Genomic DNA, 72,089 nt, shown 5'->3' with positions numbered 1-72,089 from the left:
CTTATGCGCCCTTCCCTTTCCCTACTAATATTTAATCCTGAATTCTAAAGCCACCCCTTTGAGTTACTCAATTTTCCTAGGTACCTCCTATGTATTCATAAGGTATACATGTTAACAAATTTGTACTTGTTTTTCTCTTGTTAATCTATTTTTTATTATAGAGTCTCAGTTAAGAACTGAGAAAGGCACACGGAAAATTAGTTTTTCCTCCTCTACATAGTCATACTGCTTAAAATAGGGAGCAAATACTAAAACTGATGAAGACTCAGAGAAAAGTGCATAGATGATTATGTAAGAGAATATAGTCATAATAATCTCAACATAAGAACTGACTTTCCAACTTTCACAGCTATCCAACCATTAAGAGGTGAATTCTTCACAATTGTAAGTTTTAAAAGCAATCAGTAAACATTGTGGTAAGAATATTAGAAAAAACAAGTATTAAATTTTTATGCTGACTAAATGATCTCCATGGTATATTTCATCCATTATATGGCATGTCTCTAAGAATTGAATTTTGATGAGTAAAATTAACCTATTTTCCTCTACTTCCAGTGAAAATCAAATTGAGGAAAATGGTTTAAATTAACATATGAGATTGAATGTAGTTAGAGAGAAACTTCTTAATTGCCTGAATGGCAATAACTTGAAATTATTGCTTATTTATGGGAGGAAGAGGCTAATACTTGACTTGGTTCATTGCAAAAAGTAAATAAATAAAATAAAGCCACCTGGAGATGATTTTGAGAAAGAAGTTGTGTTTCAATAACAAAAAATAAAGAAAATGCCATTTACTCCTTAAGAAATTTGTTTCAAGAAAAGGGAAGAGAGGAAAAATAAGTAAAATATTATCTGGCCATGCAAACTCTAAGGCCTTGAAATTACTGATATTTCCTTGTTTATCAAAAAGGAAAACTGAAATAACAGAATAAAACAGGAATGATAAATTAAAATAAAGATTTGTCACAATTTTAAAATTGCGCATTGTGTGTATGCTTCTAAATAATATGAATGATGTTTACAATTATATAAATAAATATTATACCGTCTGAAGAGTTATGTACTTTCAAAGGTTTAAAAAGGATCTCAGTATGTCCTGAAAAATGTATATGTTCATTTAATGATAGATAAAGCAAATAATGTCTTGATCCTCCATTTACCCATATTAAATGACTCAAGTAAAGATTGTTTAGAAGAAGTCATGAAATTAACAAAATGAGTCTGTTTCAATTATGACAACTGTTGTAGGGACCAAAGAGAATCAAGTGCATACTTATCTTAAGAATTACTGTAAATCAGGCCATTATAAAAGTAAATCTATACCCGTATGAAGCGAATAGCTTTTCCATTATGACAGTCCTCCTACCCTGAGAAATTACTTGAAACCAGACCATCAGGAAACAACTTTAGTTCACTGGATTTGAGAAAAGAAACAAATCAAATCTTTTTCCTACACATATAAACTATCTCAATATTATAAATTATGAACAATAAAAATAATGTCAAAAAATTTCTGTTCTAGTCTTGACAAGCTAAATTAGTTTACTTAATATTTAGGGTGGCATTTGTAAAATCCTTGACTAATTTTACCAACTTCATTATTTATTTATTTTTCAAAAAACCATTTGTAGAAAGGAAGTTTTTAAATATGAAAACAGAGACATAATAATTAATTATATAATATGAAGTTTTGGTTTTCTATTGTACTGCTACTTTTGCTTTGGAAACTTAACCTACTAATTATCTGTCATCAAAAAGTTAGCTGGCAACCCAATAGGTTTTTCTTCATTAATGAATATTAAAGTATTTGCTATGATGTTTATTATAATTTTAGAAAATGTAATGACAGGTCTGTTCCTATATTCCTGCAACCAAGGATCATTATTTCAATGCTGTAATATTGTAATATGTAATATGAAAACAATGCTGTAATGTATGTGTTTTAACAAGTTTTAGCTCTTCTGTGCATAGTTTCATGTGCACAGTGACTTAGAAAATGGCTAACAAAACAGAATCGAGAACCCCATGAAACTGAAAAAACGAAACTTCTGAAAGTGTATCCTATTCACATTCCTGTTATGTGGTTCTTTCCCCCATATTTAATAAGGCATAGTTTGCCTCTATTGAAAAGAGAGTTAAATAATTTAGACAGAGAAAGGCAATTACCATGTGATTTCACTCATATGTGAAATCTAACAAAAATAATTAACAAACACAACAAAAACAGGCTCATAGATACAGAAAGCATTTTGATGTTTACCAGATGGGAGGAGATGTTGGGGGTATGGGTGAATGGAGGGAGGGAATCAAGAAGCACAAACTGGTAGTTACAAAATAGTCATGGGGATGTAAAATATAGATAGGAAATATAGTCAATAATATTGTAATAATTATGTATGGGTCAGAGGGGTACTAGATTTATCAGGGTGATTGCCTCATCTATTATATAAATGATCACTCTGTAGTACATCTGAAATTAATATAATGTTATATGTCAAGTGTATTGAAAAATTTTTTAAAAATACTTAAAAAATGGGAGTTTCCAATTGCATAGTCCTGGAGCTTTATTATCAATCAAATGATTACTAGTTTCAGAAACAGAATATAATGTTGCAAAAATATCTGTGAACTACCAAATGATCTCTATTTTGAATCTCAAATTAAATTTAGACTAAATAGGCTAAGAAGAAATTAAATTATTGACTACATTTATTAAACAAAAGTTTTGAAGAATAAATAAATATATAACTCCTAAGTTTTGGCCCAATTTCTTGCTGTTAGTATAAGTTAAGGAAAACCAGCTTATTCCTTCCTTAACTCTTAAATATTTTCATTTTAATTGTACAAGGAAGTCATACAAAATATTTTCTTCATGAAACATGATTTTCCTTCATATTACACTTGAAGAAGCATATATTATAATCTATACTCTAATTAAGAAATGTAAATCACACATCGCTGTCACCTGCTCAGCAAATCAATTTTGGGAGGAATATTTCCTCAAAGTATTTGAATTCATAAATGTATTAATAAAATTCTGTAATGATTTTAAAATTACATATTCAACAAAGCTATTTTTCACAATTGAATTGTTTTCTTGGACAGAGGAATGTGTTTTATTAAAAACATAATTTTTTCAACTGTGTATATAAGATGCCTAGAATGTTTGAAACAATAATATCACAAAGGACATTATGCTACTAGTTTTCATAAAGTAATCTCTAAGTTTTAAAGTAATAAAGTTTGAATAGAGTTTCTAAAACTATGGCCATATGTTTATACCAAAAATATAAGGCCTTGAACATACCAAGGATATTAGGACTGAACAAATAATGCAACATTCTGCAATATTGTTTTTCAAGTTATACGAGGAATGCATTTGTGAGACAGGTAATCATGAGTAAAGAGGCACTAGCATTATTTGTCACAGATCTTCTGTTTGGAACTAGAAAAGTCAAGACAATGAAGTGTATTACATGTTGTACCTTAAAACAAAACAGTCAAATGAAATCAATAACATTTGAGTTGTTATATCATCAGTTTATGTTTTATTTTAATTGTCCTGCCTTGTATTCCTCATTGAAAGGCTAGCTATTAAAGCAAACTACAATGACATGTTTATTTATAGAAAGGTATGGATTTTTTCTTCCAATTTAACAATAATTATTATTTTACTGTAAAAGAAAACTTGCACTTCAATTGTAGCACTCCATAAATCAAACTGAGCTATAAAGATGCATATTATTGCTTTTGTTCTACATAAAAATATAGGAATGTGGGTGATTTTTTTGGCAGTAATATTGATATAAGTTTCTGTGAAAGTTCTTCTGGACACAGTTTTCTTCAAGACTTTTCAGGATCAATAACATTCTGTCCTGAATGAACCCAGGAGACATTGAGGTGGTCTGGGGAGGCAGAGATCATAGACAGGAACAAAAGAGGATTAATAATTTTGAAACAACATATTAAAAACATTAATGCATTCACATTTATCTTTCATTCATAAAATGAAGACAATTATTTGATCACTAATAATGAGGGCTAAAAAATCATGAGGGCCAAAGAAGAAATTATGGATATATGACAGAATGGTACCAGCAGAAGTGAAATAAAAATTGAAAGTCTGGAAGACCAGAGAGTTTGTGGTGAAGGACTGAGAACTCAACCTTTACTTTCCAGCTATATATGGAGGGAAAGAAATCCTCCAAAGTTCTTAAGAGTCCCTGGGAGGAAGCTCCTAAACACATTCCCATAATTAAGACATTTTACTGGCTCCCTCTGTTGTAATGACTACCTAAATTAAGGCAATGAATAAGTGACAAGACTGCTACCGCATAGGAGGTATAGGTGGTCTATATACTGCATATTTGCATACTGTTAGCCAGATATTCAAATCCAGTCATAATTTGGCCTTAACTTTCCAGACTCACTAATTCACTGGACAATCCTTTACTGAGTATATTCATGTGCTGCACATTTTAAGCTATTGGCATATATCAATACACATAAAAAAAAAACCTCTGCTCTCATGGAGTTTAAATTAATTGCAAATCTATCGACTACATTCTGCTCTCCAGTCACACTGAAATATCAGTATGCTTAATATGAACCCATGAAGTATAATCATAAAAGTCTATTTTTTTCTTTTCTACAATCTCCTGAATTCTGTTGATTTGAGATAGTCTTTTGTTCTGCTGTCAAGTGAAATATGGTTCTAGTTAATAGAAAGTACTATGATCATGATAAGTTTTGAAAAAAAAGATTCTCTATCTCAATACATCAGTCAATATTTCATATTTCATTTAATGGTAAATTTTCTCTCTCTTCCTAGCTGTGTTCTTGGAATGTCTACATCTTTATAGAAGAGGTTGTAAAAGACTTTCTTTTTCTCTATTCATCATCTCTCCCGGTTTACTAGAAGCTGCTTTTTTAACATTCAGATAGCCATCATCTGCAATTGGAGACTGAGGAGAAAAGATTGGTGAGGTAGGGAGGAAAGTTCCTAATTAAATATTACTATTGTGAATTGGTTGAACATGCTTTGTGTAAGTCGTGTGTAAAAGAGACATTGCCCATTGGACATTTTCAACACTGGATTGCTCTCATGCAGCAACTTGATTTGGGCAGCACATTTCATTTAATTCCATTTTATCACTTCAGGAGAAATTCAGCAATTCATCTCCAGCTTTTGCTGTTTGCATTCTCATCACTCCTCCAGGTGACCCTGTTAAATAGGATCTACAAAAACTAGCATTCGCATGTGCCCCAAATCTAGACCTTGGGTAACATTCATAGGCTCTTTGCCTGCATAATTCTATGACCACAGGCTTCTTTTAAAGTAGCTGTGATGCTCCTCTGCTCCAGCAATCATAAGAGGTTTTCAAGTCTATAGTTTACACTCTAGATTACCTAACAGATCTCAGACATGAATTCGCTGTGCCCTATGAAACATAGGGACACAGTGGTCATACTCCAGTTGCCAACACTAAAATTGAGAAGAAGATATGTGTCTTCACAACTCCCCTTTTCTGGGAGTGATGCACAACAGGGGATATGAGAAAGACAATGAAACTACTTTTTAATTTTTTTTCTCCAAAAGACTATTTAACACAAAATCTTTGCTTAACCTTTTTTTTAAATCTATTTTTAATTAATTAATTAATTAATTTGATGATATTGGTTAATGAAATCCAGTAAGTTTCAGGTGTACAATTTAACAATAAAGCATATATATATTGCATTGTGTGTTCCCCTCCCATAGCTAGATTTCTTTCTGTCATCACATTTTTGACGCATTTCACCTCGTGTACTCCCTCTCCACCCTCTCCTCCTTCCCTTTGGTAACCACTAGTCTATAGCCCATGTCCATGAGTCTCTGTTTGTCCTGTTCATTTGTTGCTTTTAGGTTTATATCCCACATATAAGTGATCTCACGTGGTTTTCAACTTTTCTGTCTGGCTTATTTCGCTTAGCATGATTATCTCGAGGTCCATCCACATTGTCGCAAATGGCAGTATTTCATCTCTTCTTGTGGCTGAGTAATATTCCATTGTATATACATACCATAGCTTCTTTATCCAATAATCTATCCTAGGATACTTTGGTTGTTTCCATGTCCTGGCCCTGGGAAGATGAATAATGCTGCTATGAACATTGGTTTGCATACCTTTTCGGATATGTGTTTTCCAGTCTTTGGGATCAAGCTGCCATGTGTTGGAAGGGAGTGTAAATGCTGAAGAGAACTCCAATGGTTGTGATAAACAAGATGGGATGGTGTTTCAATACCATAGTTCGTTTCTTCCCATGGAGGACACAGAAACACTATAAAAGTTAGAGAAAGATTGAGCACATGTCAAGGAAACAGGTTTTTGAATACTTGTGTTTTGTAAGCCAGAAGTGCAGTTAACGATTCAATGCTATGATTGGTGTGTGCTGTGAAGTCTAAGGTGGCACTCACACAATGTAGAGGAAAGGTTACCGTTTTTAACTCTACTTTGTGGAATACATTTCTGATTTGAGCAAGATTTTTGCCCCGTGTTCTTGACCGCAGGGAACTACAAACCCAGTCTGACATGACTGTAGCTTTTAACTTGCATGCTGACCAGTTTTCAGTACCACAGACTGGAGAGAAATACTCTTTAGAGATCCATGCTCTCGAACAAACCATCTGCTTAGACTACATGAACGGAAACTAATGCAATGGCAGCTTTCCTGTAGCTTATAGTCATGGATCTTTACCAGCTACATTATACACTGTTTCTTGGCTGAATATATAGAGAAACCACTGGATCTTCTTTGTAGTGTCCCTGGTAAATGTGATGAGAAATCCTTCTGGTAGGAAGTGATTGTAATATGTTTCCTCATAAACGCTGTTTCATAAATGAACGGTAAATATGTTTTGGAACTCATATGGAAATTGAAACCAACTCTCAAAGATGTTTCTGAAGAGGTTCTAGTACACTGTTAAAGCCTTAATGCTGGGATCCCAGGAGGTTTAATCAGGAAATTAGATGACTCTGAGAAAAAATGCTTGAAGAAATTGCTTTGAATTGAGCCTTTTCCATGCCGCAGGCTTCTTTTCCTTAGTGGTGCACCAAAAGCATCGTATATGCCAAGTAATAAATAGATCATCAGATATGCCTGCCATATTGCTGTAAGAGGAGATTTGAGATCCGCAGAGTGTAAACATCCTTGGACTCTACTAACATCTACAAAGTATGAAAGTGATTCATGAAAACTGACAGTTTTCCTGGTGGAAATTTGTATGAAGCAGGATCAGGCTGCCATGTGTTAGAAGGGTGCATAAATGCTGAAGAGAACTCAATCGGTTGTGATAAGATAATATGGTGTTTGAATACTGTGTTTCGTTTGTTCCCATGACGAGGATATAGACATACTGTAAAATTTCGAGAAATCTTGCCTCACATGTAAAAAAAAAAACCAGGTTTTTGAATACCTGCGTTTTGTAAACCAGAACTGTAGTCATCGATTCAGTGCTACTATTGGTGTATGCTGTGAAGTCCAAAGCAACACGCACACAATGTCGACGAAAATGTTAAAGTTCTTACCTGTAATTTGTGGAACACATTTCTGATTTTAGCAAAACGTTTGCCCCCGTGTTCTACACCAGAGGAAACTTCAAATCCAGTCTGACACAACTGTAGCTTTTTTACTTGCGACCAGTTTTCAGTACCAGAGACTGGGGAGAAATACTCTTTAAAGATCCATGCTCTTGAACAAACCATCTGCTTAGACTACATAAACAGATACTAACGCAATGGCAGATGTTCTGTTGTTTATAGTAGTGAATCTTTACCAGCTACATTTTACACTGTTTCTTGGCCGAGAATAAAGGGAAGCCACTGTATTTCTTTCTAGTGTCACAGGCAAAAGTGATGAGAAATCTTTCTGGTGAGGCAGTGATTGTAATGTGTTTTCTCATAAACGTCATTCCATAAATGAACAGTAAATGTGTGCTGGAATGTATATGGAAATTGAAACTGTCTCCCAAAGCCTTTTCTGAAGAGGCACTGACACACTGTTAGAGCATTAATGTTGGGATCTCAATATGTTTAATCAGGAAGTAGATCACTCTGAGGAAAAAATCTTGAGGCAAAGGCTTTGAATTGACCCGTTTCCATGCCTCAAGCTTCTGTTTCTTAGTGGTGCTCCAAAGTCATCGTTTATGCCATGTTATAATTAGATCATCTGATTCACTTACAGTATTGCTTTAAGAAGAAATTTGACATCCTCAGTGTGTGAAGCAACCTTGGACTCTTTCAACATTTACAAAGTATGAAAGCGATTAGGGAAAACTGACAATTTTCATGGTGGAAATTTGTTCGAAGTGGGATTAGGCTGCCATGAGTTGGAAGGCCTCATAAATGCTGAAGAAAACTCAATCGGTTGTGATAAGGTGGTATGGTGTTTGAATACTGTGTTTTGTTTCTTCCCATGACAAGGATATAGAAATACTGAAAAGTTCGAGAAATACTGTAACACATGTCAAGGAAACAAGTTTTTGATACCTGCATTTTGTAAGCCAGAGTGCAGTCAACGATTCAGTGCTACTATTGGCGTGTGCTGTGAAGTGTAAGGCGGCATTCACACAATGTAGAAGAAGTTGTTTACGGTTCTTACCTGTAATTCATAGAATACATTTTTTATTTTAGCAGGAATTTACATCAGTGTTCTTGACCAGAAGAAACTTCAAGCCTAGTCTGACACTACTGTAGCTCTATTTACTTGCGACTGGTTTTCATTACCAAAGAATGGGGAGAAATACTCTTTACACATCTGTCTGCTTGGTCATACTACTGATTAGACTGCATGAACAGGTACTAATGCAATGGCTGCTTTCCTGTAGTTTATAGTACTGGATCTATACCAACTATATTAACACTGTTTATTTTTGAGGATGAAGGAAAGCCACTCTGTCTTCCATGTAGTGTTACAGGCGAATGTAATGAGAAACCTTTCTGTTGAGGATGTGCTTGTAATCTCTGTCTTCAGCAACACCGTTCCATAAATGAAGAGTAAATATATTTTGGAATGCATATGGAAATTGAAACAGTCTCGCAAAGATGTTTCTCAAAAAGTACTGACAAACTATTGGAGCCTTAATATTGGTGTCCCAATATGTTTAGTCAGGAAGTTAGATGATTCTGACAAAATATGCCTCAGGCGATGGCTTTGAATTGAGCCACTTTCATGCTGCAAGCTTCTGTTTCCAAACGCTTCGTGTACGCCAAATGATAAATAAATCATCTGGTTTGCCTGCAGTATTGCTGTAAGTGATGTCTGAACAAATGCAATGTGTGAAGCACTCTTGGACTTTTTTAACATCTACAGAGTATGAATACAATTAGCGCAAACTGAATTTTCATGGTGGGAAATTCATATGAAGCAAGATCAGGCTGCCATGTGTTAAAAGGGCGCATATATTCTGAAGAGATCTCAAACAGTTGTGATAAACAAGAAAAGCTGTTGTTACAATGCCATGGTGCGTTTGTTCCCATGAAGAGGATATAGAAATACTGTAAAAGTTCCAGAAATATTGCAGCACATGTCAAGGAAACAGGTTTTTGAATACTTGCGTTTTGTAAGCCAGAAATATAGTCAATGATTCAGTGCTACTACTGGTGTATGCTGTGAAATCTAGGTGGCACTCACACAATGTAGATGAAAGTTTTAATGTTCTTACCTGTAATTCATGGAATATATTTCTGATTTGAGCAAGACCTTTGCCCCCATGTTCTACACTGGAGGAAACTTCCAGTCCAACACGACTGTAGCTTTTTTACTTGTGACCGGTTTTCAGTACCACAGACTGTGGAGAAATACTCTTTAGAGATCCATGCTCTCAAACAAACTATCTGTTTAGACTACATGAACAGATACTAACGCAATGGCTGCTTTCCTGTGTTTATAGTAGTGGATCTTTACCAGTTACATTATACACTGATTCCTGGCCAAAAATAAAGGGAAGCCACTGTATTTCTTTCTAGTGTCACAGGCGAAAGTGATGAGAAATATTTCTGGTGAGGAAGTGATTGTAATATGTTTTCTCATAAACACCATTCCATAAATGAACAGTAAATGTGTCGTGGAATTTATATAAAAATTGAAACGGTTTCCCAAAGCCATTTCTGAAGAGACACTGATACACTGTTAGAGCATTAATGCTGGGATCTCTATATGTTTAATCAGGAAGTTCTGACTTGACATCATATATGTCAAGTGATAACTAGATCATCAGATTTGCCTGCTGTATTGCTTAAGAGGAGATTTGACATCTACAGTGTGTTAGCATCCTTGGACTCTTCTAACATCTACAAAGTATGAATGCAGCTAGGGAAAAGTGACAGTTTTCATGGTAGCAATTTGTACAAAGTGGATTCAGGCTGCCCTGTGTTGGAAGGGAGCGTAAATGCTGAAGAGAACTCGAACAGTTGTGATAAACAAGGTGGGAAGGTGTTTCAATACTGTAGTTCGTTTCTTCTTATGAAGAGGAAATAGAAACACTATAAAAGTTTAAGACAGAGTGCAGCACATATCAAGGAAACAGGGTTTTGAATAACTGCATTTTGTAAGCCAGAAGTGAAGTTAACTATTCAATGCTACTATTGTTGTATGCTGTGAATACTAAGGCGACACTCACACAATGTAGAGGTGAGTGTTACAGTTTTTACCTGTACTTTGTGGAATACATTTCTGATTTGAGCAAGATCTTTGCCCTCAGTTCCTGATGGTAAGGAACTACAAACTCAGTCTGACATGACTGTAGCTTTTAGACTTGCGCCCAGATTTCAGTACCACAAACTGCGGAGAAATACTCTTTAGAGATCCATGCTCTTGAATAAACTATTTGCTTAGACTACATGAACAGACACTAATGCAATGGCATTAGTGGATCTTTACCAGCTACATTATACATTTCTGAGAAAAAATGTTTCAGGCAATGGCTTTGAATTGAGCAGCTGGAATGCTGCAAGCTTCTGTTTCCTAGTGGTGCTCCAAACGTATTATATATCCCAAGTGATAAATAGATAATCTGAATTGCATGAAGTATTGTTCTAACAGTTGACATCTGCAGTGTGTGAAGCTATCTTGGACTCGTCCAATATCTACAAAGTGTGAAAGTGATTAGGGAATACTGGCACTTTTCATGGTGGAAATTCATACGAAGCAGGTTCATGTTCCTGAAAGAGATTTTCAACAGGACTAGAATTTTGAATGTACAGTTATTTTTTCTCTCTACCATGAAGATATTATTTCCTTAGCATCTATTATTTAATGTTGCTGTTACAAGTCAACTATCAGTCTACTACTTCTAATACTCTACTTTTGTGGTGGGACAGGGATTTTTCTATAGCTTCTACATGATGTGTGTGTGTTCTAGGTATGGATTACTTGTTATTTACCCTATTTATAGTTTCTTAGGCTTGAATCTGTGGATAGTTGTCTTTTATCAGTTTTGGAAAATTTTGTTCCATTCTCTCTTCTCTTTGAAACTCTGATTCGATGTTTGCTAAACTTTTTCACTTTAAATTCTGTCTAACTTTGCTTTTGGATTTTTTTCTTTGTAACTGTGAAGCATTCATCATCATTTCTTTGCCCTGTTTTTTTAAGACCTTTGTTATTTATTAAAATATATTGAACATATTTGCTTTAACTCCTTTTCTGATAATTCAAATATCTAAAACCTTTGTGGGAATGACTGTATTTTTTTTGTTGTTTGTTTATTTGTTTTTGTCATGACAGACAGTTTTTCATGATAATTTGTTTCTTGTTCATTATGAGAATTATTTTATTCTTACTTTTCATCTTTCTTGGAACTTATAAGTCAGAATTATTTAAGTCATAGCTTGGAAGAAGCTTCTTTGAAAAATGCTTGCTTTTGTGAGGTTGTTACACCATTATCAGTGAAAGATCACTTTCTCAGATTCTCATTTGTATTGTTTCTTTTCCTTTAGGTAGATTTCAAGACCATTAGATATACAAATTCAGAATATTATGTTTCTCCCACATTTGAGCAAATCGTTGGTATATGAATAAAGGATACGAACTCTAAAGATGAGAGCTTGTGTTTGGTTATGAATTTTCAAGGAAGTTTTTTCTCTACTATACTCAAAATCAAAGGTTAAGCTAGGCGATTTTCTTCTCAGTTTAGTAATGATTGTGGCTGTCATGGATGGAAAGGAGAGATGAATTTAGTATTCTGAGAAGGGAAATATTTTTAGGCTCACTTCCATGACTAAGCCCTGGGTCTTGCCTCCCATTCTCTGACCACTCAAGACCTAATAGATCAAATTTTAAGTTCACAGAGACCAGCAAAAACTCTCAAAGTAAAAACTATAGTCTCTAAGATTTTGTGTATTTCTTCCTTCACTTAATTTTTGACCTGGCTAATTATTATTGTCTTTCTACCTACTTGATATTCCTAGGAAGAGTTTTTTTTTCTAACCCTAACTCTAACCCTAACTCTAACCCTAAACCTAAGGCTAAGCCTAAGCCTAAGCATATGACAAAGCCTAACCTTAACTCTAACCATAACAATAACTCTAAACCTAACCCTAGGCCTGAGCCTAAGCCTAAGCCTAACCCTAACTCTAAAACCCTAACCCAACAACCCTAACCCTAATTCTAAACACTACCTTCACCCTAACCCTAAACACTAAACCTAACCCTAATCCTAACCCTAACATAACCTGAGTTTTTAAAAGACATTTTATCTAGTTAAATGTTTTCATTAGGATTTTAGTCCTGCTACTTAGTCTGACATATTCAATGTACTGGTTTTAGAGCGAGACCTAGCCAGTTGTGGTATTAACTATCTGTGTGATCATGAGCAAATTACTAATCTCTCTCTGCCTCCACTTCTTTGCCTATAAAATAATAATAAAATTTAATGAATGAAAAGTTGTCATACAATAATGCATGCATTTATGTAACACCTAGACTATTGTAAGTGTTTGATATATATTAGCTTGCAGCATCAGCAATAACATCATGCAAATAATGCAAATGGACTTTTTGATTTAAAGAGCACTCGACTGAGTCGGCCTCAGTCATTGATTTTAACAGATTCAATGGCATGATAGCGGCAGAATTCCAGCTGTAGTTAAGGGATGGTTATGAAGTGAAAACTTGAGGCAATGATTGTAGGAATATTTTCTGAGGAACATAACTGTGCAAAATAGATATGAAAATTGTGGAGATAGTGTCAGAAGTTGGTATAGAGTACAAGAAAATTTGTTTCATTTTAATGAGAGAAAGGTAGATGCCTTATAGTTCTATAAAGGAAGAGGTTGGAAGTACAGAGACAAATAGAGCTGATGAAGCATTAAACATCAAAGATATGGTAGAGATTCAGATGAAGACATAAGAACTTCAGAACAGAAGAGTCAGTTTGTTCCTCTGAGATTTGAAGAAAGACAATAAGTACAGATATAAGTACTTTTCTAGTTATAGGCTGAGAAGTTGAGATATTTCACATTGATATCCACAATTTTATATGAATTACAACTTCACAGAAGGAGACTAAAAAAATATGGGATTTGAAGAAAAGGGTGAACTTTTGGAGCAAGATAAAGAACACAGAACTCGATTTTTCCAAATAAATAAAACCACAGGTGCACTTAGAGATCATAAAATTATAGTAGGATTAGTCTGCCTGATGATTTAATTCCTTTTGTTACTCTTCCATCACCCAAGATTAGATTGCTAGTTAAATTAATTCTAGAGGAAGAAGTTCCAAGTGTGGAAGGAGAAAAGAAATGAAAACAAGGTGACTGTGAAATCTATGATGGAAAGGGAAGGGACATAAGCCCTGAAGTAGTGAAAGCAGAGAAGATATTTTGGAACTAAAAATTCACTGTTATTATAGAAGTGGTCTTAACTGAATAAGAAAGTGATGGGAAGTTGTGTTCAGAAATTTATACATTAAAGTTAATGTTTTCTTAGAAACAATATCTCCAAAAAACAAAAGACTAGAATGTAGTTATAGAATTGAATTAATGCATTCAGTCAGTTAAAAGATTGGAGGGTTTTTATGCCTAGGAATTTGAAATGGGTTATTGGGTGTGTCAACTACATAAACATTGAAATTCATACAAAATGAAGATGAAGTTAAAGAGATAGACTAAGAGCTAGATACCTACAGCCCCAATATATTCAACAACAAGGAAAGGTAAAATGTATACTACATATAAATGTGTGGAATTCGATTGAGAGAGTAGTTGTGCATAGTTAATTCAAAAGTGACCAGGAAGCTATAAGGAGAGCAGGAAAAGAAAAGAAAAAAATATATATGTATATATATTAGGAGAGCAAAGTACATGCATCTTGAGCTGAATAAGAAAAAAAAGATTGATGCATTATATTAAGGGACTTACATTTTATGATAATATGTCTGAAGTAAGAAGAGTTTACTTGGTTTAGTGCTTAAATTTGCATATTCATTGGTAAATTTCTAGGTGGAAAAATGTTATTTTTGTTATAATAAAAATTTAGATAATTATGATATTGTACTGTATTTGGCTATATAATATATTAAAATAATATTTGTTGATCAATATTCTTCTCATTTTATAAGGAAACGTGAAACTCTAAGTAATTTTAAAAATTATACCTGACTTTTGAGTCCACCTCTTTCCAAAACACAATACAAAAAACAAACAAGTAAATTAAAATTATTAAAAGTACAAAACAGATACAATGCACTCTGTGCTGAAACTGTCTTTTTTCATATCTTGAACCAGATTTAAAATCGTGTTCTTAATTTTGTTGTCAGTATTTTGTGACTTGGTATGTATTTAAACGAATCATATTTTGTAACTGATTTATAAAAAGAACATTGTTAACTGTATATGATTGTACTATACACATCCAACAGTTTCCAGTCACATCTTATTAATAAGTTTCAGTCTTAAATCCATTGTTCGTTAAAAATTGAATAGACTCAACGTTGAACTTGAAAATCCTAAAACTATAGTACTGGAAAATAAATCCTAAAAGTAAAGTATTGGAATTTTTCTCATTCACTGTTTAACTAACTGTATTCCACTATATATATTTGGGAGAGAGCAGGGAGATTTGAAAAAATGCTAATGATTCTGTCAACCATCCTCAACAAGTGTTTTCTGAAATGAGAACTTTGCGATTTCAAAGAGGAGCAAGCCCCTTCAAAGAAATAGATATTTAAAGTGGAGTCATTACTAACAACAGGTAAAGTTTTATACTTTTGAAAAAGGTCCAGTAAACATGATTTTTAAAAAATCCTATATCTCATTTTTGACTATTTGTTCCAAATGTGCTGTGAAAAATTATAAAAGAAAATAGATATCTCTGAGTTTTAATTATTCATTCCATACCCTAACTTATGGAATTATTCATTCCATACCCTAACTTTAAAAATTATAAAAGAAAATAGATATCTCTGAGTTTTAATTATTCATTCCATACCCTTAACTTTTGCATTAAACGATTTCTGTTTCTTGAAAGGTATATTTAAAAGAGCACCTTAATCCATTAAAATAACATATGGCTATTTTGTAGTTATCATAATTTAATAAATTAGCAATACTATAAAATAAAATTACTTATTTATTGAAATTGTAAGTTAATAATTAAGAACTGTGTAAAGAAGCTTAATGTACTAAGCAATCATAATGATTCCATTGTAGCCACCTTGTCTTTTCTAAATGTGATTGCGTTGTGTTACCAGGTCTATTTTAAAATATAAAATTTAGAATCTCACAACACAAAATTGAATAAAAGAAGCTAGACAGAAAACAAAACAGATATTATGACCCCATTAATATAAGTAATCTATGGCATTAGAAATTAGGATAATGGTTTCCTCGGGGAGATAAGTATGACTGGAAGGGAATAAAAGACATTCTAGGATGCTGGTAATGTATTTCTTGATGCAGATGCTGGTCTCATGGATGTGTATATTTTGCAAAATTTTATTGAGCTGTAAACTTAAGATTTTTGCATTTTTAGATGTGTGTTTGTTGTACCTCAATAAATTTTGCATTAACAACAAAAAGATTATATTAGGGGAAATGCCCGTTAATCATAAGTTAAAGAGTAATTTTGAACCAAATCTTAGAGTGTGTTAGCATTAGTCCCAAATTTGCTCATAGTATATAAAAGAAATGTCTTTGATGACTTGATTCAAATTCTGATTTTAACTTTAGTTGGAAATGTGCTTTTTTTTTTAAATTTCTTATGCTGTTCTTTGTTAAATGAATAAAAATTCTGAAGTTCAAAACTTGAAAAGAAACTTTTGATAACTATTTTTTCTTTGTTCTTTTTTTTCTCTTGAAGTAATAATGTGACCTAATGTTGAAATCTAATTACCATTCCTCTAATGCCAAAACTAAACTCTGTCATTATGTAAACCATCCAGATCATCTAAAGAGATCTGGTGGTAGTCAAAGTTTGTCCTATTCTAAAGCTGAGAATTTTAACTTCTTAGAAAAATCAGGAAATACTTTATCCCAAAGTGAAATATCTGGATTTTTTTAAGTGACCTTGTCTAACAGGTTAAGCACATATATCAAATTTGAAGATAGAGAGTCAGGCTCATGTTGCATCGTAATATACATTTATATTATTTACTATTATTGTCATTATTATATCACAACTTTACCACTTATATGAAGACTTTGGTTATTTAAATTTAACTAGAATTAAACTAAACTATAATTTCAATTCCTTAGTCACATTAACCTCGATTCAAATTTTCAATAGCCATATGTGCCTAATGGCTACTGTATTGGACAGAACATACTTAGAGCATTTCCATCATTGCAGAAAGTTCTATTGAACAGCACTAATATATGTAATTAAAATAATACATTCCTCTGAGACTTTGTATTTTATTAAAAATGTTTATTTTGTACAACTTTTAGTATTGTAATAGCAAAACAGAAATGCTTGATACATGATATTTAACAATAATGTCATTGATTAAAATAAGAATAACCAGATAATGAAAATAGTAATAAAAACATAACATTTAAACATAGTTTCATGAATAGGGTGTACATAGCTTTGTATCAATTCACTAATCTTAATTCTGCTTCTAAGTATTTCACTATGAAATAATTCTTAAATTGGCATTCTGAAAAATTTCCCTGAAGTAGAAGCCATAAAGTCAGCCTCACAAATTATGCTCACAGCTTTATTAAACACACACACACACTCACTCACAGGTAACATATAGTAAGCAACTATTTACTTTTTAAAAATTCTAAATATTAAGAAACCTTAACATGTAGGTTGTAAGCATGTGCCACCAGGAACAAATATGGTTAATCAGAATACAAGATAAAGAAAAAGGAAGTTGGATTAGTATTCTAACAATCTCAAATTATGACATGGCATTAACTAATTAGAATGTCTTTATGTATCTCAGGGATTACTGGTTAAAAGCTCTGAACTTCAATTTGTCTTATTGTCGTTTGAGGTATAAATGTGTTTATTTTATTGTTTTTCATTTAAGAAGTAGGTTTGCCAAAAAACACACACGCAATCACATACTATGCTTATACACAAAGCAATGGTTAGGTAAACGATCAACCGCACCCTTAAACCAACTTGGACCACAGCCCAGAGATGAATCCATTTGACATGCCATCAAAACACTTGATTCATAGACTGGACTCTGTTAGTGACAATGCCCTTTAATTCAAGAGTTCAGTGGTTATCATTATTCTAATGACAACCATTCAACTTAAAGTGGACATAAAGTCTATAAATCTATATAATATCTAGAAAAAATAGACCTTTTCTGTATTATTTCTACACAAGGAACATCACTCTTACAAACAGAAATAAGTCCTCTGCTAAAAGTTTTTCTTTTTCCTGATTATTTATAACCTGCAATTCCCCTTCTCCTAGGCTACTGTTAAGGATACTGGCAGTTATAGTGTCATGGCATACAGACTCATAATATCTTCAATTAAAGAGGGAAAAGGAAGATTTGAGGTGGAAACGTATACGGGGCATATCAAAACCGCTATGCTCTTCCATAATATGAGAAGGTCCTATTTCAAGTTTTAAGTCATGGCAAACAAGGACTATGGGAAGGGACTAAGTGTCAAAGCTGATGTTCTTGTAAGTAGATAAAACTTCAGATAAGGGGGTACATAAAATACTAGTCAGGGGTCAGTGTTTTTGATTCATAGAACATTTAAATTATTTTGATATCAATTTTCTATAACGTGATTAATTTGAATTCAGGTTGTTGATAGCTATAGTTTAGCATAAAAAGTATCGCTTCATGGGTTTTTTCTTGTCATTTGGAAAATACAACATATGTTTTTATATATGATTGTGACAGCAATGTCGTAAGCATTAAATTTCTATTTGGTCTGAGGATCTCATGTTTAATATAGAGTCTGCTGGAACTACTTAAAATTATAAAATGCTTTACAGAGATGTGCTGTAGAAGTTAAAAGATTTTTTATTATTGTTTAAATTACTTTTAGGCCTTGTGAATTAAGAAAACAAAAGGAAATATTTTGAAGCAAGTTTATGTCCTAATGGATGATTTTTTTCATGTTTCGCCAAAATCCCCATTAATGATTTTGATGACTCTTGACTGTTATATTTGGCTTCAGTCAGTAATATCACCTTTCTAGTCTGCTTTTTCTCATTCTACACAGCTCAGTAGTGGATTATTCCCAAGGTGATTTGATATTAACACTTATTTAAAATAATAAATACCAGTGCATCATTATTTGCATTTTTCTTTAATTAGGTTCATCAGAAATTATATTTATTATTGGAACTATCTGTCACAGACAGAATCAAGTGTTCCTTACATCTTATTAAATCTTTATCTTTCACAGTTTTCTTCATTTAGGTTTCTGGACAAGTTTAACCTTTGTATATATGCAGACATCAGAGACCAAATATTATTCTTTTTAGACAATGGTAAAGACCAATTACCATGATTGTGATTGGTATAAAGGCCAGAACTTTCTCATGTATAACAGTAAAGCTGCATAGAATAAACAAAGGCTGGTCTAAGCCAATAAGCTTTTGGCACAAGAGATATTATGGTTGACAGAAATTTTTGATCAAATCAATATCTATAAACATTATGTGAAATAATGTTATTTCTCTTCCTGTTATTTAAGATAGGCATACTGCGATGCTTTAAGTCTGATAAGCTCACTAAGTATACTTAAAATATTATAAAAAACAAATGACATATACCTATATATGTATATAATATGTGCATAAGCAATGTGAACTTTATGGGATTTTTATTTGAACTCTATGAACTATTGTGTGTAAATTATAAAATATGCCTTTAAAATTATACAAAATACATGTAGAAAAATTAATTCAAAGAAATCATAATATTATTCATTTATAAATTATATATAATTTATATACATATAAATTATACATAAATGATATATATGTACAAAGAAGCTGTCTCAGCAAAATACTCTTTATAAGATCTGAAATCCTTTAAATCAAGAAAAGGGAGATATGGAGAGAAATAAGACTTTGATGTAGAGGGAACAAAATATGCCAAAACTGAGAAGGAAGAGAAAAGATGGCAGGTCTAAATAACTAATAGATATTTATTCAGTGAGAGAGGGAAAGTAAATAAGAGACAGGCCTGAAGATGGAAGTAGCTGGTTCATATAAAAGCTTTAGGTCATATTAAAAGTATTGAAACTTTTTCCTAAAAACAACAGGAAACTACTGAAAATTTTTCAGTAAAAGTGAGTGAAGGTAAGATTTAATTTAGATAAAACTTTGCATAATGCAAATCTGGACTTCCCTTGAGGTTACTACTTCTGCTGCGTTTCCAAGGAATGGCTTTTGTGTTCTTTTCAATATTTGTTTTCCACAGTCTTTATACTACCTACTTGCAAAGTAGAATTTTCTGCGCACCATGTTGCTATTTCTATACCCTTCCTCCTACCTAGGATTCCAGCCTCTATTCTCACCATCTGACTGTCACTCACTCACTGCCTCACACTATTGCTGTGATCTCATTACTCCCATTACAAAATTCATCTACCTACCAGAATGTACAACCAACATTCTTTGCCTTATTTCTTCTTCTTTTAGATGGATTCTCTATATGTTTTTCTAGAGCTATTACCTCCACCTGTGCAACAGATCTAGTCCTCTGTTCACCAGCTCTAAGATATTTTTTGAGTAGCTCTCCCATTTCTTATAATATTATCAATATCAGTTCCCTTCCTTTATTTGATTATTCCCATAACCATGCTTTTTTTCTATCTTAAAAAGTAATTTTACAAACCCTCTTGACCTTCTTCTACTTCCAGCTACCATGCCGTTTCAGGTCCTCTTTCCAGAAAATATCATTGTTAGAATTCACTTTCATTTTCCAGCATCTAATCACTCTTAAAACCTCTTTAATTATAATTTCACTCTCAACACTCATCTAAAACAGCTTACGTCAACATCATCAAATATTTCTTGTTACTAAATGCACTAGTAATTTCAGTCTTCATCTTATTTGAATCATCAGCAACACTTGACTGATTATTACCTTTACTAGGCTTTTGGGCCACCATGCTCTCGTTTACTTGTTACATCACTGTTTGTTTCTTCTCTGTCTTCTCATCTTGGAGTTCCTTCTTCTCTCAAACCACACGTTCAATCCCTTAGTAAATACTGTTATTATTTAGTTATAGTTATAGACATAGATATCAATATAGATATAGAGCTACATGTTATCTGCACATTTTTTAACACTCCTACTATTACAATTTGATTGAAACCACCATTGTATCTCACCTATATCATTGTACAACTTCATTAACTTGTCCTAATGTTTCCATTCTTATTCAACTAAAGTCTGGTTTTAATATAACACCCAAAGTGATTCACATTTAATTCAAGTCCTATTATTTCTTAGCTGAAAACCTTCTAATGTCACCTTTGTGTTTTCACTTTGAAAAGTTTTCAAGTCATTACAGAAGACTGTGAAGCTCTTCATAATGTATCCTCCAATGACCTAATTTTCTACTTTTCTTCTAAGTCATTCAAACTAGATAATGTTGGTCAAATTGCTTTTCAAACAGCCTGACATGCTCTCACTTCAGAGATTTTGAAGTGGCTCTACCTAGAATGCTCCTTCTCCAAATGTAGTATCATAGTATAGTATCAAAAAAAGAATATACACATTTATCTCAAAAGACCATTAAAATACCTCTTCTTTTTTAAGGAAAGTGGGGTTGTACCATAAACCAGTTAAAAGAGACAATGACCCATTCAAGCAGAAGATGATGAGGGTCTCTAGTTCTCTAGAAGATGACCAGAGGGTCCAAAATGTTAGATATTTGCCACCAAGCACCTGAAATGTGACAAAGTTGTATTGCGATGTACTAGAAGTATAAAACGCACAATGAATTTCAAAGATTTTGCATGAAAAAATGTAAATATTTTCCTAAATGAGTTGTTTTATATTGAATACACAATGGAATGATAATATATTGAATATATTGAGTTAAATGTATTGTTGAATTAATTTCATTATTTTTTTATCTTTTTATTTTGGGTACCATAAATTTTAAATAATATATCTTGTATGTATTTGTGACACAGATTGTATTTCTATCGGATGGCACTGTCTAAACTATATGGGAACAAATGGGGAAAAAAAGGAAACATCAGAGATTTCTGATAAAGAATCTAAAGCACTTAGAAATAAAAAGTGTAAATTGACAATCTCTGTTTTTAGAATTTTGTGCTTCATAAATGTTCCTTCTTTTTTTAATGACTATATCTAGCAACAGAGATAGATTCCAATGATAGGAATATTTTTTAAACATTTTTATTAGTAATCAACACGTAAAGAATGAAATTAAGCAATTTTATAAGAATGTTTTAATTAGCATTGACATTCAGTATTATTTTACGTTAGTTTCAGTTACACAGCATATTGATTAGACATTTTCAAATAGTTCAAAAAATAAAAGTGTTAGTTTATCATATCAAACATTAAAAAATTCTGCTATATAAGCAGAATTCTATTAACATTTGGTACAATATACGGTCATGCATATTTCAGGAACAATGTGCAAAAACAGTTATACTAGAAAAATAACATAAAAGATATCTAGTTAACTTAAATATTTAAATATCTTTGCCATAGATGATAGAAGAAACCAAAGATTCAGGAATGTTGTATATATTTGAAAAATCAAAATTTGAACTGTAAATGCTTATTCTCTATTTGTATAGTCAAAAATATATATATTCTATGTAAACCATATAATACATTTTAAAAGATTTAAAATTTTAAAGAAAACAATTAACGGGTAAGTACGAGACAACTATTTTTAGGGTTAAGTACAGTATGACTTTTGTTTTTCTCATCAAAATTAGAAATACATAATTTTTATATCTTAAAAATACAAAAGTATGTTTTCAAAAGTTATTAAAATTGGGAGATCTTTTTGATAAATTGTAAGCCTAATATCTATATCTATATCTATCTATCTATCTATCTATCTATCTATCTATCTATCTATCTATCTTCCACAGGATCTTAAGTCTTAATTATTTTGTTAATTTAGTCAGAATTTAGCCCCTAGGCCATTAACAAATTAAAAATTCCCTTTGAATAAGTAATTTATCTTCCTGGGATATTACTGACAGTTCTTAAAAGGCAAAGAATAGGGTTACTTATATCTGCTAGGCCAAATTTTGCTTCCAAATAGAGGCCTTAGCACATGAATTGACTACTTTTCAAAAGTTTATTTGTTCCTGAGCTTCTAAAACTCAGAACATATTTTTATATGAGGCAAAATTCTATTAAATTCCTAAACCCACATATAACTAGCATTCTAGTTTTTCATTGTCCTGCAATTAGAAAGAATCTAATAGCTATGTGTAATAGATCCCATGTGTAATGAATCCATGACAAACAGCATGACAAATGAGTGTTTATCATAGTAGACTGATGATGTAACAAAAAACTCCAAAATTTCAGTGGTTTAAACAAACACATTTGATGTTTCTCTCACAAGACATAGCAATGAGTGTGTACATGTTTGGGTGATGTTCTTGACAGTTTTTCTATATGTAGAGATTCAGAGACTCTAGATTACTTTAACTTGTGTTTTTGCTCTTTTCATTGACTTCTTTCTTCAGATAGAGGCTGGGAGAGAAAAGATAGGTTCACACAGATTCAAGAATACTCATTTCTTCCATTGCATTTACTTTACATTGATCAGAACTCCATCATATGGTTCCACCAAACTACAGAGTAGGTTGAAGAATATGTTCTTGTTGAGATAATATCCTATGGTTACTATTTGTTTCAGGCCATTTTCTTTTGATCAGAAATTTAATTTAACTTAATTTAATTTAACTTTATTTCATTTCATTCCATTTCATTTCATTGTATTACATTCTTTGATTCAATGTTGAAAGAAAGAGAAAAAAAAGATAAGAAAAGAAGAAGAGAAAGAGAGGGAGAGTAAGAGAAAAAGGAGAAAGCAAAAGAGGATAGGAAGGAGAAAACAGTTTCATAAGTATCATATACATATTTCTAGAGATTTTGGCCACGTGTTTATCCCATTAAAAACAAAAATAAACAAACTGAAACAAAACAAAAATACTTCTATATAACTTCTGTCTCTTTTTTTTTTACTGGGATGGATAAGAAAAGAAACTTACATAAAAACTATGATAATCTCATCTCTAATGAAGTCATATTTTTTTGTGAAGACACAAACAAGATTCATCACGTTTAAGGAAAATTTAAATGTTTACTAACAGACACCTACAATGAGTTATTGATGCAGCGTTATAACAGGCATCGTTAACTATTTGCTCATAGTTGGTAATAGAACAGATGTGTGGCTTAGTATAGACTGCAAAACACAACTATTGAGCTCACACAATGGTCTGAAAAATTTCTAATTAGTTGTAAATATTTCAAATCTGGACTTGTTTTACCACATGATAATATTTACTAGAGATGAGTTAGTAGCTGACCTCTTCAGACAAGTTGTAAGCTCACTTCTGTTTATCCCTATCGTTTCATACTTTTGGCTACTTCACTTATTTTGGTTACCTCTTGGTCCCTGAAGACATTGAGTTTGTGACTCCTGATAGAGAATCTGTGAGTAGCTATATCAAAAATACTTAAAAACAAAAATTGTCTACTAGGATAAATTATGCTTAGCTATATGGTGATAAATATACTGAATCTAGAATATTCAATTTATGGTCCTAAAGTATATGCATTTATACAATTTTAATAGTGTGTAATGTACTTGCAGGACAATATATGATTTGAATTTACATTTTTTACATCCACATCAGGATATACTATTGCACATGTTCTGGACTCACACGGCCTGTGCTAACCAAGTTATTAAATGTCGCTTTGTTTTATCAGTTTTCTTATTTAAAATTGAAATAATAATTATAACTACCCTATGTGGTAGTTATTAAGTAAATGAGTTAAAGCCTGTAGAATACTGAAAAAAGAAAGTGTATGTTATAAGCAGGGAATAAATCCTTTTAGTTTTATTTATCTTTCTAAATAAGAATAGAAAGAATTCTGTAAATGTTAAACAAATAGGACTAATTCATAAACAGTTGTTGAAATTTATTTTAGCCCATATGTAAATTGTATGCATATATCTCTTGATTCACACATACATGAAGTTGGGTAAAGCAGACGTAAAGACTATCTATGATATTACATGGATTGAATTATTCTAAGTAGTCATATCCCTGATTCCTAGACATAATGGACAAATGATCTCATGATATTTATAAAATCTAAAGGCTGTGTTTTTCATACTTCTGTGACCTTAAAGAACATGTTAAAAAAAAAAAACCCTCTCTCATGTCCTAGTAAATTACTAAGAAAAAAAAACAAACAACATCTACAACAGTCAAAGTTGTTTAGGGTTCTGTAACTGCTAAGTAAACCAAAGTCTATCATTCACAACTCATCCTCACATCTAGCGGAAATTACGTAACCAAAAATATAATTTACTCTTAAATTTAAAAATGTCAATAAATAGAAGGGAAGAAATAAATGTTATTTTTAATTATAGAATTAAAATGCTGATTTTTCTGCTTTCAGGTCTCTGTGGTCAATCAGCTGGATAGGCAAGTTATTGTTTCTAATCTGCCCCCAACACTAGTGGAAGAAAAGACAGAAGATCTTACTGAGTAATGGATTTTTGTTGGCATATGTTTATTTTCATATGGCTATAATTTTTATTGGATTAGATCATTTAAATCAGTATAATGTTTCAATTAAACATGCATTTTAAAACATTGTCTTAATAAGAATTTAGCTAGCTTGCGCTTTTCCTGAAATAGGTAGCTTTATTTGAAATATGTGAAGATTCTGAGTACTTTCAAATAGGAATGAAAATTAGATGTGAGAAGACATGCTTTGATTGATGCATCAACATAACCTCAGATACACCATGTAAGAAATAAATCATAACATTAATTATTTGAGGATAAATCATGATTTTTGTGGCCCCATATTATTCAAATAGCTCATTATCTAAGCAACCCAGCTGGTCTAGAGAATGCTATTTCTCAAAGTGGTGTATCTAGATGCCTAAAGGTTATTTTTTCAAAGAAAAGATAATAAATTTTAAACGATATTCTAAAATATATGCCATGCCCCTCTGCCTTTGAAATATTTACACTGAACATGATTTAACATATTATTGTCTACTCCAAGTTGTGATTGTTTAAGCTACATGTTCTCAAATATTCTGAATGCTATCAATGATTGTTAAAATGTCTTTACTATTTCACTCTTAACTACCCTAACCTACCCTGCCATCATTTTGCAATTTCTAAATTGATATTTATTTATTATTCTGTCTTCTATTGAGTTCATGTTGACAGATGTCAATGGTCACTGTTTATCTGCCTCTCTCTAGCAAAATATTTCTCACTTCCGAGTTGCGGGGAGAAGCTTCAGATAGATAACTAAACTTCTAGTAATTATGTGTCAAATAAAATACAATAGACATTGATTAAGGCAAGAGTGATTCTATTATATATTCTATATAGTCATTCTATTATAATAAAGGCATGTGTGTTTTGCAGACATTTTATGAAATTTACCTTTTGGCTGTCACATAAAATGTCCTACGAATGAGGCGATTATCAATATTTGTGCATGGAATGTCAATCATGCAGTGTCTTGTTCATGTGTTCAAAAGTGGTTTATATATGTTTAACCCATATCAAAATAATAGCTGATTATTAAAATTTTAATATCTAAAAATTTTAGAATTATGCCTTTCTCTTAGCTGCTTTAATGTCATCTGTTGGTATAGGCTTTCTTTGATCACACTATTCAAAAGAGATGATACTCCCTTCAACCTCTAATGTTTATTCTTCTTTATTTTTCTTCAAAGCATTAGCTCATATTTTTATTATATGTCAATTTTCCACTGAATATAAGCTCCATGAGGCTAGGAAATCTATTTTTCACTTATATAATTCCAGTTAGAAAGAAGTCACTGAATGCATTTTACTTAATGAAAATTTAATACAAGCAAAATCATGATGTCCCTTTCCTAATGATGAAGTGAAATTAATGAAAACTAAAAAAAGGCAACTTAAAAGTATAACTTCATATCAATTTATATTTCTACCTCTTAAGTGCATATGAAAATATGAATGAGAAAACAGAGGCAACTTTCGAGTCTTGCAAGAAATGTGTCACTTTGAAAGGAGCTTTGACTTCATATAACAGTGGTTTTGAAACACAAGCTTGGACAAATATTTTAATATTTCTTAGTCTCAGTTTCACCATTTAATGATAAGAGCTAAGAAAAATTATGTTCTAGTATTGCAGTGAGAACTAAATGATATAAGCCATCTCGAACAGTGAAAATTGTGAACATTTAATGAATAACAAATATTCTACATAAATAAGGTCTAAGTTAGTAGGGCAAGTCAAAGAAACATGAAGGAAAAGGGAGATGGCCTGCTGGAAAATTCAAATAAGATGGAATAGAATGGGGTGTGAAGGTGGAAGCTGAGATAAAAGACAAGGGAATTGAGAAAGTCAGAGGAAAAAAAGACTTTAAGGTGATGGTTAGACAAAGCAAAAGGCTGGGAGAGGGGAGACTCCACGGCCTGGCCGGCATCAAGCGCATGCACAACTACTGTAATTTATTGAGAGCTGATCCTTCCTCCTAGGAACGTTAATTGGGCAACTCACCTGAGCCAATCCAGGGGCCCAGAGAGGCTGAATTGATGTCAATTGGCCCCTGCCTGGCCAGAGCTCCCCTCTGGTCTTTTGCCTGCCCTGAGCCTGGATGCTTTGAGATAGCAGAAGAGGCAAGTGAAGACAGGGACAGGGAGAAAGAAAAACCTCCAGAGGGAAACGTGTCCGGATGAAACAGTGGCTCCTAGTCCCTTGTTTGTCAGCTCAGAGACTTGGAACAAAAGCATGGATATTGGTGCACTGGACAGTCAGGGCAGGAAGGGAACTGGAACCCAAATGGCTGGCTTACCCACAGTTCCCCGTCCCCCCCCCCCCCCCCCGCCCCGTGCCTAGCCAGGTGCTGATTTCCCAGGTGGGGTCAGGGCTGTGACTCCCAGACTCTCCAATGCCAGGACATTTGTCGGCCTGGCCCCCAGTGTGAAAGAGGACACCTGGTCAGTTCTTGGACAGGGCCTTCCCTGAGATGTAATTTCTTCATCTCTGCTGGCATCGAAGGCTGGAAGCCCGTGGTACCCACTGAGATGGTGCCGTGAGCAAAGGGCTAAATTCAACAGCCAAAGTGTCAATTATGTGTCCAAACATCAAATGAGTGCTCAGTCTTCCTGCCTACAGCAAAGACTCCATTAATACTACATACTGCTGTGGCCCCCCCACTAATGAGTAGCACCACTTCTTCCCTAGCCTCAGCCCAGGCCAGTCCGGAGGAACAGGGTGTGCACTCTCCACTGGCCCTAGTGTTACTGGAGACCACATGAGAGTCAGGGCGCAGGACCTCTGCCTGGCCTCCTGCCAGAGAGCCAGCCATTAGCCAACAGCCGACTAGGAGGCCGGCCCAGCTGCCTTGCATCGAACTCTTTCTTCAAGTTGTGTCTGCATCCGCAAGCTGTCTGCCCAAATGCCACAGGCTGACTCCTTCGGCCCAGTGGCTTGTGCAGCCACCAGTCCTTAGTGCGAAAATGAGTAGATGCCAAACAGCCCTGAGAATTTCGGGGCTGCATTTTCCTGGGACTCCAGCCTCTGCCAGTCATTGGCTAACAACTCACATTATCATGCTGTGACCCTGACCCCTTCGACCAATTCCCCAGCCAGTCAAGGAAGGGAAAAAAGTCACTGAACAAAGTAGGGTCTTTCTGGTTTCACTCCCATGTGGCCCTGGGACAGAGGGCAAGATGTTAAAAAGCAGAACAAGCAAAAGCAAATTTTTAGGCTCAGACACAGACCGGGGATGACCAGAGACTCCGGGCGGCGGGAGGACAATGGCAAGTGTAAAGAGGGTCAGTGCAAGGGTGACGGTTAAACAACAGTTAGCTGGTGCTGAGCACGCCACGGACTAAATGGCTGATGGCTAATGAGTTAGCACACCTGACATTTTCTTTAGGTTCTGAAGCTACGTAATTCAGCTAGGTTTCATTTGCTACAAATGACAGACCACAGCAGAGTTTGATGTGTCAACACTGAGTCGTGCTTTCTGGTGAAACAAAACCAGGAATAAACTGGATCGCTGTGTGGACTTGAGGGGATGGTTTTCCATTGAGTCACAGAGATGGTAGCAAAAGACATTGGCGGAAGGTGAGAGGAAGTTAAAAATGACTGGCAGACCAGGTGTATGACTGTTTCATGGGAGCATGTGGAATACACGAATCCCCTGATTTGGAAAGGAGATGAACTCAAAAGGGTGGGGTTCGACTCACAGTGAGAAGGCAGCTTCTCAAAGGCCAGCCTAATACTTTCTGAATCAGGCAGCCTGGAATGGAGACATGAAGACAAACCTGTGATGCTGACTAGATGCTTCTTTTCTCAATAGACCCAAAAAGGCAGCATTGTGGAAAAATGAACATTCTCTTTGCAGACAAAGGGTACTGGGAGGTACATGTCTCTTAGGATTTGGGTGAAAATATGGCTCCTGGGACCCAGGAAGTTCCCAACAGTTGGATATTCCTGCCTTGTCAGGGTGAAAGGAAAACTGACTCTATACTCTTTTCCTCAATATTTTATAAAAAGTGTAGCTTTTTAGGAAAATGATCAGTCTCCTCCAAGACAAAGGGTATTTGAGAAGCACACATTATTTTATCCATTTTTGAAATAATTGTTCTCTTTGAAAATTGTAATCCAAGGTAAATCTTGTCTCTCATAATGAACCTCAGTTACCGTTCCATGTACTGGGTTGTATTAGATTAGACTAGTAATGTCCAGCTTCTGAAATTATATTATACAGATCACATAATTGTGAAAATAACATTTTTTAAAATAAACATCAAAATTTTTTTGACATGATATAGATTATCAAGAAAATAATAAATCATAAAATCTATTTTAGAAATAAATAATATACAGCCATCACATCTTAAGACTAAAGGTTTTCTTGAGTTTTCGTTGTTTGAACAATTTCTTCTATACAGTATGAACTGGGGATTATATGTTGCCTTTGTTTGTAAAAGCATGTATATTAAAGTCTGTTGAAGTATAGACTTCTAATTTTGTCCTCCAGACCTACTGTTTCTGCCCTATAATCCTGCATATAATTAATTCATTGGAAAAATTAATTTGTATTTATTGCAAGTCAATTAAATTTTGCTATCGATGTGACTGAATTTAACACTTTCAAATAAGTGTCAGCACTTATAAAGGCGCATATTTTCACTGTAGGCACCAATTGAATTGTGCAAAAGTGTTTATCATGGGAGAGATGCTGCATCGTATTCCTGCTTTACTGGTAGTTTGTTTTATCATAGAGTTAGAAACTCAATTTCCTTGAGTTTTTTTCATCTGATAAATAAAAACAATAACATCTACCTGGTGGGATTATTAATGAAATTAATATCATTAATTAAATGAAAATATATGTACCATACACTAGTACAACATCTGCCACCTGGTTTGTAGCACTCCGCCTTCTGGATTCAGGCAGCCTGGTGATTAAAAAATACATAGTAAAATGATGATTTATTTTCTTCTTGTTAATAAGGTTTTTAACTTCAATTTTTATTAGTCTTTAAGTTTGTGGTTGTTGCTTTTGATGATGGTGAGCTGTGATGTTCAGCAGTGCCTCAGTGAAAATTCTTGTTTACATCCTGGAGAAATCCTGTGCTTCACACAAGAGGAATATAGGTCTTGATTCCTGTCAGGTTTTATAATACATGAAGGTTTTTGTTCTATTTTGGTCTCTAAATACTAATGTGATATGAATTTATCAATGAGGTAACTTCTAATTCTAGTTTAAGCTTTTCTAAGTTAACATTGTATTTATTTTAAAAGTTAACATAGTAAAAATGGCAATTTTGTGTAAATAATATCAGTTTTAGTAATGCTTTGATGATAAATGGATCTGATATAAAAGATAAAAACAAGTTTTGAATAGAACAACGTTATGTTTTTGGGTTTAAAATGTAACTGACTAATGATCTTGATGATGAGAAGTAGACATTTAATTTCTTACCATATAGTCTATATTTTCTAATTTTGACATACATCTAAGGTGATATTTTTAACAAAATTCAGTGGTATACATGTCCATCAAGTTGACTGGATAAAGAAGACATGGTATGTATATATGGTTGAATATTGCTCAGCCATACAAAATGAAATTTTACCATTTGCAACAACATGGATGGAACTAGAAGGTATTATGCTAAGTGAAATAAGTCAGACTGACAAAGACAATTAGCACATGATTTCACTTCTATGTGGAATTTAAAGAACAAAATAAACAAACACAGAAAACAGAAATAGACTTATAGTTACAGAGGACAAACTTATAGTGCCAGAAGGGAAGAGGGGTTGGGGTATAGGTGAAAAAGTTGAAGGGATTACTAAGTCCAAGTTAGTAGTTATAAAATAGTCACTAGTCACAAGGAGGTAAGTACGGCATAGAGTCTATAGTCAATAATATTATTATGATACTGTATGGTGCCAGGTATTAGACTTAGCAGGAGTATCACTTTGTAAGTTATATAAATGTCTAGGCAATACACTGTATATTTGCAACTAATATAATATTGAATATCAGCTATAGTTGAAAAGAAAATAACATTAAAATAAAAAGATTTTAAAAAATCTTTTAAAGATTAAAGAGTATGTATGTGTTTATGTGCATATATTATATAGTATAGCTATAGAGTTCATGTGTACACTTACTTGGTCAGGTCGAATTCCCATAACAGATATCACAGAGTGGTTTGCTTATACAGCAGACATTTATTTTCTTACAGTTCTGGAGACTGGAAGTCTGAAATCAGGGCTCTTGCATGCTCAGGATCCAGTGAGGACTTTCTTCCGGGTTTGCAGAATGCTGCCGTCTCACTTGTCCTCACTTAGAGGAAAATGATAGAGAGCAAGTAAGCTCTCTGATGTCTCTTCTGGTAAGGGTAGTCATCCCAAGACAAGATGGGATGTCCTGGCCCATCTAAACCTAATTCCTTGCTAAAGGTCCATCTCCAAATATTGTTCCATTGAGGGTTAGTGCCTCAACGTATGAATTTAATGAGGAAACAATTCAGTCCATGGTGTGTGTGTGTGTGTGTGTGTGTGTGTGTGTGTGTGTGCACGTGCCTTTAAGAAGTGAAGAATTTATTGAAAAATAATGAAATTAAAATCACCTTATTTTAGGATTGCTTCATAATTAGATATGTGAAAGAAAGATTTAGAATACTCTCCTGAAAACATAGTAGAATTTTCTTTTATGTTGTTTTATTTTTGTCTCCAAGTTAAAACATTAGTGTACTTTTATTAGTATGTTAAGACTCACAGGAGATAGTTTTGTCACAATGATTTACTTGTTCTAGACATATCATTAAAAGGCAGCCAGTCGTTGTATTCCAGAGATTTTCAACCATGGGTGGAAATGAAGAAATCTATGAAAAATAGAATACACTGTGAAACACAATAATAGAAGCTCACAGTACTGAGGAAGCCTGTTGGAGAAACATTTAACTGTGTCTGAACACAATCAGCATAGATTTTCACTGTATTTCAAAGTGAAGTAGAGTTTAGCCACTCCACAAAAATGTGGAAGGATGTTCCAAACTAAAGACTCAGCATATACAGAAGTATAAATAAGGAATATGGGAGAATGTACTGATTCTAGAATATTTTAGTAATTTAGTCTATCTAGAGCTAAATTGGAAGTTACACTACAATACAAATTGAGATTCAAGAAAAATGAAGATTTTATATAATAGACCACTTTATTATATTATGGAATTTAGATTTCATTTCTCTGATAATTTCTAAAAGAAATTATCTAAGAATTTTCAGTTAGAGCCAGTGCTAAGATAGTGTAGGAGGAGTTAGGAGATGCATCTGGGAACATTTACTACACTCAACCAACTAGTTTTCTCCTTTCATAAAATGTTGTCTTTATAATATCTAAGCACTAAATTAAATTATACAATTTAAATATAACAGAAAATCTTACATAACACATATGTAAGACATTGAGATGTAAACTATATTTAAAACAATAAGAATTTTTGGTAATCTATTTTAAAGGCTATTTCTTCATTATGTATACTATTACCAAATCCCTTCCTTTTTGTTTGACATGGTAACTTGTGGACTCCAATTCTTAGAAAATATAGTTTTCTACTTTTTGAGAACTTCCTTGAATGTCTTCATTTTGCTCTTCTAAAGAGCAAAGATGGATGAAAACTCACTTGTGTTTCTCACCAAATTATCTGGGAGATACTCATAAAAAAGTACTTACTATTTGAGATGGGTCTAAAACTTCCTCACAGTTTTAGCCCAATAAAATTCCCATCTTTGTTCTCCAAAACTTCCCACCCCCATATCTAGTCATTCTTTGCAAACCTCAAGAGAAGAAAAAGGTGGTGCAGAACACTTTCCCTTTAAATAAACTAACCAATTGTGTGCCTTTTCTCTGGGCTTTCATTTGGAGCTCATTTCCTTATTAATAGAAGTATGCCTCTAGTCTTCCCTATCGTGTTGCTCATTACCTTTTCTAGCTAAAAAATTGTGGCACTAAGGCCAAGGTCATAGACCTCATCATGGCATTGTTACTTTAGGTTTTTTTAATTGTCTTTATTTACTGCCACCTTTTAAAAATATTTTTTTCAACAAATAACTTTCCATTTCTTATCTTCTCTGCATAGAACTACTAACTGCAAGTAGATTCTATTAATAAAGTTGTTAAGTTAGAGAAGAAACAACACACCAATTATTCAGTTCTAAAATTAATAGCAGTCATTTGAGAACATAGGGAAGAATTTTTGACCTTCCAGAAGAACATATCTAACAATTGGAAAATAGTACCCTGACTATCTAAGTTCATTTCTTATTCTAACACGTAAAAGCAATTTGGTAATCTCATTACATCCTGCAGTTTATGAAGAAAATCCTACATTAAAAATTAATAGAGTTGCCATAATGGATTCAGTACTACTTGGATAATGAACAGGATTTTTTTTGTTTTCTATAAGGCACCCAGAAATTTGGATGATAAAAAAGTCATATTAAGTATTGGCAGAAGTTACTACTTTTTGAATAAATGCAAAAAACTTAATCTAAATGTGTATGTAGACTTAAATTTGACCTGAAACATGGAATGAACTATTCAAAAAAATTAAGGCTGATGATTATCTTCTTCATCAATCATATCTTTATCATTTATCAGTTATCATGCTTTTGAAAATTTTTAGGGAAGTACATAGTAGAGAGTTCCTGGGCCTCCTAACTCATTTCCTCTTACTCCTGGGCATACAGTTAGACTACATTTCCCAACCTCATTTGCTAAATGGAGCCGTGTGACTAAATTCTGGCCAATAAAATGTGGAACAATATGGTCTGCATCATTTCCTGTTCTGATTTAAACTTTTCCTCTGTTGGATGTGTGAAATGGCAAAAACCCAGGAAACCTTGGGAGCCATACATTGACAATTGTAGAAATACAATATAAAAAGAGTTTAGTCTTCTGAATCACAGCTTGGAAAATAGCTACCTAACTAGCAATACCCTCAATAAACTGCTATGTGAGCAAGAAATCTAGGGGCTTATCTACCATGTTAGTTAGTACCATTTCAACTAACATAGTTTGTCAATATTTTATTAGTATAAAATAACAAATGACATAATAATCATTTTAGAACCTTTTCTCATTATGTTGCAATATTTCCCAGTTTGTCATTTTTTAAACAGAATTCAAGGTAGAATAATTTTATGATTAAACTACTATCTTTGACAAAATATTTACACCATTTTAGATTGCTGTGATGGCCAACAGAGTCTCTTTCCTTATTGGAATAAAAAAAGAAAAAAATAGAGTGATTGTTTCCTGCAAACTTTATGTCTACTTCCCTCTTTTATTTTTTTCAAATCCATTTCCTATCTCAGCTAGATGCACATAACTTCCAGAAATGCCAAAGTCTGACATTAATCCTCAATTATCAGGATGATTCTTTGTATTGGAGTTGAAAGATGGCAGAACATGCCACACATAATTATGCTACTTTGTTGCAAGGATTATTTGAGCAAAAAGCACTTAAAAAAAAAACAACAGTGCAAAAAAGGACATCCTAGTTTCCTCTTTTCTTCCTGGAAGCAGGAAATAAAAACTCTCGTGTGAAAGATGCTCTTATTGCACAAGGAGAAAAAAAAATCTTTAATAGGGAGTCAAAACCAAAACAATTTTATACAAACAGGCCTTGTTAAAATTAATTCTTATCTCTCTTTAGCCCTGCCACAAAGTTTAGTTATTTTCTACAGCACGCTCTCGCTCTCTCTCCCTCTCCCTCTCCCTCTCTCTCTCTCTCTCTCTCTCTCTCTCTCTCTCTCTCTCTCTCTCTCTCTCTCTCTGCAACTTAACGTGGAAGCATTTAGGTTCTGTCATTCCTTTGGGTCTTCATTTCTTTATGAGGGCTCCCGTGACATGTAAACTTTATATAACTATGTATGCTATCTCCTGTTAATCTGTCTGATGTCATTTAATACTTAAGTCTAGCCAAAAACCCCTAAAAGGAGAGAGGGAAATGTTTACCTCCCCTACAAAATTGAATCAGGTAGAAAAACTTTTGCTTCATCTGATCAAATATTGGGGAACACAACTTTATAATGTAAGATTTCTGTTTTTTGTAGGATGTGAGAGGAGGATACTCATGAGATACACATGGAGGGCAGTCATCTAAGATAAGTAGCATAATGAGCTGAGGTTTGGTATTTACAACTCAAGAATGTCAGAATTTCAATACTGATGTTTTTGATTCCTTAGGAAAAACTAGTTTTCAACATATGACTAAGTATTAAAGAGAAGTTCTAAAGTATTCATTTGTTTTAGAATCTTGAACTGGATTATTAACCTAAACTCCTCCCTTGACAGAATTATCTTATTTTTGAAATGGCCAGTCATTAAATCTTTAAATCTCAGAATAAAATGATTAGTTAGGTTAGGTTAGGCTGCTGTAAAAAGACACCCTTAAATTTTAATGGTTTAAAAAACAAGGAAACAAGTATGTTGGGCTCATGTGACAGTCTCAAATGTGGGGTTCAGCTTGATGGTGGCTCTTCTGCATGCTGTTCTTCCAAGCTGTCTTTCGGGGACTTAGGCTAATTTAGCGCCTTTTATCTTTAGCAGTTTGTTTCAGAAGAAGTTCAATCATTGCCATTTCAGTCCATGGAAAAGGAAAAGGGGCAGAAGTCCACATGCAGAGATTTTTTGAATCAAGTGAGGTGAAAGTTTCAAATTTTATATCAGCTCGCATTTTATCTTGAAAATGTAGGCAAATGTCCACACTTGACTTTGAAAAGGCAGAGGAATGCTATTGCTTGTTAGGCAGCCATGTTTAAGTTCCACTTCTTTTACTGAGGAAAAGGGAAAATGGTGTTTGTAGAGAAGGAGCACATTAAATGTGCAATTTTAGACACATTATAGGTTTGATTGCTAGAGATATTCTAAAATAAGTGAGCTTCTATTTTGATATAATATTGAGTAAATGAATTATGAAATAGTACAGAAACATTTTTAAATATATATTAAGGAAATAGAATCCATTCTTCTTAAAATAATAAGAGAATTAATACTTTTTTTCCTTTGAATTCAAAACAAATATCAGATGAACATTTCTGGATGTTTTAAATCATTTCAAATTATTTCAGCTTATCAAGTCTTGATATCACACATTCCAAATTAAAGCTTTCTGGACTTCAAGCTAAAGTTTGGCTATTTGATTACAATTAATTGCTTTCTCCATTTTCCAGAGAAGTCTAATCGTCTTCATCACAAAAGTAAAAGAAAAATAAAGTGAAAAATAAAACATGGCAGAGTGTAAGTAAGAGTTATGAGATGTAAACTAGTTTTGTGGAAGCTATCAAAAAGACTTGAGAGGTGGCATTTACTATTATGCAAACCATTTTCCAATGTATCTGTCCTACCTAGACAGAGAAACAAAATCCATTGTTATTTTTATAAAATTAAAAACATTTAAACATTGAAATGCTGATGCTTTCTAAAATAATAATACACATCATAGTAAATACTTTAATATTCACTAAAGAAGAAAAACCTGTTGGGTTGCCAACTAACTTTTTGGTGACAGATAATTAGTAGGTCAGCTTACCAAAGCAAAAGTAGCAATACAACAGGAAACCAAACCTTCCTTTTACGTACTTAATTATTATGTCTGTTTTCATATTTCAAAACTTCCTTTCTGCTAATGGGTCTTTGAAAAATAAATACATAAGTAAACAAACAACCAAACAAACAATGAAGTTGGTAGAATTAGTCAAGGATTTACAAAGACCACCTTAAATATTAAATGAACTAATTTAGCTTGTCAAGAGTAGACAGAAATTTCTGACATTATTTTTCTTGTTTATAATTTATAATATTGGAACATTTAAATGTTTAGGGAAAAGATTTGATTTTTGTCTTTTCTCAAATCCTGTGAACTAAAGTTGCTTCCTGATAGTCTGGCTTCAAGTAATTAATTTTCAGTGTAGGAGGAATCTCTTAATGGGAAAGCTATTTGCCCATACAGATATGTTTACTTTTATAATGGCCAGATTTATAGTAATTCTTAAGATAAGTATGTACTTGATTCTCTTTGGTTCCTACGGCAGGCAGTTGTCATAGTTCAAACAGACTCATCTTGTTTAATTTCATGACCTCTTCTAACCAATATTTACTTGAGCCATTTAATTAGATTAAATCAAGAATCAAGACATTATTTGCTTTATCTGTCATTAAATGAACATCTACATTTTACAGGACACACTGAGTTCTGCTTAAAACTTTTGAAATATACTAACTCTTCAGACTGTATAATATTTATTTATATAATTGTAAATAACATTCACATTATTTAGAAGCATACACAAATCCACAATTTCAAAATTGTAACAAATATTTATTTTAATGCATCATTTCCATTTTATTTTGTTCTTTCAGTTTTCCTTTTTGACAAATGAGGAAATATCAGTAATTTCAGTGACTTAGAGTTTGCCTGCCCAGATAATTATTTCTTTATTTTTCACTCTTCCCTTTTCTTGAAACAAATTTCTTAAGAAGTTAACGGCATTTTCTTTATCTTTTGTTATTGAAACACCACTTCTTTCTCAAAATCATCTCCAGGTGGCTTCAATTTTTTTTCTACAATGAATTAAGTATTTGCCCCTCCCTCCCATAAATAAGCAATAATTTCAAGTTACCACCATTCAGGCAAATAAGTTTCTTTATGTCTACATAATCTCATATCTTAATTTGAACCATTTTCCTCAATTTGATTTTCACTGGAAGTAGGGGGAAATAGGTTAATCTTACTCATCAACATTCTGTTCTTAGAGGCGTATCATATAATGGATGAAATATACCATGAGGATCATTTAGTCAGCATAATAATTTAATACATGATTTTTCTAATATTCTTACTACCATGTCAAGTGCTCGTTTTTAAAAACTTACAGTTGTGAGGAATTCACCCCTTAATGTTTGGATAGCTGAGAAAGTTGGAAAGTCAGTTCTTCGGCTGAGATTATTATGACTGTATTTATTCTCTTACATTATTTTCTGTACACTTTTCTCTGAGTCTTCATCAATTTTAGCATTCTCTCCCTCTTTTAAGTAGTATGACTGTGTAGTGGAGGAAAGGTAACTTTCCCTGTACCCTTCTGAGTTCTTAGCTGAGACTCTGTAATAAAAAACAGATTAACAAGAGAAAAAAAAACACAAGTTTGTTAACATGTATACTTTATGTATACATGGGAGATACCTAGGAAAAATCAGGAACTCAAAGAGTTGGCTTAAATTTTGGTAAATTGTATAAGATACTGTATTCAGGATTAAATATTATCTTAATAGAGAAAGGGAAGGGGATATAAGCCTCTTATTAGAGTAAATAGCTCTTTGTAAAGATAAATGGTTTCTTAAAAGAGTAGATGGGAGATATGATAGATTGCGACAAAGTTTATCTGACTGTCCTGTACACTTCTAGTGCAGTCTCCTGTGATAAGAATCAATCTTTGCTAGTTGATGAAGCTCCTAGGGAGAGAGAGTCTGTGACAATTGAGTTCTTTTTGGAGGATCTGTCTTTAGGTAGATGAGAGTTCAGAGAAAACTTCGCCCTGATTTTGCTGTTTTCTAAGTGCCTACAGTTCAAAATAAGCAATATACCAAAGTGGCATATTTTGGGGTGGCACGTCCTAAACTTCTACTGTTGTATTTTAGGGTAGTATATTCTGCTACTCTTCAGTTGAAATTGAGCTAAACTCTTTGATTAAGACAGATGTGACAAATAATGCTTTCTTATTTATTATTAGACGGTATCTCAGCAAGGATTGTGCTTAGGGGGAAAGAGAACCCTTGTGTACCTTGTAGTGTCTGCCACTGATGTGGAAGAAAAAAGTCATATCAACTATGTAGTTGCTGACCTGAGAGAAATATTAATTGGAGTTTCTCATACTAGTTAAAATATCCTATTTTGTATGGGACTCTTCTACATTATAATCATATTTAAATAATGGTATATTATAACCCTCAAGATTTTCTTATTCATTTTTTATCTCCACATAAATGCATATGTATTAAATCTATTTATTTATCTTTGATATAATATTGCAATATACATTAATATCTACATTAATATATATGAAAGTTCTATATTGATATCTTTTAAATTTCATCTTTATTTCCCCAGACTGCTTTTTGTAAATGTTTATAAATACTTTGAATTTAAGTTATATATTTCAAAATACTAATATTAGTTTTTAACTTTAATCTCCTAATGTCCTGTGTTAGTTCAGATCTGTCCTCTAACTATTAGACATCAAAATGAGATTTAACAAGCAAATATTTTGTTAGGTGATATTCCTGTGTAAGAGAAATGATTAAAGAAGCAGGGTAAACCTTCAAACCACATGCATTCTGACCCCAAGCGGAAAAAGAGAGAGAGAACAATCCCACCCTGCTGTGTCTTTGAAGTGATTACTCTGTCATTTAAGTGAGGTTCTGCATGATGATCAGGGAGTCCTAAATTCATAGTGAGATGTCAGATAAGTCGCGTGTCTACTAGGAAGGTACCTGCCTTAACATCTCTGTTTTTCTCCTTCATTATATGTAAGGAGCCCTTAGGAAGCATGATCTTGACATAAACACAGTGGTCAATTTCGGAGGACAGCAACAGGGACCTTGATCAAAGTGCTTCCTATAGTTGGAGATCTGTGAGGCACAGTCTCATTGCTGCCATAAGTCCATACCTGATGAGAGGTTTTCAGCCAATTATCCATTTAGATCTTTTGGAAATAGTTGTGCCGTCATAATCAGAAAATGTATTTTATATATCTTTCATTTAATCCAAACAGAAATATCAAAATTCTAATAGTAATTCAAACACATATTACTTTAAAATAAAGGGACTCTTTGTAGGTCAAGTTAGCATTTGGAAAAATGACAATTGCTCTCCATCTCAGGATGATAGACTAAGACTTGTACACACTGGGATTCACTTGTCATCTGTGTTAGAGGTAAATATCATGGAAAGGTCAATACATCTGGAATAGATCATACAGTCTAAATGCAAATATTAATTTTGAATGGGGAATACAGTATCTTACACAATTTACCAAAATTTTTATTAAAGACAGTTATTTACAACTTTTCCAAATAAATGTGCTAGCAATATACACATACCTTTAATATTTATTTAAAATGGAAATGTATCAACATTGATTATTAAATTTTGCATATATAGTGCCACTTTTATGTCCATTTTTAAGGATTCATATATTTTAAAAATACATTTTCTATAAAAACAAATTTAAAACTTGTATTTTTATATGTAGAAAAGAGGCAAATGTACCTAACGTATTTTTATTAACCTCTTGAACTAGTTGACATTTTGCGAACTTTTAGTAAAAATATTGAGTCATTTTCAATTTCTAGTATTATTCAAACATAATACATCAGATCCAAAATAAGAATACTATACAGAGAAGTATCTTAACATTTTTTTAAAATTCAAATCCCCTGAAGAAAATAATCTTATCAGTTCCCTCTTACAGTAAAAATTCACCCTTTGCTCATTAATGTGAATCCGTCATGTAACAAATGAAAATGCAAAAATTTTATACAGTTTATATTTAAAAATATGTTTTTAGAGTCACTTTATAGTGAACAATAAAAATAGAATTGATTTTAAAAAGAATTTTAAAGGACGTAACCATCCACTTGCTGAAATGCAAAAACAGAAGAAAAGCATAATTACAATCCAGAAATTCAAATTCATATACTATGAAAAAGGAAAACAATTTTATAGCAATGGCCAAGGAAATGCTGAATGAGCGGTTCTAGTTAACATCTCATTATTCAAGAGATTTAAAATGGCCCTATACACTGAGGAACATTGCCATCATTCTTATATAAACCACACACATTTGGACTTAGGGATTTGTAATCAGTAAGTACAATAGGTCAGGGAGAACTATTGGTCTTGATTTTAAAGAATGAAAAAAAGCTATTGGTAAGCTATTACTATAATATAAAATAAATGCACAAGCAGAGAGCATCACTTGTTTGCTAAGATTATTTTCTATTTTAATTTAAATTTAGTGTCCAATCTGAGAGATGACTTTACCTGAAGATAAACTTTACTGTCTTTTTATGGCACTACTAAAATCTTACTACAAAGATAGTAAATTTTGCCTCTTTAACTATTGAAAAAGTGACCTTTTATGAATGATATTCCTAGGTCTGGCCTCATGAACCTACTAAATCAGAATCTTTAAGTATGATGCAAAAAATCTGAAAATTTTAATAAATTCTTCAGCTAATTCTTATAGTTTTAAAGTTTGAGAGCCAATGACGAAGAGAGAGTAGATAAACTCTATTGAGAACAATAAATGAAACAAACACATACACATCCTTAATGACAGATGTAGCTTTCATATCATTTTCTGAACTTGAGGAATTGTGTATGACTCCAGGGCTTCTGTTTTCTTGTCTTCAAGATGAAAAAACTTCATGGATCTGAAAAGAAGCAAAACTTTTCACAATAGTAAGCACAATTTTGAAATGATGTAAAAAGCAGTGTCTACGCATTTGATCCTTTATTAATTTTTTTCCTACAATCCATCTTAAGAATTGCAGGAGAGCTTGTATCTCTTTTCTTCTTCCTCTCTAATTGAAACTGTTTTACTCAGTTAAAGATGAAAAAGTAAATCACCCTGTTGAAATTACTCCAAGCTTACAAATAATAGGAGTTCTAGTTGGTGTTTTTTCCTATCCATTTTCATTAAATTCCCTCATAGTAGATATTAAAATAGTTTCTTACTTGGTGCTGATTTGCAAATTCATATTGAATGCAAACATGTCAAAATAAATTAGAGTTTCCTCTCAGTAGAAGGAAAGTGATAGACCCTGATTGAACCTCAATGTAGTTTTATAACATCTATTTACAAACCCTTTTATACACTAAACTACATAACATTTAAAATCAATAGGAGCTTTATGTGACACATAACATTTACTTTTATTGTTACTTCATGAACCCAACAGTAAAGTATATTTTTAATTGTAGAATAATTGTTTCATCTATCTATGTAAAATGTAAAAACTGAGTCTAACATTGGAAGATTGCAAATTCTGTTATTTTAATACAGACATTATTCAGATGACAAAGACGTTTAAAAATATTTAATTGAGAGAGATTTATTATAGTCTATATTTTCAAAAAATAATCAATTTGAAATGATAAACAGATACCTATGAATTAGTTTATACATCCATGATAAACTAATGTGGTAGTGTTTTGCATATAAATTCTATAGCAGTTAACTTACCTGGGTTGTACTTTACCTGCAAAGATTTCTTTCTAAACACCATAAACAAAGATTTCTTTCTAAACACCATAAACAGGTCAACTTGGATTTGAAATTAATTTCAGGTTGAGTTATTGTTTACTCTATATTTCTAATAAACGTGTGCCAACTTAAATGTAATTGATAACTACGTGCTGAATCTGACTAAAAATTCAGTTATTGTAACAAAAGTGATTCCTTCCCACCCCCACCCTCAGGAAATACTAAATATTCAATTCTGGAAGGCTTCTCCTCCTCATATAAGGATGTTTTAATAACATTTCTTCAAAATTAATGCATCTTACTTTTAACTTTTAGTCATAATTTTTGCCTTATAGGAATCTCTTCCCACTATTCTATACCAACCAAGACCTGTATTCTGTGTCCTACCTTAGATAAACCTGAAGAAACTTTAAAATCATAAATACTTATGAATGCCCAAAGAGCCACATCCATGATAAAAGACATTTATAGTATACAATGTTTCTTCAAACAGTTAAATTAGACATACAATTAGCAATTGTAAGTAAGTAAATCATTAAAGTTTTATCTACCCATCATGGTTCACTGAGAATAGAATGGTTTGTGAGCCTCTAGGAATAAATCCAGAGCTAACTCCTTCTCACCCATTCTTTGTTTCACCTATTGTCTACAACTTAGTTGTCCTCTGTTTTTCCCTTTTGATAAGATGGATGGCCTGGCATACTATGGGTAGTCGAAAAATAGTTAATATACATTTAATGAGAACATAAATATTAAATATGTAATAAATGAATGAATGTTAATTCTGTTAAAGCAGTTTGCAAGGAAATTATTAAGGCCTTTTTCAAGTATTTCAACAACCAACCATTACAAGAAATTGCTGCCCCTGAAGCAAGTGCTCAACATCATACTTATTGCTTTCTTCTTTGTTTCTACTGTGCTGCTGTGCCTCCTCTCTAAATATTACTAAAGTTCCTTTTTCCTTAGACTTCTAACATCTGACTGAAGTTGTGATTTCTCAATCCATTCTGATTTTTTCTCTTTTTTTTTCTATTAGTGGTAAGAGAAAATGAGCAGTCAAGATTTTTATTTCAAATAAACAGATACTACAGTTATAGCTATCACAGAAAACTGAAAGCAGCTAGGATGGGATGTGATCAACTTCCCTTTATCTATGTTGAATTTAAGATGTGTGCCACATCCAAGCAAAAATATCCAGAAAGCAACTGAATAATTTCAATGTGCTCAAACTATACAAAGCAGCTTTACAACAGTCCCACTAATAAGAGGCAATATAACACTACGGTTTGAGACCTGATTATGGAGCCAAATTGCCTGGACTTGAATCTTTGCACACCTGTAACCTTGGGCAAGTTAACTTTGACTCAGCTTCCTTTATCTAATATGGATAAAACACTGCTTACTCAAAGATTTTTGAGTAAATTCTGTAACATGCTTAGAATGCCATACATCATGTTAACTGCTATACATAAATGTGTACCCCTGGTTGAAATAAAAAGGTATTCTAGTTCCAAATTATCACAAATACTATTATTTTCTGAGTCGTGTTCCATGAAAGGTGGAAGCAAATGTAACTCGCTTCACGAGGAGCAGGGGACTGTAAGTAGCGGATTTCAAAGAAGCAGATTTCAAAGGCAATTTCCTAATCCTTAAAATACAGCTATTTATGACACAGTTTTTAGTGATTCACACAGTCCGAGCTTAACTGTAATTCAACAGATGCAGTTTCCTAACCAATAGACTATAATTTATTCTACAGTAAACCACCTCACACTTTTCAACAAGAAAAACACCAAATCTGAATAATAAAGACATCACCCAGTGAATTAGGAAAGTTGATTTTCTTTAAATATTTCTTGGGAGAAAGGGACACCTACTCAATTAGAGTTCTTTTATTTTATTTTTTCAAAACTATCATGTAATGAATCCATAGGGAATGGGCTCCAGCAGCTCAGGTTCCTTTCCATTCATTCTCACAAAATGTGCTTCTCTAGGTGGAGCAGATTGGCACTTCAGTCAAAGCCAGGTATGTTTCTCTTTGGCTTCCTTCCTTTTTTGATCATTTTCCTTCACATATTTCAGGAAGTGATCACAGCTATTAGAGCAATTAATATGCTCAATACGTACATTAATTCTCTTGGCAAGAATCTTGCCCTTAATTTGTTCAATTACAACAATGCCAACTGCATGCCGGGTAACATTGTAAACTCTTCCAGTTTTGCCATGGTAACTTTTGTGGGGCATTCCTTTTTGAACAGTGCCCATTCTCTTGAAGTCTACAATACCATCTTTCTTGTAGATTCACATGTATGTGGCCAGAGAAAAAGCTCATTGTTTTCTAAAAGGCCTAGAGAACACATAGCGAGCGGGCGCCTTTCCTCCTTCCCTTTGTGTTGGTCATTTTGGCAAATTACTGTAAGATGGCAGTTTTGGCCAAAAGGCTGCTCTGATCTCTGAGCAAGATATTTAACACTTAGAACCTCACTTCCTCATCTTGAATATTAGAATAAGGATATCAATCTTGTGTTGCTTTTGATAGAATTAAATGTGCATTTGCTAGGATAGTAAGCATAGTGGGCATATGTCTGATTTCTTTTTGTAGATTTTTAAAACTCTGTGTTAAGTTAGAGGTTCTTAAGCAAAAACACTTCAAATCCCTTTTGGAAGTGTTTTATATTCATAGCAAAATTGAGCAGAAGATACAGAGAATTCCTATATACTCCCTGCCCTATAGGAACCCATAGCTTTCCTCACTATCAACATCTTGCACCAGAGTGGTACATTTGTTACAATCAGTGAACCTACAATGAGACGTCATAACCCAAAGTTCATGCTTTACATTAGTGTTCACTCCTGATGTACATTCTGTGGGTCTGATTAATGTGTAATGACATAATTCCAATATTATAGTATCATATAGATTAGTTTCTCTGCTCTAAAAATCCTCTGTGCTCCGGCTATTCATCTCTCCCTTCTTCACTAACCCCTGATCTTTTTACTGTGTTCATAGTTTTACCTTTTCCAGGATGTTGGAACCATACAATATGTAGCCCTTTTGATCTCTCTTTGAAAACCAATTTAGTAGATGAAAGTGGTGGTGAAAAGGACTATTAGACCTGATTCAGCACCATGAAGCTTTAAACACTCACTGTCGATGTCCAGGGATGAATAATGAAAATACACACATAACCGAGGTAGACAGCAGAGGAGTGCCAATTTGTTAATGAAAAATAAGAAATTTTTGTTCCAGTGACCAGACTAACCAGCACATTCACGGCCTATAAGACATTCTTAGATGACAAGTCACATTATCATCAAAGTCATTTTCTATATTTCCCATGAGACATCCCTATCCTTTATCATTTTGTTTTAGGTAAGCTTACCCCTGTAGTGCAGGCTTCATAGTGGAGAATTCCCACGATTTTTGTATGTCTGGAAAAGTCTTGATTTCTCCTTCATTTATAAAGGAGAGCTTAACTGGATACATTATCCTTGGCTGGTAGTCCTTTTCATTTAATAGTTTGATTATTTCATTCCCCTCCTTTCTGGCTTGTAAGGTTTGTGCTGAGAAGTCTGATGATAATCTAATGGGTTTTCCTTTATAAGTTACCATCTTCTTTTCCCTGGCTGCCCTGAGAATTCTATCTTTCTCATTGATTTTTGATAACTTTAATACAATGTGTTTTGGAGAAAGCCTTTTTGGGTTGAGATAATTGGGTGTTCTGCTGACTTCTTGAATTCCAAGCTCCAGCTCATTCCTTAGATTAGGGAAATTCTCATCAATTATTTGTCTGAAAATGCTTTCTAATCCCTGCTCCTTTTCCTCCCCTTTGAGAATGCCCATTATTCTCATGTTTCCTCTCCTGATGGTATCAGCTAGTTCTTATATTTCTCTTTCATTATTTTTCATTCTTCGGTTTCTCTTCTTCCTTCTGTGTTATTTCCAGATTTCTGTCCTCACTATCACTGATCCTTTCCTCCATTTGGTCGACTCTATTTCCCAAGCTTGCTATTTCATTTTTCAACTCTTACAATGTGTTCTTTAACTTCAGAAGGCCTATTTGGTTCTTTTCAGGGTTTCAATCTCCTTGCTAAAGAACTCATTCTGGTCTATGGCCATGCTACCCTGAATAAGCCTGATCCTGTATGATCTCGGAAGCTAAGCAGGGTCAGGCCTGGTTAGTACTTGGATGGGAGATCACCTAGGAAGACCAGATGCTGTAGGCATAAAAAGCCTTTTTAAAAAGGGATTATAAGATGACAAGGTCCTTGCAATCTTTGAGGTAACCAAGGGTTGCCTTGCAAAAAAAAATACTCATCATTCTGCTCATCTAGTTGTTTTTTCAATTGTTGAAATTGAAAAATTGTTGATATGATTCGTTTCTGATCTCTTTGAGTGTTTTCAGAAGTACCATCCTGAATTCTCTGTCATTTAAATTGCATATTTCTACGTCTGTAAGCTTCTTTTCTGGAGATTTTTCTCTCTTTCTGAGATGCCTTGTCACCTTGGTTGTTCATGGTGTTTAATGGACTATTTTTACTCCTGGGTGTTAATGGAAGTGTATTCTGCTTTTTTTTTTTTCCAGAAACAAGATTTATTATATAATGGTCCCTAGACTGTTGCAAAGAATATGTTTTTCTTTGGGTTTCCAGAAGGTGAGATCTAAGCCTCTTGGGTCTCTGCTTTACATAAAGTCTTAATAATGTCTTTTTTCCTTATAGATGTTTAATCGCACTCGCTGCCCTCAGTCTCAGTTCCTCAGTCAGTGTTAGCGACAGTTTCAGTAGCATTTGCTCAGAATCCCCTGGGGCTCCGTGGTATTCCTTCTCGAAAGGTATGAGGTGAGGGGCTTTCTGTGTATTGGGGAATGGAGGCTGTGTCTCAGCCTTGGTTTTGCAACAGTGACTGGTAAAAATCAACTATTGTTTCTCTGTCATCCCTGCTTTTATGCTATCCCCACTTCTCTGCTTTCTGCCCTGATGACGGGGTACTGTCGCCAGCCGTAGTACCCACAGCTCTCAATGCACCTTTTCCCCTGCCCCTCCTCCTACAGAGAGCTCCACCTGGGAGAGGCAGCTTCTTTATTTCTCTCAGTCCACTGCCCCACACCCAGGGTTCTGACCTATAGTAGCTCTCATGCACAGATCCCAAGCTCAGACATGCTGGTGTAGTTTGGGTGTTTTTATTGAGTTTTAGACGTTTACCTTATTTTTGTTTTAAGGGGAAAGAACTGGGGATGTCTCTCACTCTGCCATGACATCACTCCAGTAATAAATTTTTTAATATTATTTTTTATAACTCTTTAAGTTGGTGGTTGTTGTTTTGATGATGATGATATGTGATTCTTGTCTTACATCCTGGAGAAATTCCATGCTTCATACAAGAAGAATATAGGTATATTCCTATCAGGTTTTATAATACACAAAGACTTTTGTTTTCTTTTGGTCTCTAAAAATTGATGTGGTATGAATTTATCAACGAGATAGACTTTCAATTCTAGTTTAAGCTTTGATAATTAACATTATATTAACCTTATAAGTTAAAATGTCAATTTTTTTGCAAGGAATATCAGTTTTAATAATGTATTGATGAATAATGGATCTGTTAAAAATGATAAAAACAAGCATTGAAAAATACAACATTATGTTTCTTGGTTCAAAATGCAACTGACTAATGATCTCAATGATGAGAAGTAGACATTTAGTTTCTTGCCAGATACTCCATATTTTCTAATTTTTGACACGTATTTGAACTGATACTTGAAAAAGATCAGTGATATAAATGTCCATTAAAAGATGACTGGATAAAGAAGACAAGGTGGAATATTACTCAGCCATAAAAAATGAAATCTTTTACCATTTGTGACAACATGGATGGAGCTAGAGGGTATTACGCTAAGTGAAATAAGACAGACTGAGAAAGACAAATGCCACATGATTTCACTTATGTGTGGAATCTAAAGAAAGAAACAAAACAGGAAGCAACTTATACATACAGAGGACAAATTTGTGGATACCAAGTGGGGAGCAGGGTTGGGGTACAGTAGAAAAAGTTGAAGAGATTAAGAAAACAAGTGAGTAGTTACAAAATAGTCACAGGATTGTAAAGTACAGCATAGAGTCTATAGTCAATAATATTACAGTAACTATGTGTAGTTCTGGGTACTAGACTTATTGGGTGATCACTTCATAAGTTATGTATAGTCTAAGTACTATACTGTATACCTGCAATGAATATAATATTGAATGTCAGCTGTAACTGAAAAGAAAGTAAATTAAAATAAAAGAGATTTTTAAAATATTTTAAAGATTAAAGAATGTATATGTGTTTCTGTGCATATATTATGTAATATAGCTATAAAGTTAGTGTGTACACTTAGTCAGGTCAGGCTGCCAATAAAGAATATCAGACTGGGTGTCTTATGCAGCAGACATTTATTTTCTCACAGTTCTGGAGACTGGAAGTCTGAAATCAGGCCACTTGCATGGTTAGGTTCTAGTGAGGACTCTCTTCTGGCTTTACAGAACGCTGCCTTCTCATTTGTCCTTACTTACAGGAAAGTGTGAGAAAGAAAGCAAGCTCTGTGATGTCTCTTCTTGTAAGGGCAGTCATCCCAAGATAAGAGTCCCACTCCCATGGCCCATCTAAACTTAATTCCTTGCTAAAGGCCCATCTCCAAATATTGTTCCATTGAGGGTTAGTGCTTCAATGTATGAATATTAGGGGAATACAATTCAGTCCATGGTGTGTGTGTGTGTGTGTGTGTGTGTGTGTGTGTCTTTAGGAACTGAAGAATCTCTTGAAAAAATAATGAAATTAAAATTACTGTATTTTAGGATTGCTTCATAGATATAAGCGATAGAGAGATTTAGAATACTCTCTTGAAAACAGTAGAATTTTCTTTCATGATTGTGTTATTTTTGTCTCTAAATTAAAACATTAGTATACTTTTATTGATATGTTAAGTCTCACAGGAGATAATTTTCTCACAATGATTTATTGTTCTGGATATATCATTAAAAGGCAGCCAGTCATTATATTCCAGAGGTTTTCAGTGGAAATGAAGAACTATATGAAAAATAAAATACACTGTGAAGCACAGTAATAGAAGCTCATAGTACTGAGGAAGCCTGTTGGAGAAACATTTAACTGTGTCAGAACATGATCAGCATAGCTTTGAACTGTATTTCGAAGGAAAGTAGAGTTTAGCCACTCCGCGAAAGTGTGGAAGGATCCTCCATGCTAAAGACTCAGCATATCCAAAAGTATAAATAAGAAATATGGGAGAATGTATTGATTTCAGAAAATTTTAGTAATTTAATCTATCTAGAGCTAAACTGCAAGTTACACAATGATACTAATTGAGTCTCAAGAGAAATGAAGATTTCATATAGTAGACCACTTTATCATATTTTTTAATTTAGATTTCAATCCTCTGATAATTTCTAAAAACTACCTAAGAATTTTAAGTTAGAGCAGGGGTTAAGATAGTGTAGGAAGAGGTAGGTGATGCATCTGGAAACATTTACTCACTCAACCAATTAGTTTTCTCTTTTAGTAAAATGTTGTTTTTATAATATCTAAGCACTAAATTAAATTATGTAATCTAAATATAGCAGAAAATCCTACATATCACATATGTAAGACATTGAGATATAAAGTATATTTAAAACAATAAGTATTATTGGTCAAAATCTTTTAAAAGCTATTTTCTTCATTTCGTACATTACCAAATCTCTTCCTTTTTTGTCGATATGGCAACCTGTGGACTCTAATTCTTTGCTATGGAACATACGGTTTTCTACTTTTTGAGAATTTCTTGAATGTCTTCATTTTGGTCTTCTCAATAACCAAGATGGATGAAAACTCATTTATGTTTCTCACCAACTTACCTAGGAGATATTCACAAAAACTGTACTTACTATTTGAAGTGGGTCCAAAACTTCCTTACAGTTTCAGCTCCCCAAAATTCTCATCTTTGTTCTCCAAAACTTCTCACCCCATGTCTAGCCATTCCTTGGAAGCCTCAAATAAAAAGATGGTGCAGAACACTTTCCCTTTAAATAAACTCAACCAATAGTGTGCCTTTTCTCTGGGCATTCATTTGCAGCTCATTTCTTTATTAATAGAAGTATGCCTCCAGTCTTCTCTATCATATTGTTCACTAACAAATTTTGTCAATATTATATTATTATAAAACAACTAATGGCATAATATATTAATCATTTTAGAAACTTTTCTCATTATATTGCAATATTTCCAGTTTATTCATGGTAGAAAACTTCTATGCTTATATATATATATTTTTTTTTATACGTTCAATGACTAGCTTTGGCAAAATTCTTACACACTATTTCAGATTGCTGTGATGGGCAACAGAGTCTTTCTTTAAAAGAAAAAAGAAGAAGATATAAAGTGATTTCTTGCTGTAGACTTCATGTCTCCTTTCCTTTCTTATTTTTTCAAATCCATTTCCTACCTCAGCTAGATGCACATAACTTTCAGAGATGCCAAACTCTGTTTTTAATCCCGATTATCAGGATGATCCCTTGTGTTGAAATTGAAGGATGGCAGAATATGCCACACATATTTATGCTACTTTGGTGTAAGGGTTATTTGAGCTAAAAGCACTTAAAAACAAGTGCATTCTAATCTCCTCTTTTCTTCCTAGAAACAGGGGATCAAAAAGCCCATGTTAAAGATGCCCTTCCTGCACAGGGAGAAAACAAATTCTTTAACAGGGAATTAAAGCCAGGAGAATGCTTTAGAAACAGACCTTTTTAAAATAATTCTTATCTCTCTTTAGCCTCGGGACATAGTTTAGTTATTTTCTACAACTATCTCTCTTTCTTCAACTTCATATGAAAGCATATAGGTTCTGTCATTCCTTTAGGTCTTCATTTTCTTATAAGCCATGTGACTGAATTCTGGCTCCCGTGGCATGTAAAGTTTATATAACTATGTATACTGTCTCCTGTTAATCTATATAATGTCAGTTTAATACTCAAGTCTAGCCAAAACCCCTAAAATGATAGAGGTAAAAGTTTATCTCCTGTACAAAATTGTTTCAGGTGGAAAAACTTTTGCTTCATGTGATCAAATTTTGAGTAACACAAATTTATAATGTAAGATTTCTGTTCTTTGTAGGGTGTGAGAGGAGGATGTTCATGAGTTATACATGGAGGGCGGTCATCCAAGGTAAGTAGTATTGTGAGCTGAGGTTTAGTTTTTACAACTAAGGGAATGTCTTAATTTCAATACCGACTTTTTTGAATTCCTTAGGGAAAACTAGTTTTCAACATATGGCTAACTATTAAAGAGAAGTTCTAAAGTATTCATTTATTTTAGAATTTTGAACTGAATTCTGAACCTAAACTCATCCCTTGACCCAATTATCTTATTTTTGAAGAGGTCAGTCATTAAATCTTTAAATCTCAGAACGAAATGATTAGTTAGGTTAGGTTACTCTGCTACAAAAAGAAACCCTTACATTTCAATGGTTTAAAGAACAAAGAAACAAATATGTTGGGCTTATGTGACAGTCTAAAATGAGTGCTTCAACTTCATGGTGGCTCTTCTGCATGCTGTTCAGGGACTTTGGCCAATTTAGTGCCTTCCATCTTTAGCAATCTGTTTCAAAATAATGTCAATCATTGCCATTTCAGTCCATGGAAAGGGAAAAGGGGCAGAAGTCCACATCCAGATATTTTCTGAATCAAGTGAGGTGAAATTTGCAAATTTTGCATCAGCTCACATTTTATCTTGAAAATCTCAGCAAATGTTCACACTTGACTTTGAAAAGGCAGAGGAATGCCATTCCTTATTAGGCAGCTACGTCTAAGTTCCACCTCTATTACTGAGGAAAAAAGAAAATGGTGTTTGTGGGAACCAGCACATTAAACATGCAACTTTAGACACATTTCATAGATTTTGATTGCTGTAGATATTCTAAAATAAGTTGAGTTCTATTAAAATTACATATTATAAGGTATATGAACTAATGCTGTACTAGTACAGAAAGATTTTTAAATATATGTTAAGAAAATAGAATACATTCTTCTTCAAATAATAAGAGAATTAATACTTTTTTCCTTTGAATTCAAAACAAATATCAGATGAACATTTTTGAATGTTTTAAATCATTTCAAGTTATTTCATCTTATCAAGTAATTATATCACATATTCCAAACTAAAGCTTTCTGGACTTCAAGTTAAAGTTTGGCTATTTCATTACAATTAATTGCTTTCTCCATTTTCCAAGGAAGTATAATTGTCTTTGTCACAAAAGTAAAAGAAAGAAAGTGAAAAATAAAGCATGGCAGAGTTATGAGAGTTATGAGATGTATACAAGCTTTGTGGAAGCTATCAAAAAGACTTGAGAGGTGACATTTACTATTTGGCAAATCATTTTCCAATGTACCTGTAGTACCTAGACAGAGAAACAAAATCCATTGTTCTTTTTCTAAAATTAAAAACATTTAAACATTGAAATACTGACCCCTGCTTATTTGCTGGAATATAGCAATAGACCTGTATTATATCTTCTAAAATCATAATAAACATCAAATAAATACTTCAATATTTACTAAAAGAAAAACCTATCAGATTGCCAGCTAACTTTTTGGTGACAGATAGTAAGTTAGCTTACCAAAGCAAAAGTAGCAATACAACAGAAAACCAAAACTTCATTTTACATACTTAAATATTATATCTCTGTTTTCATACCTAAAAACTTCCTTTCTGCTAATGGTTCTTCGAAAAATAAAGAGATAATGAATTTGGTAAAATAAGTCAAGTATTTTACAAAGACCACCCTAAATATTAAGTGTAATAATTTAGTTTGTCAAAATAAAAAGAGAAATTTCTGTCATTATTTTTCTTGTTTATAATTTATAATATTGGGATATTTTACATGTGTAGAAAAAGATTTGATTTTTATCTTTTCTCAAATCCTGTGAACTAAAGTTGCTTCCTGATGATCTGGCTTCAAGTAATTTTTCAGAGTAGGAGGAATCTCATAATGGGAAAGCAATTTGCCGCATACAGATAAATGTTTACTTTTACAATGGCTAGATTTACAATAATTCTTAAGATAAGTATGCACTTGATTCTCTTTTGTTCCTAAGGCAGTAGTCATAGTTGTCATAGTCAGATTCATTTTGTTAATTTCATGACCTCTTCTAACCAGTCTTTACTTGAGCCATTTAATTAAGTTAAATGGAGGATCGAGACATTATTTGCTTTATCTGTCATTAAATGAACATCTGCATTTTCCAGGACACACTCAGTTCCGCTTAAAACCTTTGAAAGTATATAACTGTTCAGACAGTATAGTATTTATTTATATTATTAATATATTATTTTTAATATCTTATGCAAGTATAAACAACATTCACATTATTTGGAAGCATACACACACTACAAAATTGTAACAAATACTTATTTTAATGCTTCATTCCTGTTTTATTTGGTTCTTTCAGTTTTCTTTTTTGACAAACAAGAAATAAGTAATTTCAGTGCTTTCAAGTTTGCATGCCCAGATAATCATTTATTTATTTTTCCTCTCTTCCCTTTTCTTGAAACAAATTTCTTAAGGAGTTCATGGTTAATGGCATTTTTTTTATCTTTTGTTATAGAATCAACACTTCTTTCTCAAAATCATCTCTAGGTGGCTTCAATTTTTTTTTTAATGAATTGAGTTCAAGAATTAGCCTGTCCCTCACATAAATAAACATTATCTTCAAGTTATTGCCATTCAGGCAATTAAGAAGTTTTCTATATCTATATTCAATCTCATATCTTAATTTAAACCATTTTCCTCAATTTGATTTTCACTGGAAGTAGAGAAAAAGAGGTAATCTTACTCATCAAAATTCCGTTCTTAGAGTCTTATCATGTAATGAATGAAATATACCATAGAGATCATTTAGTCAGCATAATAATTTAATACTTGATTTTTCTAATATTCTTACCTCAGTGTCAACTGGTCACTTTTAAAAAATTTACAGTTGGGAGGAATTCACTCCCTAATGTTTGGATAGCTATGAAAGTTGGAAAGTCATTTTTAATGCTGAGATTATTATGATTATATTTATTCTATTACATTATTTTTTATACATTGTTCTCTGAATCTTCATCAATTTTAGCATTCGCTCCCTCTTTTAAGGAGTATGACTGTGTAGGGGAAGAAAAATCATTGTCCCTGGACCCTTCTGATTTCCTAGCTGAGACTCTGTAACAGAAACAGATTAATAAGAGAAAAACAAACAAAAATTTATTAACATTTATACTTTATTTATACATGAGAAATATCTAGGAAAAAATGAATAACTCAAAGAGGTGGCTTTAGAATTCAAGATTAAATATTATCTTAATAGGGAAAGGGAAGGGGGATGTTTAAGCCTCTTAGGAGAGAAAATAGCTTTTTGGAAAGATAAATGGGTTCTTAGAAGAGTAGATGGGAGATCTGATAGTTTGTGACAAAGTTTGTCTGGGTGTCCAGTGATAAGAGTCAATCTTTGCTAGTTGATGAAGCTCCTAGGGAGAGGGAATTCATAACGATTGAGTTCCTTTTAGAAGATCTGTCTTTAGGTAGACAGGGAGAGTTCAGATAAAACCTCTCCCAAATTTGCTGTTATGTAAGTACCTACAGTTCGAAGTAATCAGTATACCAAAGTGGCATATTTGGGGGTGGTGTGTCCTTAACTTCTACTGCTGTAATTTAGGGTGGCATATTCAGCTACCTTTAAAATGAAATTGAACTAAACTCTTTGGCTAAGACCGATGTGACAAATAATTCTTTCCTATTTATTATTGGAAGGTATCTTGACAAGGATTGGGCTTAGTAGGAAAGAGAACTCTGTATGCCTTGTGGTGTCTGACACTGAAATGGAAGGAAAGAGTGATAGCAACCATGTAGTTGCTGACCTGAGAGAAATATTAATTGGAGTATCTCATACTAGTTTAAAATATCCTAAAATGTATGGCACTCTTCTACATTGTAATCATATTTAAATAATGGTGTACTATAACCCTCAAGGTTTTCTTATTCATTTTTGTCTCTACATAAATGCATATGTATTAAATCTTTTCAATTTATTTATCTTCATTATAATATTATAATATATATTAATACCTACATTAATATATGTTAAAGTTCAATATTAATATCTTTTCAATGTCTTCATCTTTATTTTCCCCAGAACTCTTTTTGTAAATGTTTATGAATACTTTGAATTAAATTTATATATTTCAAAATACTAATACTACTTTTTAACTTTAATCTCTTGATGTCCCGTGTTAGTTAGCTCAGGTCTGTCTTCTAATAATCAGACATCAAAATGAGATTTAATAAGCAAATATTTTGTTACATGATATTCCTGTGTGAAAGAAATGATGAGGAAGCAGGGTAAATCTTCAAACCACATGCATTCTGAACCCAAGTGAAAAAGAGGGAGAGAACAATCCTAGCCTACTGTGTCTTTTAAGTGACTACTCTGTCATTTAAGTGAGCTTCTGCATGATAATCACAGAGTCCTCAATTCATAGTAAGATGGCAGATAAGTCATGTGTCTCCCAGGAAGGGACCTGCCTTAGCATCTCTGCTTTTCTCATTCATTATCTGTAAGTAGCCCTTAGGAAGCATAACCTTTACATAAACACAGCAATAGACTTCAGAGGACAGCAACAGGGACTTCAGTCAATATGTTTCCTGTAGTTGGAGATTTGGGAGGCACAATCTCATTGCTAGCTCACGTCCATATCTGATGAGAGGTTTTCAGTCAATTACTCATTTTAATCTTGGAAAACAGTTGTTTTGTCATAATCAGAAAATACATTTTATGTATCTTTCCTCTAAACAGAAATACCAAAATTCTAATAGTAATATCAAAAATCTAATAGTAATTCAAACACATAATATTGCTTTAGAATAAAGGGACTCTTTGTAGGTCAAGTTAGCAATTGGAAGACTGACATTTGCCCTCCATCTCAGAATGATGGACTAAGACTTACACACACTGGGATTCACTCGTCATCTGTTTTAGAGGTAAATATCATGGAAAGGTCAATACATCTGGAATAGATCATACAGTCTAAATGCAAATATTAATTTTGAATAGGGAATACAGTATCTTACACAATTTACCAAAAATTTTATTAAAGATAGTTGTTTACAACTTTTCCAAATGAATGTGCTAGCATTATAGACATACCTTTACTATTTATTTAAAATGGAAATATATCAACATTGATCATTAAATTATTAAACTTTTCATGGCTTAATGCAACACTTATGCTTTTTTAAAGGATTCATATATTTTAAAATGCATTTTCTATAAAAACAAATTAAAATTTTTTATTTTTATATACCGAAAAGAGGCAAATGTACCTATCATATTTTTATTAACGTCTTGAACAAGTTGATATTTTGATAACTTTTCAATTTCTGAAATTATTCAAATTTAATACATCAAATCCAAAATAAGAATACTATACATGTAAGTATCTTAACATTTTTTAAAAAAATTCAAATCCCCTGAGTGAAAAAAGAAATCTTATCAGTCCCCTATTAAAGTAAAAAATTCACCCTTTGCTCATTAATGTGAATTGGTCTTATGACAAATGACAATGCAAAAATTTTACACAGTTTATATTTAAAAATATGTTTTTTGAATTGCTTACTATTGAAGAATAAAAATAGAGTTGATTTTATATAGAACTATATATTCAAAAACAGAAAAAAGCATAGTTTAAAATCTATTAATTCATGTTTATAGACTATGAAAAATGAAAACAATTTTATAACAAGGGCCATGGGAAAGGTGAATGAGCAGTTCTCGTTATCATCTCATTGTTCAAGAAATTTAAAATTACCCTATACACTGAAGAACATTGCAATCATTCTTATATAAACCACACAAGTTAGGACTTAGAGATTTTTAATCAGTAACTACAATAGTTTAGGAAGAAATATTGGTCTTGATTTTAAAGAATGAAAAAAAAGCTATCTGTAAACTATTGCTATAATATAAAATAAATCAACATGCAGAGAGCATCACTTGTTTGCTGAGATTGTTTTCTATTTTAATTTAGATTTAGTGTCCCATATGAGAGACGACATTACCTGAAGATAACCTTTTCTGTCTTTTTAGGGCACTACTAAAATCTTGCTATGAAGTTACTACATTTTGCCTCTTTAACTATTGAAAGCGTGACATTTTACAAATGATATTCCTAGGTCTGACCTCATGAACCTACTAAATCAGAATCTTTAAGTATGACCAAAAAAAATCTAAAAATTTTAACAAGTTCTTCAGCTAATTCTTATGGTTTTAACGTTTGAGAGCCAATGACTAAGAGAGAGTAGATAAACTCTATTGAGAACAATAAATGAAACAAACACATAGACATCCTTTATGACAGATGTAGCTTTCATATAATTTTCTGAACTTGAGGAATTGTGTATGACTCCAGGGCTTTCATTTTCCTGTCTTCAAGATGAGGAAACTTCATGGATCTGAATAGAAGCAAAACTCTTCACAATAGTAAGCACACTTTGGAAACGATGTAAAAAGCAGTGTCTAAGCATTTAATCCTTTCTTAATTTTCTTATCTACAATCCACCTTTTCTGCTCTATGTCTATTGGAAATTGTTTTTCTCAGTGAAATGTGTAAAATTAAAATCACCCTGATGAAATTACTCCAAGGTTATAAGTAATAGGAGTTCTAATTGGTGTTTTATTTTCTTCCCATTTTCATTAAATTCCCTCATAGTAGATATAAAAACTGTTTCTTAATTGGTAGTTATTTGTGAATATATTGAATACTAACATGTCAAAATAAATTAGATTTTCTCTCAGTCGAAAGAAAGTAATAGAGCTCTATTGAATCCCAATGTAGTTTTATAGCATCTATTTACAAACTCTTTTAATATACTAAACCACAGGGCATTTAAAATAATTAGGAGCTTTATGTGACACATATAACATTAACTTTTACTGTTACTTTATGAACCCAACAATAAAGTAAATTTTAAACTGTAGAATAATTTTCATCTATCTATGTAAAATGTAAAAACTGGTTCAACATTTGAAAATTGCAAATTCTGTTATTTTAGTACAGCCATTATTCAGAAGACAAAGATGATAAAAAGTATTTAATTGAGAGATTTATTGTAGTATATATTTTCAAAAAAATAATCAACTTGAAATGTAAAACAGATATCTATGAATTAGTTTATACATATGATAAAATTATGTAGTAGTATTTTGCATGTAAATTTTGTAGCAGTTAACCTTCCTGGGTTGTATTTTATCTGCAAAGAATTATTTCTAAACAAGAGATTTGGAGTCATTTTGATCGATTTTCTTGTTCCTAAAATACAGCTGTTTGTATTAAATCCTTACAATGTTATATGATTCAGCAATAAAAAGTGTCAAGCCACAAAAAGGCGTGGGGGAAGCTAAAGTATATATTGTTAAGAAAAGAATCCAGTCCAAAAATACTACATACTTACTATATGATTTAAACTATTTACATTCTGGAAAAGGCAAAAGTACACAGACAGTAAGATGATCAGTGATAGCAGATTTAGGAGATTGGAAGGATGAATAGATGAAGAACAGGAGATTTTACTTGGTCACCAAAACTGCCCTGTATGTTACCATAATGGTGGACATATGACATTATACATGCATCTAAACTCAGTACCACATGTAACACAAAGAATGAAGCCTCATGTAAAATGTGGACTTTAGTTAATAATATATCAATATTGGTTCATCAATTGCACCAAATGGACCATATTAATTAATAATAGGGGAAACTGGAGATGGGTGATACACATGGAACTCTAAACTTTCTGGAAGACATTTTTAAAATATGAAACTATCTGTCTCTGCAATGTTCTAGGTTCATATCTGTTAAAAATATAACCATTTCCTCTAGTATGATCTTAGGAGTCCTTTCCAGGACAGTGGGAATCCAGATGATCTCTTGACAATTAAGCTTCATCACTAAAGCTGTATAGTTCCACTACTGAGCCCTGTTTCAAGTGCCATTTTTATTGTAAAAGTTTTTTCCCATTACATCAGCAGTAAATCTAGCTTTAAAAAGTAGAATTCTTAAATTTCAGACACTCAATAGCTACTTGTTTTGAATTAGGTGTTAAAAAGTTAAGTGGAAGAGAGTTTATTATAAAATAATGAATTACAACTATATGAATTAAAGGCAAGAGAAAGATATATATATATTTTTTTTTTAAAAAAAAGCCTTTTGAGAAATCCTTTATTTGGCCATAATTCTAGGCTTCTGAAATTAATCAATAGATTTTAATTATACTCAACAGAAAGAAAAGAGGAAATGGTAAAACACATTATTTCAGACTCAGAATGGTAGAACTGGAAAATACCTTTCAGATCATTGACTCTAAGACTTATAAACTGTCAGTCAGCTCATAGATCAATCCCATAGATCAAACCAAGTCAGATGATGCTTTAACAAGAAAACTTCCACTGCTTGCCAAATGTAAAAGTTTATGGAATTCACATAAAATTTTACATTTACTTTCCACTTTAAGATCTCGCTGAACTTGCATTATTGCATAGTAGTTACCCTTATTAAATAGAACATGCAGTTTCCAATTCTTTACTTCCACCACTTTCCCTATGAAATTATGTTCAGTTCATTCTATTCAATTTTGTTATCTTTCTATCCTCTCTTCCATCTGGTTTTATGAATCTTGACTTATTTTTCCTTCATTTTGTATTTAAATTATATGTGACTCCAAAGGGAATACTTAATTTGCCCCAATCATGTAACTGATACTTTCCAGGGCATAAAACAAAATAAAATAAGTCCTACCTAGCAACAAATAGAACAGAATTAAAATTTTGTAATCTAATGCTCATTATCTTAAAGGCTCATTTAATTGTAGCCTGGAGAAAATTGCATTTTTATGGTACGTTTAGATTCTGGTAGAAAGAAGTGTGTTGGAACAATTAAGACAAAGGTTAATGAGGAGATACTTTGTCTAGAAGTAAATCTGTTTAAAACATTTACTAACAAGTAGAATTTTAAATGATTTTTGTGTTATGAATTGGATTTCAAGTCCTTCTTAAATTATGCCAGTTAATTTGTTTGGTGTTAATCCTTTCTATCCAGATTGTACAAAAATACCCAGAAATATTATTTTTAAAGTTTGAGATAAAAATGTGACATTTTTCTATGTTAAAGCTGAAAGTTCATTAGCTGCAGATTTTATATTTGCGTACTTTATAAGGATCAAGAAACTAATTATGGAAAGCAAAAAAAAAATTAGCTTTTATCACATATAGTAACAAGACAAACAAGTAAACAAGTTAAGCAATGGCTAACTCTACAAAAAAGAAATTTAGTTTATGAAAATAATTCCAGAATATGACAAACATATGTTTTCTTGTATCAAACTTAAGGTATATGTAATTTGATCTGTCACAATTCAGCAATTCATTGCTCTTATTATAGCCATGTGTGTTAGCTACCTATTGCAGCATAACAATATTAACACAACTTAATAACTTAAAACAACACATATATCACCTTGAAGTTTCTGTAGGTTAGGGATTAGTCACCTGTATTCTCTGTTTCATAGTCTCATACACGCTTGAAATGAAATATCGGCCACTGCTACGGTCTCAACTGAGGCTTGACTAGAGAAAGGTACACTTCCAAGTTCATATGGTTTTTGGTAGATTCCGTTACTTGTGAGATATTGGACTGAGAGCTTCAGTTCCTTTCTGACTATTGGTCAGACATCACCTTCAATATCTTGCAACGTGGACAATTCCATTAATTCACTTCATTAAATCCAGCAAAGGAAATAGAGTCTACTAGAAAGAATGACATTATAAGCTATATGTTACATAATCACTGAGGTGACATCCCATCTACTGTGCCAATTTCTTTTGGTCAGAAACAAGTCACTCTCTGGCCCTCATGCAAGAGGAAAGGAAGACTCAAGGGTAGAAATACCAGCAGGGGGAGATTACTGAGAGTCTTTTTAAATACTATTGTGTTTCCGTAGCTCTCTAATTTTAAACCTTTTCGGGTTTTTCTTTCACAATCACCATGGTCAACCATTAAGCAATGTGACCAACAGCATGTTGTCTTAATGTCTCCTCATAATCTATAATGTCATACACTGTGTCTATTCATAAGCAAAGCAGTCCATCACAATCAACCTGAATGTCACTTTATAAATGCTTCCTTTTTATGGTAGCCTACTCTTATTTTTTGTACAAAGTTAACAAAGTTATGCTTTGTTCAGTGCACTGACACTATGACAATGACTAAATAAATTACTTATAGAATATAATTGTGTTATCTCAGATATCTTAATTAAAAGAAGAATCTAAACATGTTTTTCATAAAGTAGTTGGGACACTTTGATTGGAAGTCACAGAAATCTTAGATAAAGGAAAACTAAAAGAGAATTTATTTTTTTTTCCATAAATGACATAATGAGTTTACCAAACTTTAAGTATAGCAGCATTTAAAATATTAGTCAAAGTGTAGGAGATCTATTTTCAACCCAAAGTTATTTCATTTGTGTTAGTATCATTATCAATAAGAACATACTTATAATGTACAAACATTAAAATTCTAGCCAGAAAAGCAACTGAAACCCCCCCCCAAAAAACAAAATAAATATCTTTTTTTCCCCCCTAATATTTACCAGTAAAAGTTCTGGACATGACTTTCATTAGCTTTGTATGAAACACTTATCACACATGAACACTGAGCACAGAGGATAAATAAAGTATCCTCATTGGTCACAGATAGGAAATGTGTTTATTCATATAATCTAGAGGTTGCATCAGTCCTACTCAAACCAATTAGACTGAGAATGGAGGAGGTATGATTATCCAAGCAATATCTGAATACTGTTAACAAAAGAAGGCAGTAAAGATACAAGAGAGTAAGATAAATTGAGATATATTTATTGACCATATAATTAATAGATGGACTACCATTAGGTGCTGTGGCATCTATAAATAAGATAGATTGCTTCACACTTAGTCAGTCAATACATAGACTATGGTGCCAACGAACATAGCAATTTGGACAAGATATTTATGAAAGGTTATATGTAATTCATTTTCCTGATTATATTTGTGTCTTGAGTTTTCTTATAAAAAGTTTCAATGTAGGCACGATATAATTGCTCAGTGCAATCTAGATTTAAAAAGCTAAGCAATGAAGATAGAACTGTAGATTAGTATTAAAAGAGTCAGTATTAAAAGTAAGACCATGTGAAAGAATAACAATACGATTAATATTATCAGTTTGGGAAAACAAGCTAAAGGTTATTAGAAATCAGATGGGTTAGATAAATTGACTAGACTACAAAAAGGCTCAGAGACACTATTAATATTTTGTATTCAGTAATCTAAATCTATTGCAGCTGGATAATATAAATACCTATGAATTATAAAAGTGAAATTAATTACATTCATTTTTGAAAATAAAATTACAATAGTCAGTGACCCATATTATATAACAAAATTAAGATTTTGAGATTAAAACAATCTGTTGTTAGAAATGTATTTTTGAAATTAAGTAAATAGCATGGTACATAATATGGCTACAGTTAAGCAAAAAATAGTAAATTCAAAATACATAGGTATTCTGTGATTCCATCCATTCAAATACTTTTAGTACAGTTACAGCTTTACAGTAAAACATGAGTAAGGACCAGAAAGAAACATCTGGAAGGCATTTGTTTAACTATGATAACATCAGCAACACAATAGCAACCTTTTACTTTAGTAAGATTTGAGGTAGCAAATTGTATTCATCTATTGCTTTTAGTCCAGAAGATGCTTTAGAGACAAGTGAAAAGAATGTTGAATGATATCTGGCAGATAATATAGTAGAGTAGTGTGTTCTATTTTAAATTAAAAACAATGCAGGTAACAAGATATTCTTAAAGGAGAATTTGCATGATTTGGAAAATAATTTTTTTAGGGCTGGAGTCTTAATGTAGTACTTCCTTAAAAACATCAGAAAGTAGTGTTATGCAAATAAGCACACACATAAACTAACACATTTTATTATGAAATTCAGGACTCCATCATGGCAAAGTGGACGATAAAAACTTGCTAATTTTCTCTAAACCTGCTGACCTCCTCCAGTAAGTGAATTTGCAACCAGAGGGACTATGGTTGATGTAATTTCTGCCACAGCCATCAATCAGAGTACTGTGCAGACCATTGTTTGAGGAATGAAGAAGGTGAGTAGATGTTTACTCAGTCAACATTTTCAGCATAAACAAGTCAACTTGGATTTGGAATTAATTTTAAGTTGAATTATTGTTTACTCTACATTTCTAATAAAAATGTATCCAACTTCAAAGTATTGGTAACTATGTACTGAATCTGACTAAAACTTCAGTTATAGTAACAAAAGAGATCTATCTCCCCACCCCCACCCTCACCCTTCTCCTCCCCTACCCACCCCCCACCCCCGCCCCTGCCCAGGAAACATTAAACATTCGATTCTGGAAGCATTCTCCTCCTTATACAGGAACATTTTCATGACATTTCTTCAAAACTAATGCGTCCTACTTTCAGCTTTTAGTCACAATTATTGCCTTCTAGGAATCTCTTCCCACTGTTCTATACCATCCAAGACCTGTATTATCTAAAATATTTCTATAAAGAAGAACCTCTCCATATCAAATAATTGGTTACCCAGAGGTCCTGCTCCCATAGTAAAGACGGAAAAAGTATGTTTCTTTCCTTTAAGTCACTGGACTTCAAAATAATAAGTTGATTCCCTTTCATACTCCAAATGTGAGTACTGAGATAAATAGATTTGATTTTATGAGCCATCTAAGATTCTGTTGAAAGTACTCAACTCTGCTGTTGCAGTTTGAAAGGAGAAAGAGACAATATGCAAACAAAAGAGTGGGCTGTACTCCAATAGGTAAACAAATGGATGTGACTGTATTCCAATAAAATTTTACTTACTAAAACAAGCATGGGCCGGACTTGACCAAGGGACTGTAGTTTGCTAACTCTTGTTCTAATCCTTACTTTTACTTTACGTAATAGACTCCGCATTGTTTTTAATTTTCTTTTGGCTATTGTTTGTATATTTTCTACTGTGAGCAATGCTTCTGCTTCATCTCTACCTTTCCCGCACATCTAAATTAAAGTAACATTGTTTTTTCACTGTTAATATTGTTGATATAATCAGTCATATAGTTATTTGTATCTTGTGCTCTAGAAGATTCCTCAGAGCAGGCTCATAGGATCAGCATTTCCTACGTTCGTACGCATTACTTAGAGTTTATCTGAGGCCCTTTTAATTGAACATAAATTTGGCTAGATATTTTATATGAGACTTGACCCATATTTTTTTCTTTGACTTAAATATATTACTCCATTTTCTTTTTCTGTGAGGCATTACTGTCAAAAGGTGTAACTACAAACTGGTTTTCTTTTTAAATGGGTGCTGAACTTATTTGGAGTATTCAAAGAGTTAACTTTTATTTTAAAGTCCAATAATTTATTTAACAAACCTCCATATTGGCTATTCTGATTCATTTTCTGCTTATATATGATGTGTCCACTCAAGTATTATTTCAGGAAACTTTTCTTGAATTCTATATTTTATTATTTTTTCTGTATTCTTAATTTGTTTTTCATCTTAGGAGATGCTTATCATATAATTGATGAATCTTCTATCCTTTATATTACTTTCTGTCTAATCTGTTTAACATTTTTATTCATGCAGTTAGATTTAACATTTTTATTTATGATTTTTTTCTAATTCTGATGTGTGTTTCTCATAGCTTCTCTTTTTTAAATAAGTTAGTTTGTTTCAAAATACAAAGGTGCAATTTTTATCTTTTTTAAAAATGGTTTCATTCTTAGGGCCATTATTTTGCTTGCTATTCTCTTTTTGCTTTGTCACTTTGATCATGATCCTTTTCTATTGTTTATGTTTAAATAAAATTAGCCTTTACATGCTCTTAAAGAAGGAAGGTGCGCTAGGATAGCTTTTCTATTTCACAGCTCTAGAATATCTGTTTTATCATTTTTTTATATTGTTCAAAATATATATCCTTTCATTTTTGAAATCCACTTACTTTTTCCTGTACTCCCACTTTAATTGGAGAAATTTCCTTTTCTTTTTTTTTTCTTTTTTGCCCTATTGTGTCTGTCCTGGACAATTTATATTCTGCTCTCAGTGTTTTCTCTTTAGTGCGGACTTTTGTGCTGCAACTGCTTAGTAAATTTTTCATTTTATGCAGCTGGACAACATTGAGGTTCACTGGCTCTCACGACCAACAGAAATCCTTATTCTTCCCTGAACATCCTTAAAAATAGTTGTCATTATACTTGCTGATATTGTCAAGATTTGGTTTATGTCAGTTGTTTTCCACAACCACTCACATTCTGTGATTTGGAACTTACGTTACTGCTTTATTTAATTGTAGATATTATCTGTGGAGTTTTGGTTTAATGCTATGTTTTCCTACTTAAAAAAGTTTGTAAGTGAGTAGGAGACCTAAAAGCAGGAGAACTTCCACAGAAATTACTTACAGATCAATAATTTAGGTCAGTAAAGGTTCATAGTTCTTGAGAAAAGACAAAAGATACCTGGCCAGAAATGATGGACGTTATTCAAAAAAAAAAAACTAGTAGGTGTATCAGGTGTATCAGCATAGTATTCAGCATATGATGCAGCTCTCTGTAAGCCCCAAATTTCATAGGCAAATTGTAAGGCCAGATAAAACCTGCTCATGAGTGGAGTACAGCACAAAAGAATTCTAAATGTAGAGAGTCTACTACTGTGATAGCAAGCAATATCAAGTCTTTGTCAAAGAGAGATCAAGAAAATTGCTGGACTATGTGATACAGTCCTGCAACTATTATCTCATTTTTCATAATTGCCAGCTGCATAGATAGTCTATGTCCCAGGTAAAAATTGGTCAGGGCATTGCCGCTTTGGCACATTCAGCAAGATGTATAGAACAACAAAAGGCCCAAAGTATACTGTCTCCCAATATTTGGCTATCCAAATCTCTGTCTGTTTGTAATGATGGAGGAATCTGGAAGAATCAAATATTACATTGTCATCTTAATCAATTTTCTCAAATGCCTAAATGCAAACTTTCACACAAGGATATTTGAAAGATTTGTTGAATAAGTGGAATTGTTTCACAGTTGATGATTTTAGAGAATGAGAACTATGTTTCCCTCTGATACTCACACTGTGTTAGCTGTTATAAATTTTAGGATTAAGCATTCAATCCATTGCATTAACTTTTTTCACAAAGGGCTTCTAGATACATATGTCCCCTTTCAGAAATACTGGCTTTTATGTTTTAAACTCCATTAATTATATTTGTAAGTAGTGGGTAACATAACTGCTCTGAGGTTACCTCAGGCTTCATCTTCTCCTTTCACTCACAACATTTTGGTGAATTTCAAGTAATTGTAGGAACACAGTTTTCCGAGATGACCTGCCTTTCTAGTGGCCGACCTTGAAATTAGAGCATTCCTTTTCAGTCAGCTATGGGCAGGAGGACTCCATATCACCCATCACCGTACAGTCAATCCCCTAGGCCCCTTTCGTCCTCCAAACCCCCTTCTCATCTCACACTACTGGCATTTGCCTTTGAACCACTCACAAGGGTTTGCCTCACAAAGTCAGAGTGACCTGGGTTGTTCCTTATGGATTCAGGGGTAGTGTGAGTAGTTGTTTCGTCTAGTCTGTTATAAATTAGATGGTCTTGACATTGGGAGTCTGGGCCTGCACTCTAGTTCCTGTGAGGGGATGCTTGGTATCACAGGCGTAAGTCTCCATTCTCATTTCCCTTGCATAAAGACAGGCTTGTTGCTCTGGGACTAGGACACCACTCAACATTTGTAAAGGGAGAACAGCCTTGGAACCATGGGCCCAAGGCACCACTTCAGTCTCTCTTAGGAAAAGACAGAAGAAATGCTGTGGGCTAAAGTCTCAGCTCTACCTCCTGGAAGAGGTGAAGGGATTGGAACTGAAAGCCAATGTCACCACTCTCCCTCCTAACAGAAATTCCAGGCCTAGATCCAAGGTTCTTGTTCTGCAAGAAAAATATTGATACTACAGGAAAGCCTGGCCTTATGGTTTAAGGTCTCCAATCTACTAATTTTCAGGAAGACAGGCTTGGTGGCTTTAGTGTTATGAAGAGACTGGCTTTGTGTCATAGGCCCAGTTCTCCAGTCTACATCATTTTGTAAAAGTGGAAATTCTCCAGTTACAGGGAGGTGATATCTCCAGGCACCAGTCGATATCATTTCTGATACTTGAAGGGCTGCCGCTGTGGTCAAGAGTCAAGGGCGACTCCCAAGCCTATCCTTCTCTCAGCACTGAAGGGGCAAAAGGAGAAACCATCCAGACAGGCACCTAATTCTCTTTACCCTGTCTTACAGGAACTCCCTGAGGACCCCGCGATCACTACTCCTCCCCCTTACTTCCCTCGTAATCCGTTTCTGTCTCCGTCCAACAAGGAGGCAGAACCTCTCTGGAGCCCTCCCCATACCCGCACTGGAGCTGTGTATCAGCCCCCACAAGACCCTGACCCTGCTCCTGATTCCTCAAACCAGGCAGCAGTCCTGGCCCCGCTCCGGCAATTGGCACCCCCGGTTGGGGGAGAAACCCAGAGGCCATTCGTGTTCTATGTCCCTTTCTCCACTAGCGATTTATACAATGGGAAACACCAGAACGCCTCATTCTCAGAGAAACCCCAGAGATTAATCTCTCTCCTAGAGACTATTTTCTTTACCCACCAGCCAACTTGGGACGATTGTCAGCAACTTCTCCAGGTCCTGTTTACCTCAGAGGAGCGGGAATGAATCCTGAGGGAGGCTGCAAAAATGATATTAGAGCCCAACGGGCAGCCTTCCTCCAATCCGGCCTGCATCCAGCATGTTTTCCCGAACACCCGTCTGCCTTGGGACCCCAACACCGACCAAGGTAAGGAGGCTTTCAATGGTATCGCCAGCTTCTGCTCCAGGGCCTCAGGTCTGCTGCCTAACGACCCATTAACTTATCTAAGGTAAGCGAGGTCATCCAAGCTAAGGATGAATCACCGGCGGCGCTCCTGGAACGACTTTTAGAGTCATACCGGTTATATACCTCTGTTGACCCAGAGGACTCTAATAATAGGAGGGTTGTAAATTTAGCCTTTGTCAGTCAGTTGGCCCCGGATATTAGAAAGAAACTGCAGAAGATGGAAGGGTTTGAAGGAAAGAACCTGTCTGAATTGGTCGAGATAGCTCAATGAGTATTCAACAATATAGATGAGGTAGATGTAGCACAGACCAAGAAGATGACCAAGGTCCTGCTTGCAACCATGCAAAGAGCCAATCCAAAGGGCCCTGTCCTCTAGTAGGATCGAGGCTATTCTGAGGATACCCCAGCCACGCACCAAGCGACAGGTTCGAGAGTTCCTGGGAGCAGTAGGTTACTGCAGGCTTTGGATTCCGGGGTTTGCAGAAATAGCTAAGCCCCTGTACACCAGTACCGGAGGGAAAGGAGAAGACCTAGCCTGAGGAAAGGAAGAAAGGAAGGCATTTGAAGCCCTGAAGGCAGCCCTAACCACAGCCCCTGCATTAGCCCTGCCTAACCTGGAAAGGCCATTCCAGCTCTTTGTTACCAAGGTGCGCGAAAGGAGTCCTGACACAGACCCTAGGATCCTGGAAGCGACCTGTTGCATACCTCTCCAAAAGATTGAACTACGTGGCAGACCAGCCAATCTCTAGCAAAGGTGTTAAGGATCAATTAGAAACTGCATTGCATTTACAGGCCGCAGAGTTCAGGGCAAGTAGAAAGAACGAATAGAACGTTGAAAGAAACTTTAACTAAGTTCGAGCTGGAAACTGGCGAAAACTGGGTGAGCCTCCTCCCCTTTGCCCTGTTAAGGGCATGGTGCACATCCTATTGTAAGGGCATCATGCCTTATAAAATAACGTTTGGAAGACTCCCTCCTCTCCTCCCCAAGTTAGGGAAAGAAAAACTAACATAATTTTTCACTGCTTAAGTCTTTGCAGGCCCTCCATCTCGCACAGCAGGAGACCCACCAACTGGTCTCTGCCACCAGAACAACTGCTCAGCATCCAGTCCAGCCACACAACCACGCTTCAGGTGATTGGATCTGAGTGAAGAAGGTACAGCCTGCTTCTCTTGAGCCCCGCTGGGACGGACCTTTCTCTGTCATCCTCACAACACCCACCACGGTCAAGGTAGCTGGGCGCCGTCATCAGGTTCACCATACTAGGATCAAGGCTGTGCATCCACCACAGACGTTGGAACAATGGACCCTGCGTTGGTCAGAGGACCCACTAAAGATAAGACTTTCAAGGGTTCGGACTGGACCATCTTAATTGTCTCTATCTTCCTACGTGTCACTCACTGTCACTCCAGCAATCCTCACCGGCCCCAAGTGTATAGATGGGAGTTAACTAGAACCAAGATGGGCGTTCCTATTTCCATAGTGAATACCTCTAGCCAACCTATTTTCAATGTAGATCTATGTGCCATCCTCGGGCAGCCTGGCAAAGCTCACTCTGGGAGACTTACAAGGCCAGGGCACTTGTATCCACTCTACTAGCTATCCCTTAAACACTTCACCCTATGCCCAGAATTGTGACAGCATCAGTCCCATAGACACTACTCCTCCATTTTACTTAGTTGCCCCACAAGGCACCTAGTTTGCCTGTAATACCGGTCTAATTCCCTATATCAGTTCCAACTACTAGTCTCAGGGGACATATAGCTTCTGGGTACTAGTTCATGTTATCCCTCAAGTATTTCTACTCTGGAGAAGGAGGCCGCGAACATTTCCAGTACATAGACCATCACATTATAAAGAGGGCACCTATCCTAATACCTGCACTAGTAGGCCTAGGTGTGGCAGGATCAACTGCTGGCCCTGCCGGAGCATGGCCCTACAGGAGTCACGACAGGATCACATGACCTCTCCGTGGGAATCAGGTGCTCATCAAGAGATTGGCCTATATGAAACATGGGAGATCATGTGACAGATGGGGATGACGCAGTGCTCCCTTTGGAATGACGGGTGCATATCACTTGATAAGATTCACATAAAACAGAGAAAACATTTGTCTGTGTATAACAGAAGGTAGCTGAGACAGCCTCTTCACTGACCTCTAATGGAATGTTATGTCAACATTACAAAACTTGCTTGACAGTAACAGTATATGCAGCCGGACAATAATCATTAATTTGCCTCTGGTTTTGTCTGTTGTCAGGAAACCTGTTTCATGGCAGTGGAGGCAGCAGCCACACATTAACCGCATTGAAATTTCAAGGCTGAGTCTGCTTAAGGAAGCTACTTTAGAGCAGTGGAAACAACAGCCCCCATTCTGTTACATTGTAGCAAAAATGCTGAGTCATTGTGAGCATAACTCTCACAGCTTCAAGTATGACTCCTGTCGTATTCTTGGATATGGACCTTAGGCCACTACTGTCAAGAGGGAATTCCTTAACGGCCAATGCATCAAAAGTGAAATATTGAAATTGAAGCAGTTTATGAGACATGTTTTGAAAACACTTGGTTGAGGATAAGGAATGAGGACTAGGATGGAATTCACCTGAAAATCATATAGCAATGACTAGAGAATCACACGACGGTCTCTTGAACATCTCCCGGGATTCACCTGGGGGTCAAGGAAGACCCTGCGGGAATCGTGTGTCTACCAGGTGACTAGCCTTGTTGCTGTGGGCTTAGGTTTTCACTCTACTTCTTAGAATGCACCAGGCTTGAGTGTGGGGGAAACATTTTCCACTCGAATTTACCTTAAAAATGAGAGAGGCATGCTGTCATGTTTTCAAACAACCACTGTACTTCCCCTGAGCTGGGCAGAGGCCATGGACTTCTATCGACTTTTTTTTTCTCTAGTTTTTTTTAGTCTAGTTACCATGTGCTAACTCCTCCATTTAAGGTTCCATTATGAAAGTTAGGCTAGATTCTGTGGGCCAAGGCATCCACTTTAATTCCTTGAAGTAGGAACAATGTTTGGCTGAGCTTCCAAGCTCCCCTGTCAAGATCCTGAAAGAAGAGTCCTGGAAATAGAGGAAGGGATTGAAACAGCAAACCAAAGTCAGAACTCTGGTTCCTGATTAGAAAATCAGGCAGGAGACATGATTCTATGTCTCAAGTTAAGATTCTCTTATATGAGGACAGGCTTTCTCTGTAGGGAAAGGTCTCCTATCTACTAGTTTTAAGAGAGGAAAATTTATTGCCATAGGTCCCAGTCTCCCTGTTACTTATTGTTAGAAAAAGATAGGCTTTGTAGAAAACCGGCGGCCCATGTCCCCAGTCCACACCTTTTCAAGGGAACAAAGTGTTGCTGGTATGAACGGAGGCCTCCATTCTTCATTTTGTTCAGAGAAGACAGCATTGTTTGTGGGCCATACACTCCACGTGAGTTTCTGATCACAGGGGCTACCTTGGGTTTAGTGTGAGTAGTTGTTTCTTCTAGTCTGTTACAT

The 72,089-nt window shown here is 33.8% G+C and overlaps 1 pseudogene; it reads left to right on the top strand.

Annotated features, from left to right (window-relative positions):
* The first annotated feature begins 46,649 nt into the window (after positions 1 to 46,649).
* On the top strand, positions 46,650 to 46,768 carry LOC111731130 (annotated as a pseudogene).
* Positions 46,769 to 72,089: the final 25,321 nt, after the last annotated feature.

The sequence above is a fragment of the Pteropus vampyrus genome, unplaced genomic scaffold, assembly GCF_000151845.1.
Source record: "Pteropus vampyrus isolate Shadow unplaced genomic scaffold, Pvam_2.0 Scaffold349, whole genome shotgun sequence".
Classification (NCBI taxonomy): Eukaryota; Metazoa; Chordata; class Mammalia; order Chiroptera; family Pteropodidae; genus Pteropus; species Pteropus vampyrus.
The sequence above is the reverse complement of the archived record's forward strand: the minus strand, read 5'-3'. Positions and strand labels throughout refer to the sequence as shown.